This window comes from Lolium perenne, chromosome 4, assembly GCF_019359855.2.
Source record: "Lolium perenne isolate Kyuss_39 chromosome 4, Kyuss_2.0, whole genome shotgun sequence".
In the NCBI taxonomy this organism is placed as follows: domain Eukaryota; kingdom Viridiplantae; phylum Streptophyta; class Magnoliopsida; order Poales; family Poaceae; genus Lolium; species Lolium perenne.
Window position 1 is genome coordinate 28405545 of NC_067247.2, and position 72089 is coordinate 28477633.

A 72089-nucleotide genomic window follows, 5' to 3' on the forward strand; every position below is an offset into this window, starting at 1 on the left:
ATTGCTAAAATGGGTACTCCTGAAAATACTAAGTTGTGTGACTTCACAAACACAAATAATAATGATTTACTACTGCAGCAGAATTCTTTGAAATTAAACCTGCTTTACTAAATCTTGTTATGAGAGAGCAATTTTCTTTTGTTAGTTCTGATGATGCTTCTGCCCATCTTAATAATTTTGTTGAACTTTGTGAAATGCAAAAGTATAAGGATGTAGATGGTGACATTATAAAATTGAAATTGTTTCCTTTCTCCTTAAGAGGAAGAGCTAAAGATTGGTTGCTATCTTTGCCTAAGAATAGTATTGATTCATGGACTAAATGTAAGGATGCTTTTATTGGTAGATATTAACCTCCCACTAAAATTATATCTTTGAGAAGTAGCATAATGAATTTTAAGCAATTGGATAATGAACATGTTGCTCAAGCATGGGAAAGAATGAAATCTTTGGTAAAGAATTGCCCTACCCATGGACTAACTACTTGGATGATCATCCAAACCTTCTATGCAGGATTAAATTTTTCTTCGCGGAACCTATTGGATTCAGCTGCTGGAGGTACCTTTATGTCCATTACTTTGGGGGCGGCAACAAAGCTTCTTGATGATATGATGACAAATTACTCTGAATGGCACACGGAAAGAGCTCCACAAGGTAAGAAGGTAAATTATGTTGAAGAAACCTCCTCTTTGAGTGATAAGATTGATGTCATTATGTCTATGCTTGTGAATGGTAGATCTAATGTTGATCCTAATAATGTTCCTTTAGCTTCATTGGTTGCCCAAGAAGAACATGTTGATGTGAACTTCATTAAAAATAATAATTTCAACAACAATGCTTATAGGAATAATTCTAGTAACAACTATAGGCCATATCCTTCTGCTAATAGTAATGGTTATGGTAATTCTTATGGAAATTCTTAAAACAATAATAGGAGTGTACCCCCTGGTCTTGAAGCCATGCTTAAAGAATTTATTAGTACACAAACTGTTTTTAACAAATCTGTTGAAGAAAAGCTTGGTAAAATTGATATTCTTGCTTCTACAGCAAACGCCATCCAAGTTCGAATTAATGAGAATATTAGATTGATGGCTGAATTGCATGCTAGGTGGGAAAGAGAAGAAAACGAAAAACTTGCTAAAGAGAATAATGTAGCTAAAGTTTGGACTATTACCACCAGTAGTAATGATAATGCTTCACATGTTGCTACACCTCCTACTATCAATGGTAAAATAATTGGTGTTGGCAATGTTTCTACTCCTAATGCAAAGCGTGCAAAACTGCCTGAAACTGATGAAACTGCTGAAACTGTTTGTGATAAAACTGCTGAAATTTTTCGAAATATTGGGGACAATGATCCCATTGCTGTAGATCATAATGGTTTAGATTTTGACGATTTTCACATCTCTGAAGTTATAAAGTTCTTACAAAAACTTGCTAAAAGTCCCAATGCTAGTGCTATAAATTTGGCCTTTACAAAACATATTACAAATGCTCTCATAAAAGCTAGAGAAGATAAACTAAAACTTGAAACTTCTATTCCTAGGAAGTTAGAAGATGGTTGGGAGCCCATCATTAAGATGAGGGTCAATGATTTTTATTGTAATGCTTTATGTGATCTTGGTGCAAGTATTTCTGTTATGCCTAAGAAAATCTATGATTTGCTTGACTTGCCACCATTGAAAAATTGTTATTTGGATGTTAATCTTGCTGATAATGCTATAAAGAAACCTTTGGGGAGGATTTGTAATGTTCGCATTACGGTTAACAATAACCTTGTCCCCGTTGATTTTGTTGTCTTGGATATTGAATGCAATGCATCTTGTCCCATTATATTGGGAAGACCTTTTCTTCGAACTGTTGGTGCTACCATTGATATGAAGGAAGGTAATATTAAATATCAATTTCCTCTCAAGAAAGGTATGAAACACTTCCATAGAAAGAGAATAAAGTTACCTTATGATTCTATTATTAGAACAAATTATGATGTCGATGCTTCATCTCTTGATGTTACTTGATTCACACTTTCTGCGCCTAGCTGAAAGGCATTAAAGAAAAGCGCTTATGGGAGACAACCCATTATTTTACTACAGCACTTTTGTTTTATATTTGAGTCTTGGAAGTTGTTACTACTGTAGCAACCTCTCCTTATCTTTATTTTATTTCATTGTTGTGCCAAGTAAAGTCTTTGATAGTAAAGTCAATACTAGATTTGGATTACTGCGCAGAAACAGATTTCTTGCTGTCACGAATTTGAGTAGAATTCTCTGTAGGTAACTCAGAAAAATCTGCCAATTTACGTGCGCGATCCTCAGATATATACGCAACTTTCATTCAATTTGAGCATTTTCATCTGAGCAAGTTAAGTGCCCCAGAAAAATTTGTCTTTACGGACTGTTCTGTTTTGACAGATTCTGCCTTTTATTTCGCATTGCCTGTTTTGCTATGTTTGATGGATTTCTTTGTTCCATTAACTTTCAGTAGCTTTGTGCAATGTCCAGAAGTGTTAAGAATGATTATGTCACCTCTGAATATATGAATTTTCAATTATGTACTAACCCTCTAATGAGTTTGTTTCGAGTTTGGTGTGGAGGAAGTTTTCAAGGGTCAAGAGAGGAGGATGATACAATATGATCAAGAAGAGTGAAAAGCTAAGCTTGGGGATGCCCCCGTGGTTCATCCCTGCATATTTCAAGAAGACTCAAGCATCTAATCTTGGGGATGCCCAAGGCATCCCCTTCTTCATCGACAACTTATCAGGTCACCTATAGTGAAACTATATTTTTATTCAGTCACATCTTATGTACTTTACTTGGAGCGTCTGTTTGTTTTTATTATTGTTTTGTTTGAATAAAATCGGATCCTAGCATTCTTTGTGTGGGAGAGAGAGACACGCTCCGCTGTTGCATATGAACACATGTGTTCTTAGCTTTATTCTTAATATTCATTGCGAAGGTTGAACTACTTCGTTCATTGATATATGGTTGGAAACGGAAAATGCTGCATGTGGTAATTGGTATAATGTCTTGAATAATTTGATACTTGGCAATTGTTGTGCTCATATAGATCATGTTTAAGCTCTTGCATCATGTACTTTGCACCTATTAATGAAGAACTACATAGAGCTTGTTAAAATTTGGTTTGCATGATTGGTCTCTAGAGTCTAGATATTTTCTGGTTAAGGTGTTTGAACAACAAGGAGACGATGTAAAGTCTTATAATGCTTACAATATGTTCATATGTGAGTCTTGCTGTACCATTTATACTTGAGTTTGCTTCAAACAACCTTGCTAGCCTAGCCTTGTATTGAGAGGGAATTCTTCTCGTGCATCCAAATCCTTGAGCCAAAAACCATGCCAATTGTGTCCACCATACCTACCTACCACATGGTATTTCGCTGCCATTCCAAAGTACATTACTTGAGTGCTACCTTTAAAATTCTATTCTTTGCCTTTACAATACATAGCTCATGGGAAAATAGCCTTAAAAATTATTGTGGTGAAGAATATGTACTTATGTATCTTATTTCTTAATAAGTTGCTTGTTGAGCGGTAACCATGTTTCTGGGGACGCCATCAACTTTTACCTTTGTTGAATATCATGTGAGTTGCTATGCATGTTCGTCTTGTCTGAAGTAAGGATGATTTTCATGATCAAATGGTTTGAGTATGCATATTATTAGAGAAGAACATTGGGCCGCTAACTAAAGCCATGATCCATGGTGGAAGTTTCAGTTTGGACAATTAATCCTCAATCTCTTATGAGAATTTTATCTGTTGTTAAATGCTTATGCATTAAAAGAGGAGTCCATTATCTGTTGTCTATGTTGTCCCGGTATGGATGTCTAAGTTGAGAATAATCAAAAGCGAGAAATCCAATGCGAACTTTCTCCTTAGACCTCTGTACAGGCGGCATAGAGGTACCCCTTTGTGACACTTGGTTGAAACATATGCTATGCAATGATAATCCATGTTAATCCAAGCTAATTAGGACAAGGTGCGGGCACTATTAGTATTCTATGCATGAGGCTTGCAACTTATAGGATGTCTTATACATAACACATATGATTTATTACTACCGTTGACAAAATTGTTTCTATGTTTTCAAAATGAAAAGCTCTAGCACAAAAATAGTAATCCATGCTTCCCTCTGCGAAGGGCCATTCTTCTACTTTATTGTTGAGTCAGTTTACCTATTCTTTCTATCTCAGAAGCAAACACTTGTGTAAACTGCGTGCATTGATTCCTACATGTTTACCTATTGCACTTGTTATATTACTTTGTGTTGACAATTATCCATGAGATATATATGCTGAAGTCGAAAGCAACTGCTGAAACTTATATCTTCCTTTGTGTTGCTTCAAAGCTTTCTACTAAGAATTTATTGCTTTATGAGTAACTCTTATGTAAGTCTTATTGATGCTTGTCTTGAAAGTATTATTCATGAAAAGTCTTTGCTACATGATTCATTTGTTTACTCATTGTCTTCATCATTGCTTCGAATCGCTGCATTCATCTCATGTGCTTTACAATAGTATTGATCAAGATTATGATAGCATGTCACTTCAGAAATTATCCTTGTTATCGTTTACCTACTCGAGGGCAAGTAGGAACTAAGCTTGGGGATGCTTGATACGTCTCAAACGTATCTATAATTTCTTATGTTCCATGCTACTTTTATGATGATACCTACATGTTTTATACACACTTTATGTCATATTTATGCATTTTCTGGCACTAACCTATTAACGAGATGCTGAAGAGCCAGTTGCTGTTTTCTGCTGTTTTTGGTTTCGGAAATCCTACAAAGGAAATATTCTCGGAATTGGACGAAATCAACGCCCAGGGTCTTATTTTTCCACGAAGCTTCCAGAAGACCGAAGGGATCACGAAGTGGGGTGACGAGGCGCCGCCACACTAGGGCCACGCGGCCAAGGGTGGGGCCGCGCCGCCCTAGCGTGTGGGGCCCTTGTCAGCCCTCCGACTCCGCCCTTCCGCCTACTTAAAGCCTTCGTCGCGAAACCCTCTGTACCGAGAGCCACGATACGGAAAACCTTCCAGAGACGCCGCCGCCGCCAATTCCATCTCGGGGGATTCAGGAGATCGCCTCCGGCACCCTGCCGGAGAGGGGAATCATCTCCCGGAGGTCTCTTCATCGCCATGATCGCCTCCGGATCGATGTGTGAGTAGTTCACCCCTGGACTATGGGTCCATAGCAGTAGCTAGATGGTTGTCTTCTCCTCATTGTGCTATCATGTTAGATCTTGTGAGCTGCCTATCATGATCAAGATCATCTATTTGTAATGCTACATGTTGTGTTTGTTGGGATCCGATGAATATTGAATACTATGTCAAGTTGATTATCAATCTATCATATATGTTGTTTATGTTCTTGCATGCTCTCCGTTGCTAGTAGAGGCTCTGGCCAAGTTGATACTTGTAACTCCAAGAGGGAGTATTTATGCTCGATAGTGGGTTCATGCCTCCATTGAATGCAGGACAAAGGATGTGAGAAAGTTCTAAGGTTGTGGATGTGCTGTTGCCAATAGGGATAAAACATCGATGCTTTGTCTAAGGATATTTGTGTTGATTACATTACGCACCATACTTAATGCAATTTTCTTTTGTTTGCAACTTAATACCGGAAGGGGTTCGGATGATAACCTGAAAGTGGACTTTTTAGACATAGATGCATGCTGGATAGCGGTCTATGTACTTTGTCGTAATGCCCTGATTAAATCTCATAGTACTCATCATGATATATGTATGTGCATTGTTATGCCTTCTTTATTTGTCAATTGCCCAACTGTAATTTGTTCACCCAACATGCTATTTATCTTATGGGAGAGACACCACTAGTGAACTGTGGACCCCGGTCCATTCTTTACATCTGAAATACAATCTACTGCAATTGTTCTTTATTGTTCTTCGCAAACAAACATCATCTTCCACACTATACGGTTAATCCTTTATTTTCAGCAAGCCGGTGAGATTGACAACCTCACTGTTACGTTGGGGTAAAGTACTTTGATTGTGTTGTGCAGGTTCCACGTTGGCGCCAGAATCCCTGGTGTTGCGCCGCACTACACTCCGTCACCAACAACCTTCACGTGTTCCTTGACTCCTACTAGTTCGATAAACCTTGGTTTCTTACTGAGGGAAAACTTGCTACTGTACGCATCACACCTTCCTCTTGGGGTTCCCAACGAACGTGTGTTAACTGCACGCATCAAGCATTAACACTCCGTGAACACATGTGATCCTCATATCACCGCCTTCCCCTCCGGTTGTCCCAATTCTTGTCACTTTGGGGCCTCGGGTTCCGGACAATGATACGTGTATACAACTTGCAGGTAAGATCATAAAACAATGCATATCATCATGAAACAATAACATGTTCAGATCTGAGATCATGGCACTCGGGCCCTAGTGACAAGCATTAAGCATAACAAGTTGCAACAATATCATAAAAGTACCAATTACGGATACTAGGCACTATGCCCTAACAATCTTATGCTATTACATGACCAATCTCATCCAATCCCTACCATCCCCTTCAGCCTACAGCGGGGGAATTACTCACACATGGATGGGGGAAACATGGCTGGTCGATGGAGAGGTGTCGGTGGTGATGATGGCGATGATCTCCTCCAATTCCCCGTCCCGGCGGAGTGCCAGAACGGAGTTTCTGGTCCCGAGACGGAGTTTCGCGACGGTGGCGGCGTACTGGATGGTTTTTGGCGACTTCAACTTCTCGTCTCGCGTTTTTAGATCGAAACCCTTAAGTAGTCCAGAGGGGGGCGTCAGAGGCTGGCCGAGGGGGCCACACAGTAGGGCGGCGCGCCCCCCCTCCAGGCCGCGTCGGCCTAGTGTGTGGGGGCCCTGGGCCTCCCCCAGGCCTGCCCTTCTGGCTCCGTGAATCTTCTGGAAAAATAAGCCCTTCAACATAAATTCCGGGGATTTTCCTGAAAGTTGAATTTCTGCACAAAAACGAGACACCAGGGCAATTCTGCTGAAAACAGCGTTAGTCCGTGTTAGTTGTATCCAAAATACACAAATTAGAGGCAAAACAATAGCAAAAGTGTTCGGGAAAGTAGATACGTTTTGGACGTATCAACACCCTTTTGCAATATTCTGGCTCATAGTCAATTCATTATCGAAGTGCTTGCTCTTTAGATAGCATTTGAAATCCTTCCACTTTTTAGTAGCAGAACTCAATACCCAAGCCTTCATAGATTCAAGAATAATGAAAAAAAAACTTTGTTGTGTTCCACAACTTCTCTTTATCATACTTGGGCACCTGACTCCAGATCGTGTATGCTAGTGATATCTCCTTCCCTTTAGCCAAGCTTCCAATGAAATTCGTCAGCCTGCTAGTCTTGGGACCACATGGCTGTCCAAGGTGGTTGAACACCAGGTTTACCTTGGCATTTGGATCATATTCAAGCCAAAATCTCTTGAGCTTAGTAGGCCCTCTTTCACCTCTTTTTTTCTTTGCTTAAACAAATACACAAAGTACATAACTTAAATCAGTAAGCAAGCGCAGAGAATACTTGTGTGTCCAACAATTCTACTATAGTGCTCTAAGAACATACTATAACCTGGTGTTGAAACATTCATCATGGGGTTAGCTTGCGTTTCCTCATTTTCTTCTTCACTTTCATGATGTGATTCGTGACCTTGTGTTTCCTCATTTTCTTCATCATACATTGTGTCATTCTGGATTGAAAATACAAGCATTATAATACATTGCTATTCTGGCTGAATAATAATAGGCTTGCATTCAACTTACTTGGAGAGGGAAATTATAGCTTCCATTATTTGCAGCTAAACTTAGGAAACTTGGAAATACTTGTGTGTCCAACAATTCTTTTGGACCTGCAAGTAATAAGAGCAAATTAGTATAATGATTGGACCTCTCAACAAATAAACTATTGGTTCTTACTGTACCAACTAACCTAGTTTTCATCATCACTATCATTATTGGATTTCATATCGAAGTAATCCCTAACTGGAGGAGACACGACGACATGCCATTGAGGTTCTGTAGGATCTTGCACATAATAGACTTGCTTGGCTTGACTTGCAAGTATAAATGGTTCCGAAGATATATCTCTTGCATCATACAAATGATTGAAGTTCACTAGAGTTATTCCAAATTTGTCGTCCCTCTTTACTCCGATAGGTCTAATCCAATCACACTTGAATAGAACCACATGTCTTTTATTTGAATAGTTCAGTTCAATAATTTATACGATTCTGCCATAATATTGAACATCTCCTAGGGCTGAATTTTTATATTTGGCACTGGAGTAGCTAGAAGTCTTTGCACACAGTGATACACCATCACATTGCGTGGACTTGCCTTGACCATGTTTACTCGTATGGAAATGGCACCCATTTATAGAGTAGCTGTTGTACTTCTTTACCATCATGTATGGCTTCTGAGCTAAGAGGAACACTTCTTCATGAAATTCAACCCCTTTCTCAATTTCTGCATTTACATGATCTGCAAACCATGTGTGAAAGTTACTATGGTGGGCTGATTCCACATATCTTCTTGTCTTCTTGTTTTTAGCACCATATAGTATTTGTAGGTGCTTCTGTGTGTAGCTACTGATCTTCGGATAGTTGAAGAGCACATATCGCTGTGATTATGTCCATGACACATGATCTAATTCACCAACAGTAAATGTAGACAAAGGACGTCCAATTTTCAGCAAATAGTCAGAATTGGAATTGTTTGTTGGCATGGAACCATTGTGACGTGCAGGACGGTTCAGTTTTGTGTTTGCACCATGTAGATACCTAGAACAAAATGTCATGCTTTCATCAAATACGTAACCTTCTGCTATTGACCCTTCGGGGTGACTCATAGTATGCACCTTATTCTTGAGATTTCCTATGAACATCTCAGGTGACCACATGTCCCTAAATTGTGCTGGTCCAGCAAGTCTAACTTTCGTTGCTAGATGGATAGTTAGATGCTCCATTATGTCGAAAAAGGTTGGAGGAAATATTTTCTCTAACTGGCACATTATTTCTGGAATGACAGCTTCCATCTTTGTACCTCAACAACATTGATAACCTTTGCACACACAATCTTGAAATAGTTGCTTAGTTGTACCAAGGGCATAGCAACAGTTTCTGGCAGACTTCTACTGATAGCCAAGGGAAACAGGTCTTGCATTATAATGTGACTGTCATGGGTTTTAAGACCTATAAGTCTCTTCTCCTCCATGCTAACCTTGTCATACAAGTTCGAGGCATGTCCATCAGTGAACCTAGCATGCTTAATGATTGTGCAGAATACTTTCTTTGTATCTGAACTCATATAGTAGGGTGCATGTGGAAGGTCTGGTTTAGGTTGAGTCTCATCAACATGCAAGCCTTCTCTTATTCTCCTAGCCGTTGATTGGTGATTAATTAGATGTAGTACTTGGCTTGGTGTCTGATTCATGTGTATATGCTGGAGAATCCTCGTCTACCTTACTGAATATTTCTCGCTTGATTCGTGGTTGCCCCGCATTGGTACTAGCTGTCCACGGCTACTAGTTTCGTGGTATTCCAAGTAAACCAAATTCCCATTTTATTTTCGGTAGTCATAGCTTGACATTCAGATTCGGTATTATTGCGTTGCTTGTTGAAAAACCATCTGTGGTTTGCCGACATTCATCATTTGCTATTCCTCTTCTATTTAGTCACCACGAATTAATAACCACGGTCAAACCTTTCACGAATTAATTGGTGGTCTCCAATGGTAACTTGCGCTGATGTTTGTTTGGTTCTGTTAATGCCGTGGAGATTTACTTGATAAGTGTAATGAAATTATCCATTGGTGATATCTGCCCCTAGTCACCTGATCTTGGGTGTTCCTTGGTAATATTCACTTTGTGGATCCTTTTAAATAGTCTGTTAGTTTTTCCATCTATTAACCATTAGCCAGAAATTTGGTCTTTCACTGGCAGTATGTCCTCTTGGTTATGCTGTATATTGCGGTTTACCTCCCCCCACTCAAGTCTTTCCTCTTTATTTGTTCGAGTATCCATTGTGTAACTCTTCTGCTATTTAACTTACATAATGCTATATACACATTGTGATTTGTCGATCATATTTTAATGCTTATGTATGTCATGAAGTACTTACCATCCTGTAGAATGGTGAGGGAAAACAACATTTTGGTAATAGTAATGTCGATGTATGCGCAATATGATAACAATACTATCAGTTTCTATTGAATTTGTTTAGCCTACCTTACTGAATATTGCTTTATGATTCAGTGATGTGTCTTTCCATGGCATGATTCAGCTAGACTAAAATCATGTTCTTACACTGCGATTCCACTGAATATTGCTATGCACTTGTAATTGCTACTAACCTAGATACTGAATATTGCTTAGCTTACTGATGATGATGGTTTACAGGTTTCAGGGACACTATGGCAAACAATGTGGATGTGATTGACATCAGCAGTGGAGATGATGCCAGTGACACCTTCACCGATGATGAAGACATCATTAGTGAAGATGACACTGACATTATCCCTACTGATGATGATGGTGACATGTGCAGTTGTGAAGGCGGCAGTTTCGATGATGACATGTGCACTTGTGATGGCGATAGTAACAGCAGCAGTTCCGATGATGATATGAGTAGCGTCGACGGTGACTCTAGCAGCAGCGATGATGAGGAAGAAGATGAGCTGAAAGTTGCACTCCCAGAGTACATGGCTAGAGGTACTAATCTTCATGATTACTTACAACATCTAGCTTACTTGAACATTCAAAATACAGCTGCTTTCTACCTATATGTGACCAAATATTTATGAATGCATGTAGCGCCTGATATTGGAAGGCGTCGTCGCTTTGATAAGTACTCCATCTTTGGAAACTATATGAGGATGAATCCTAGTCAAGTTCAAATACTGAGCCAGCAAGCAAGAGACTACCCATATCCACCAATCAAACACTATGTGCTCAAATTGACAAAAATCACAGTCATGAACAATAGATGTCAGATGGTATGTTCCTTCTTTCTGTCATGTATCATGTATCTAACTGTATTTCTGTTTGATCAGTAATCTATCCTCCTCAAGTATTGTATGTGGTATTTACTTGATGTAGTGCAAGGATAGAATCTTGATTTATAACTTGGATTGGATCTTACTTTACAGGTTTTTGGACATAAGTTCTATGTTGACTACCTCAACAACTACCTACAAGTTCCTATCCAGGTTGTTGTGAACTGCAACCGGAGCGAGCAACAAATGTATGTCTGGATGAAGATTGGGAAGAAAGGAAGTGCAATCATGACAACTGGATGGAAGGAAGTAGTGCATGCATTCAACTTGATGAGGGGACAAATCTGTGTTTTCAGTTTTAGAGATCAGCTAGGTACGAGGTTCCAAGATGCTCAAGCTAGGCTCAGGCTTGTTATTCTCCCTCTTGGCAACTAAAATGCCATTGTTCTAGCCTCTTTTGTAATTTTCGTGAAGTTGGGATGTTAACTGTATGGACCTTTTAGTAAGTATGGACTGTTAATTACGTATCAGCTAATGTATGGACTGTTAAGTATTATGAACTGTATGGTTCTTTTGTGCACTGCTATAAGATGAACTGCTACAAGTTATTGCACTGATTTTTGCTATATTATGAACTGTTAACTATTATGAAGTTATTGCACTGATTTTTGCAGGCAGTTTCCAAAGTGCCTGAGAAGATCATGCATATCTTTGCAGGCAGTTTCTAAAGTGCCTGAGAATATCATATCTTTGCAGTCACTATGAAAAATTGCCTTGTAAGATATGATCTTTCCTGGCACTTTTGAAACGCCCCAGAAAATATGATCTTTTCAGGCACTTTGCAAAAATGCCTCAAAAAATCTTCTCTTTTCCCGCACTTTGCAAAAAATGCCTCAAAAGATGATTTTCCCGGACACTTTGCAAAACTGCCTCTAACAGAGTGCCTGGAAAAATCTGACGTGACATAGTGTGTTGGACGTATCGCCGGCGAGCATGCATATGGCACGACACATCTTATGACATATCTTCTCACATCAATCTATTTATATATCTAATTGCCACTGCACGCTTTGGCTGGTGGTGGGGCCGTAGCAGGCTAGGGTCGTGTCTAGTGATTCCACCGACGCATCGTGTGGGGCCGTGTCTAGTGATTCCGAGGAGGCCGCGCGGAGTCGCATCGAGGGTGAGGATCTCGCTGGACGATGTTCGACGCGTTTCCAGGCATGCCAGGGTCGTTATCCACGATCGCGTTGGGGCTAGAGCCTAGCCGCGTGGTTTCGCCGGCGTCCACCGCCACGACCAAGGCCAGTCGACTCTGCGTGTGTTGCACGACAGCGCCGGTAGAAAGTGGAGGTGGCCACGGAATAGCACGTGGGGAGCTCGACGACGACGAAATAGAATGGGGCCGCGGCAGCCCAGACGAAATACAAAGTGGAGGCGGCCACGAAATTTTCAGAAATGAGGTTTGAATTATTTTTGGGGTAAATGAGGTTTGAAATTTGTCGTTCAAACACAGGACCACTTGCAGGAAAGCGGCTCTCAGGGCATCTCCAACGGGACGACGCATATCAGACGTCCAAAAGTGGTCGCGCGTCCGTTTACGTCTCCCCGCGGACATATTTTGATAGCGCGTTCATTTCCATCTGGGTGTGCTCCCAGTGGGGTGATCCATTTTTTATTTTCCAATAATATTTAAAAAGCATAATGTAGTACAAACTACAGTATATACAAGCCCTAGGCTACTTGCTGCCCGACGGCCCGGCCCCGTTGTTGCGTCTCTCCCTCGTCTACTTGTCTTCCGCCCGCCGTGCGACCTCTAGAGCTCGGTGCGCCGCCACATCCTTTAGCAGGCGCCGCCAGAGCGTCTCGTTCGCGGCATCCTCGACCTTTTGAGCGTCTCGAAGGAGTCGAATAACGGCCTCTGCTCTGCCACCCTCTCCTCCGGGGTAGACGCATCAGGATCATCAGATGACCATGAGATGTCGGAGGAGTCGTCCTCTCCCTACGGCGTTTCATCTCGGCGTCGAACGTCGCGTGGGCTGCCCGCTCCTCCTCTGCTTCCCGCTCCGCGTCAGACATGAACTTCACGTCCTTGGCCGCATCGAGGACGTTGTCGCTGCTTTCGTCGTCCTCCAACTCCTCGTCGGAGCTCTCGACCGGGGAGGTGGAGTCGGAGGTGGAGGCGTGGTAGCCTGGCTACGGACGATGCTGCTCATGGCAAAGGTGGAGGTTGTGCGGCGGCGGCAGGCCACAACGCCTCGCCACCGGCGCTCCCGGTCGACCTCGTGGAAGAGATCCTGCTCCGCCTCCCTCCCGACGAACCAGCGTTACTCCTACGCGCCTCCCTCGTCTGCAAGGCCTGGGGCTGCGCCGTCTCCCACCCCAGCTTCCGCCGCCGCCTCCCCGAGCTCCACGGCACAGCCCCCGTGCTCGGCTTCCTCCACGACTGGAGTCACAAGCGTATCCCCAACTTCGTTCCCACCACCGCCTCAGCCTTCTCCCTCGCCGCTCCGGACCGCCGGATCTGGCGGGCCCTTGACTGCCGCCACGGCCGCGCCTTCTTCGTCACCGAGCCCAAGATCTGCGAAACCAGGGGACTCCTCGTGTGGGAGCCAGTCACAGGCGCTCAGCTGCGCGTACCGGTGCCCGCGGCGTTCGGGAACATGGATGCGGACATGCTGATGTACCCGAGCGCGGCCGTGTTCTGCGCAGCGGCTGGGTGCGACCACCACGGCTGCCACGGAGGTCCCTTCCGCGTGGCCTTCGTCTTCACCGTCGATCCACACAATGACGACTACGAGGAGTATGTCACGTCGGGATGTGTATACTCGTCGGAGACTGAAACGTGGGGCGAGCTGACCCCGATGCACTGCGAGTTCGGGATGGACTTCGGAGATTTTTCCTCTGTGCTCGTTGGGAGGTCGCTGGTCTACTTCATGTCCAACGGGAGGGCGATCCTCGAGTATAACTTTCAAAGGAATGAACTGGCTGTTATCGACACACCAGACACACCAGACTACGAGTATCGAGAGATGTTTAGCCTCATGCTAGCAGAGGATGGAGGGTTGGGAGTTATCCAAGACTTGGATTCACACATCAAGTTGTGGTCAAGGGAGACGAGTGACAACACTGATGGACAATGGGTACTGAGCCGGGTTAATCGGCCTGGGCAATTTGCTCCCAGTTGAAGCTCTCGTGAATGCAACAACTAGTATGTTCGTGTTGGGCTTTGCTGAGGGAGCAGATGCCATTTTCGTTGACACGGTTGTTGGCCTCTTCACAATCGAGCTACTGTCCCAACGGGTGAGGAAGGTGTGCGGTAAGAATGGCTTCCACCAATTGGTTCCAATTGTCGGCTTCTACACCCCTTTGTCCCGGAATAAGCACCAGGATCAGCTACTGTGGAATGCTTATTGTGATTAGCATTGTACCAAATTGCAGTTGCTGGAGGGATAGGTGCTATCCTATTTGAGAAATGTTATATGCCTTCCCAGTGCTAGCTAGTTACAAATATCTCACCACTCAGCAGTTTGTTTGTGTAGTACGTCATAATCTTCTCAAACCCTAGAAAGTTGTTAGAAAATGCAGTCAACATGACGAAGTTATCGCCTTGTATCATCAAATTAGTTATTGGAATATTTGTAGTTGTCCTGTTCTATCAACAACTTTCTGCCTTATGTTATAACCTCAAAATGGGAATGGGCCAACCCAGCCCTAGCCTAGGACCTAGCCCCACCCCAGGGCCAACTTTAGGAGACATGGGTCGACCCATTTCAAGTAAATCATGTGGCCTTGCTGACCCAATGGGTATCAAGCACTGGTTTAAATTCTACATGTAATATAAGCCTTGCAGATATATTACGGGCTTATAACTATGAAAAAGACTTTTCAGCAGTGTTACAGAAAGCAAATATCTAAACAAAACTGTGTCTAAGCAAATATCTAAGTAAAACGCGTGCAACCACGGCGACTGCCATGGGGGTCCCTACCGCGTGGTATTCGTCTTCAGGAAATCCTCTGGCTATGATGACGACGAGCATGTCACGTCAGCGTCTGTATACTCGTCCGAGAACCCTGACGCGCTTTGAGTACGCCATGGAGTTCCAGTATTATTGAAGCGTGCTCATCGGGAGATCTCTGCTCTATTTTATGTAAATGGACGCAAGCGACAGCACTGATGCACGATGGGTAGTGCTTGGTTGCTCGTGTTGGGCTCTGCCGAGGGAGAAAATGTCATTTCCCAATAACGGTTGCTGGCCTCTTTGCGATACTACCTAATGTAGACAATAACATCTCCGTGTGTCGTTGCCTGCCACGATCGATTGCAGCTACGCGACCGCGGCATCCAATTGCACCAACCCGACCGTGGCCGTGTTCTGCGTAGCGGACGCGTGCGACCACCGCGACTGCCATGGGGGTCCCTTCCATGTCGTCTTCGTCTTCACGGAATCCCCCGAGTCTGAGTCTGAGTACGACAGTGACGACGAGGGGTATCTCACGTCAGCGTGTGTATACTCGTCCGAGACAGGCACCTGGGGCAAACCAGCCTCGACGCATGTCGAGCTCGCCATGGACTTCCAGTATTATTCGAGCGTGCTCGTTGGTACATCTCTGCTCTATTCATGTCTGCCACTGGGTTGATCGTGGAGTTCGACTGGGCCAGGCATAGTCTAAGTGTGTTCGAGGCACCAGAGGAGGGATGTACCCTCATGCTAGCGGATGATGGTGAATTGGGTGTTAACGAGCTAACTGAAGGCTTCAATCCACGTCTCAATCTATGGTCAATGGTTGCAAGCGACGATGCTGATGCGCAATGGGTAGTGAGCTGTGTCATCGACCTGGAAAAGTTGCTCCCGGTTGGTGCTCTCTCGAGTGTTGCTGGGGTGCTCGTGTTGGGCTTTGCCGAGGGAGCAAATGTCATCTTCCTCAACACGGTTGCAGGCCTCTTCGCGATCGAACTACGGCCGGAGCGGGTGAAGAAGGTGTGCGACGATTGTGGCCCCTGTCGTTTGATTCCGGTTGTCACCTTCTACACTCCTGTGCACGGAAATAGGCACCATGACCTGCCTTTGTTGTTGAATGCTACTGAGGTTGCAGGTGGTCAAGAGGAAAGAGGGGAGGAGAAAACAGTAGAGCAGGTTCAACAGTTGGTCGACAATGGGTTCAATGCAATCAAGGAGGGGACTACATCAACGCCTTTCAACTTCTCAGCAATGTGCTCCAACAGGTTAGGGTTCTATTCTTTTAAGCTGCTAGCCCTGCTCAAGTTTGCCAATGTATATACGGCATGTGCGAATGTAGCTCCCAACTGATCCTGTGCTCTTTTGGATCAGTTATAGTTTCCATATGTTTTTAGTTGCTTAGAGCCTTTGATTTTTCTTGTTTGGCCCTATACATGAGGATTAGTGAGGTTTAAGATGTTTGTATGGTATTTAAGATGGATGTTTCTATGGTATAATGTGATTGCCCTATGTTTGCCCAGCCGTGAGTACATTACTGTTTGAAGGGTTAGTGAATCCAGCTTAATGTTGTGTGCATCTCTAATACTAGCACCTTGTGTAATCATCAAATTGGTTGATATTGTGGTTGTGTTGTTCTATCATAGATCACAGTAACTTTCTGTCTTATGGTATTATGCTAACAATTGTAGGCTGAAATTCTATGCTTTTGTTGTCAGGGTTCCACCATGTGGAGACGTTGCTGCAGCTGCACATCTACGGGCATGGATGCGCCTTTGTGATACGAAGCTCTGGAGATGACTAATCCCAGGACTGCATGAATGAAGAGTCCGTGAAGAGTTCAGAGTTCAGCTGCAATCAGTAAAGATGAAGCTGGGAACCATTATGTGGTGTTAGCACATCTTTTTCCCGGCGGTGCCATGGTTGCAACACTGTGTGGTGAAATGCCTGATTTCCCCAAATTTGCCTAGTTCTCTGGGTATTTGTATGAAATTTCACTTGTAAGGAATGTTTTCTCAAAAAAAAAAAATTCTCCAGTGGTGGCACAAGATGCTGGCACATGGCAAACCATATTACAAGCACAGAAGAACGGTCGTCTACTGTTGCGCACGAAAGGGTGTTCAGGACTAGAGTTGGAACTGTTTGGCGTGTGGACATATATATTTTTCATCATCATTCCACAGGAAACCATTTAGTTGTTTTGCTAATTGACTTGTTCAAATTTTCAACGTAGATACTGGACAATGTAGCAGAAAGCATAATAAACCGCTTTATTGCTCATAAAAAGCTTGCTTGCTCATTGAGCGTATTTCAGACGAGCTATGTCTGGTGGTACCAATGTACCATGCCAATCACCAAGGGACGTTCAATCTTCGACTCAACTTGCTTCTGATTATTGTTAAAGAAAAGTTGCTTCTGGTGTCTTATTTTAAGTTTGTAACTTATAAACTGATTACAGTGAAAGTAGAGGATCTGAACTACAGCTATGTCTACAGTTACAGTGAATGAATCGTTCGTTCTTCGTGAGATGACACCGTTAGTAAAACAATATTCTCCCCTCCCTGATAAAAACCTTGACTTAGTGATGTGAAGCCAAGGAACAAGACCAAAAGCAAGCATGATTCATGACTAACTTTATACCCCTCAGCTTATGCAGAAAATTAAGCAAAAGCATCTCCTAAACAAACAAAGCAGAAAATTAATTGTTGACACAATACAAAGATTTGCTACTGGAAAAGTGCAAAACATTGGCATCAGGGCAGTACACGGCGATGAGCACACATTTGAAACTTGAAAGGGGTTGTGTTAAACTGATTGCGAACTTTCTGAAATACAACAGCAGTTGTTGTTAAGCTGATTGGATATTACATGTACAGTTTCATAATTACATGGTCGTGGAAACTTGACAGCATCGGTGGCCGTGCCAATTTACATCTTCACACCGCCTGTGCACGGACCTGAGTTAACAAGAGTTACAAAATGATACACCATTAGAACCGGCCTGCTGCAATCTCTGGAAGCAGCAATAGATCAGTTTGTTGAACTTGAACAAACTTGTGAAGAATCATCTGCCATGACATGATTTAGTAGGAGGTGGCTCAAGAGATTTTGTGTTCTAGTCCTTGAGGCTCTCCTGAACCAAAATGGAGCTTGCAGACAAAAGTTCCTGCTACGGCAGACAATCATCTTTTTCAGTCATATATCACCAAGTCACTCAAAAAGCAAAAAAGTTGATGACAAGCTTCATGAAATAAAGTTTTCATTGTAGACTCCAACACCAAGAAAACAAATAAACTAAATATTAAATCCAATAAGTTAACGGGATAATGCTTGAGATCAGGAATGCAACTACAACAGCTAAACAAACATAAAACAAATTGTAGGTAAGCGGTACTTACCAGAGAAGGCAGGCATACAAGCTCATGATGCAAAAGATCATTCAGCCTTCCAATGCATACCTCTGAACCTGCAAGGTAGAACAAAGTTATATCATGTTAATCAAAACAAACACAAGTGGTCAAAGAGCATCCCTGGCAGTTACATTCAACACTAGGGCGAGATACTGAAGATACGTTCAGAACAAACACCTCAGGTTTCTACAACTTCCTTAACATACCCCCACACAAGGAGCATGTCAAGCCTTATCCAGACTGACACGGGGAAGACATGAACGAGACATAATCATAGATGGAAAAGCTGTTTGGAAGGGAGCATGCTACCTCAAGCATATTTTCCTCGATAAAGCAATTCAGCCCCATGCTTGCAGCATCTGCACCATTGTGTTGCAGGATCCTGAGCTTCCCTTCCTATAGTTCAAAACCAGTGGAAACATCAGTAGGTGCAAATAATACACCACCTTCATTGATGATCTAGTTGTTGATTCACCTTAGTCCCATAAACAAGACCACCTCCAGGGGAAGGATGAAAGCAGGCAACATTGACTTCATCTTCAGCACTAGGAAGAACTCTTACCAGCTCCATGTCCGAAACTCTGTAAACCTAAAATAATGGAAAGAACAATGAGATTACATCATAGCCAGGACATTCGAAGTTATGAACTATTAATAGAAAATGGTTTTGAATACCAAGTATAAAAAAGATATGTTTAACTGTAATGCCAGGACAGGCAGCCTATTGCCTCAAGAAAAGGTATAGTCAATTTATCATACGTACAGGGAAGACGTGAACGAGACATAATCGTAGATGGAAAAGCTGTTTGGAAGGTATCGTCACTGATGTGCAACCTATACCATGGGGTGTGTTAATCATACGTACCTCCAAGATAGTATATACAGGGACTCCAGTTGTCTCCCCATCCATAACAATGCTCCTAAGCAGCGAGCTATGGCGACGGCCATATGCCAACAGTATGTGTTCTGATGTAGGTGAGAACTGCATCACAGAAAAGGCATTAAGCTTAGATTACATTGTGAGAATTAAGCCTTATATTTCCAGGGTAGGTCCGGAATGCATAAGGCGATGCAGAACAAAAATCTGATTAAAAAATTCCAATACTGGAACTGAAGATGAAAATGGTATTTTCCCATTTTTTTGGGCCAATAGCTGAGCTCCCACATATCCTGGACACACTGCATGGCAGTACACTGCATACAACTCATCAAACAGAGGTTTTTCTAACGGCATATGTCCTACGCAGTTAATATGGGAATTGAAAATGAAAAAGCTTGAGATATTGCTTAGTAGGACCATGCAAACAGCTCCGCTTTCGTAATAATTAGTACTATGGCAATGGAAAAAAAAAGTAAGCGCATATCTAATCACATCACCTAGACCAAATCTAGTTGGTAACTTGGTATGACTACCTGATTGTGTCATAAAGAATAGAAGAATCTACCAGAAAGGTTATGGATATGGACAGCACTATCGTTCTCAAGCTTCTGTGTGTGCATACAAAACCAAATTCCGGTTAAATTATAATTCAGTATATCTTCACATACCTGCAGTAAGCTACCTTAACAAAAGGAGAAGAAACCATATGTGCTAAATCGTCCGTGCCGGTATTAAAAGAGAACTCTTACTGAAATACTATGTGCTTTCCATGTAATGTTAGTTAGTTTTCTTTGATTTGCTCTTGTGCTTGCTGGGTGCAGAACCAAGAACGAGAGTAGGGAGGCGAAAAAGAAGAGAGGAAGAAGTCACGCAAGAGATGGGAGAAATCTTTGGAGTTAAAGAACAGGGCTGTTTGCTGCTTGTCATGTGTTCAATTGTTCTGTATTTCTTCTCTGTTATCCTCTGACAAGGATTCTTGTTTGTGTTTTTGAGAAACGGGAGAAAGGATTCTTGTTTGTGTTTTTGAGAAACGGGAGAAAGGATTCTTGTTTGCTCGTAGTTAAAAGGACTAAATAACTGTATCATGTGGCTTATTCTGAGTTTTGGCTTGCCTTTCACGCGTGTGAAGTGAGGCATGATAACCTTGCAGGCAGTGATTATGCGGCAACTGTGCACCCTCTAAACCTATACTATTATACTAACGTGGCCAATTTGGGCACTCAACATAGGCCCACTTGCATCCTGAATTCCTGATACAAACTGCAAATTCTTTTCTCAACAGAAAACAAATAGATACGAACACACAGAAACAGAAGTGAAGAAAATAACCTGAATGGAAGTTAAACAATGGGCCGCCCTTATTGCTCTTGATGTGAGAATTTCTCCAAATCTGCAAGGAAAACACATTCACAACTTCAAAATCAGGAGACCATTTAGGTTAATAAAAAATAAACTGTGTAATAGAACAGTCAACAGTGAGAAAAATTACGTTGCCTCCTCGAGAGAATAAACCCGAAGCTCATAAATAACTCCATGAGAGGGAAGTGGGTGACGAGTTGGTGATGTTCCAGCTCCTGTAGACTCGTACTGCACAGGTAATTGGCTACCCTGGTCACCTTCTGTTTGAGGCAGCAAGCATGCAACACAAGCTACGAGAAACCGTCCACAAGGGGAGAAATGGGCACCCATTTCACTGCAACAAATAATAATTTATGAGTAAGTAGAGAAGTGCCAAGTCCGTTCAACATAAAAGCATGGTTGCCCTTAGGTGAGTCGACCAAATATAACATATGTTCATAAATATAGCATCCTAATCCTATTTACAACTGTTCTGTAGCATTACTAAATATGCACCAGTTGTTGCTACCATTAGTTATGTAGCAGTTCATAAATGAGGTTCGAATGGAGTAAAGATCCATCTCTGTATGTACAATAGTAATGACATTGATTGACAACAGGAAGAGAACTAACAGCTTATCTTGTACAGGAAAGAGAACAAAAGAAACCAAAGCACAATGGATCACCTGCAAAGAACAGCATGAGAGATTGTCAAGCAGCACGCCCCGAGTTGTAATGTACCACATGGATCCTTGATATCATGCCGCCATACTCTAAGCTTCACTGTACATGGTAATTCAGCAGCCCCAGCAGAAAATAGTGAGGTTGTAAGTTCTGATCCAACACCTAAGGAGGCAGCATGAGCCTCAGCTTCATCAATTTGTGGACCCAGCTGTGGACTCCCAATCCCAGGTACAGAGGCCAAAGCATGAGGGCGTGAGGCATAGTGTCGATTTGATCCTCTAGCACTGCCAGTGGAAATCGGGATCGATGAAGAAGCGCCTGGATGTTCAAACAATTCATGCATTATGATTTCCTAGTAAAGTTAGCCATGGTAATACCACCAAGCCTTAGGATTTTAAGGACAGTATTATTCGGAATTGCAGGGTGCAAACCTGTATGACTTTGGGCCATCAACCAACCATGCAAAAAAGGCAGTTCCCAGCTACGCGAGTCACTGAAGAGGTCGTGATGGTGATTTCCACCCTCTGAATTTCTTAGAAACATTTGAACATCTAACCCACTAGTGGTAAATGAATTCCCTGGCATACGATGAACAGCAGATCCTGAAGGCCTGGCTATTGCAGGTAATGGCACACTGTTGCTCGTGGAAGGCATTTGAACATCATTAGACATTGATGGTTCCCCTGGACATACATCCATAGGGGTTACAAACTGGTCAGACTGCTGGTTTTCAGCATCTGATGATGAACTCTGCTGCGCATTGGTTGAACCACTAGCCAAGTCATTACGAGGAATATATAGACTTCCATCATCCCTGAGGAATGCAGGCCAAATTAGGCAAGGTGATGACATGTTAGACTCAAGATGTGGATAGCCTCTAGAGTTGATGTTTGCAAAAAACAAAGCCGAGGGATAGTTTGAATAGCCAGTGGATGTTGCGTGGGTCAGCTGTGAGTCTGCAGAGTCAAGATTGTTAACCTGAAATTTAAGGTGCATATGAGTTAACAAAAAAAACATATAACATGAACGCATAAATGCAGTGTAAAGGATATTTGTATTCTACATTTCTACCTCTGCCGTTAGAAGATATGGAGCACCATGAGGATGAAAATGCACAGCTCTCAACGAACGGCGAGTTCTTAATATAATGGTCGGGGCTTCCGACCCTCGCCGATTGTAGTTCCATATGTACAACTGACACATAAATTAGGTAAAGTTATTTTATTAGCTGTTCATATAACAATTACATACAGAATATTTAGCTAGAGTTCAACACTAGGAGTCCTACTTTGTGACCTGATGCAACTGCCAGAATCTCCCCCCTTGCATGAAATGCAATGGATGCAATTGGCCTACCTGTCAACGGAACATAACAGGAAATTAGTGTTGCTTTAGAAATGCCAATTGACAGAAGCTAACAATGACACATGGAGCTAGAGACTATTTAAAGGATATTACTGAAGTCCTGAGATCCAATACAGTCTGAGGTGTTGGCATCCCAAAGACGGACTTCATGATCCAAACTCCCACTGGCAAGTATGTCAGAATGTAATGGATGGTATCTAACCTGCAACAGAACAACACCTTAATAAACATGGTTCTGAGATTCTAGCGATAAACAGAACTGTAAATTATTACACTCCATTTTCCTAATTTACTTATGAAAAGACTCCAGAAGTATGTGGTTAAGTGGAGAATATGCAATACAGGCATGAAAAAGACAAAAGTGGTACTTCTTGGATGAATGATTATAAAAAACACTTTACCACATCGCTATTAGGGCCCTATAATCAATAGCTTAATCCCTATCAAAACACGCTACAAAATTGTGCCAGTCAAGGAAGAACATACCACCCAAGGTGTGCGTCGATGCCCACCCAACACTTTCAAACATTTCCCAGTTTGGCAGTCGATTATTTTAACAGTATGGTCACCACTGGAGAAAAGAGAGTTAGTTTACATAACTATGTTTAGTTCATATATTCAGTTGGGCAATAAACTTACTGTGTGGATGCAAGTGTTTTCCCATCCGAACTGAATGCAGCTGCAATAGTTGACCTAGGGGGTGGCATAAGAGGGCAATACTTTGCAGACCAGCGATGCAAGGATTGTGATTCTGCCCTGTGCACAGCAAGTTTAGAAATATCAGACAGTGGACAGAAAACGTCAGATCAGACGTATAAGTTTGCAGCCCAGGAGTCAATACAGAAACATTTAGGTGAAAAGAGAGATTACTTACCACGAAAATAAATCATGTTTAGGATCTGTTGCCAAATATCTTAACTCTGTGAAACCAGCGCCACTAGTAGGAGGCTTATTCCAATGCCTTTTAGCTTGGTGCTTTGTTCGAGGAGACACCTCCCGGTGACTTAATAGATGAAATATGTTTCTGATAATATGGACAATGCAAAGGTTATATTCAATTAGTGGCAATGTTAATACAATACTACCAGCGAACTTTATCTAAGTGATTCTTGCAACAATATTCACAAAAAGGTCTAATGCAGTTTTTTTTCCATAGAATTGATTACAGGAGCCATGTAGAATAGCATCATGTGATCACCCTAGCAGGCCATATCCAATGACACTAGCAGCAAAATACCATGGCATTAACAATACTGGAGGTAAAATCATAGGTCGACACTAGCAACTAAGCCACCTTTTGAAAAGGATAGATGCCTAGCAGGGCATCTATTCTCATGAGTCGGCATTAGCAAATGTGCAAGTTCCTAGGTCACAAAACCAGGCTTTTACTCTGGTGACATTTAAGACCAGTATTGCACTAAACCTTGCTAAGCATAAATTCTTATGCCATAGCTTGCAAAACTAGTTCCAAAAATACACCAATTTGTGACACTAGCCACTTTTGACATTTCTGCAAAGTGTATACTTAACAGCAGTTCATCTGACTGAGCATGTAGGGTTAGCACTCCTTTTTTTCTGATTTTGTTTTCAATACAATCAGCGGCCTCACACCATGCCAGAACCTATTGTGCTAACCTGCGGATGATTTCCTGGAATCTTATAAATATTGTTCCATAGTGATTTTTGTCTAATAGTGAAAATTGCTAGAAATTAATCATTAAAAACATAAAAACGAACGAAACTCTGAAGTGACCATCAAACTCAGTAAACTCAACTCTGTTCCTATGTCAAATATTGCACATTCGTGAAACATTGGTTGACGAGATGCAATCAGAAGTTACAGAACTGAACATATACGTCGATCCACAACATGCAACTTCTTTTAGCAACTGAATTGACGCTTGCTCTCAATAAAACTACTAGTTCGTATTTGTTAAATTCTTGTGCGAGGGGCTAACTTGTCTAGCCAAAAATGCAAATAGATAACAATAGAATGAAGAACTATTTACCTTTGCCTCAATCTTCTTGGTGAAGTGGTTTGACTAGGGACTGACCCAGAGAATGATGCCGCAGCAGAACTACGTTTCGAGTCTTCTACCCAATTTTCATCCATTTTCAGTCCTATATTCGCCTAAAATTAAACTGCCCACCAAACAATAATTTTAGATACTGATCGAATTCTATGAAAGAGCAGAAGTTAAGGGGAACGGTTTTTAGGATGATGCTTCAGCAAAACAACTTGGGTCTCACTGGAATGCTAACTCGAGAATCATAAGAAACTAACATGTGAGAAGCTGCACAGTTCAACGAAATTAACATGGAAGGAGTGGCCAGAGTCAGACACTATATCCTTATTTATACAGCCCATCTTCTACTGTACAAAAGTGGGTAAAAGAGGTAAAGATATCACATCAGATTTAGGGCATCATCTTATCCACTCACAAGCTGACCTAAGGTGGCGCGGGCATACACTTGGTAGCTAGGCCCTAAGGCTGGTACGATATTCTACAAATCAATAACGAACAGAAAAGACAAATACATATAATGTCCATGCAGAGCCCAACTAGACATGGACAATTGGACAGTACGAACTATCATAATTTGTAGGATGATAGTTCATTAGTTAGCTACCTTGTTGAAATATGTTGATATAGATATTAAATTTTTAGATCATCAGAGTAATATGATATGATCAATATTGGGAAATAAAAAAAAAAGTAATCACAACAGCCGAGAATATCAAGCTATAGTGCGTACCATTTCATCACAACTCTAAACAGAGTGACTCATTCGCTATATTTTTTTCCTTTTGGACCTGCTATTTCTTGGAACGGCGCTTCTGCTTTAGGCATTTAAGGACCTATACCCTCAACTGAGCTTTTCTCCTTAGATAGCTTCCTGTCTATGGATCTGGCTGGACTTAATTTTATGAATTTACCTAGCAGTAGAACTAAGTTGTTCAACGCAGAGTAGATCAATAGCTCTGCAGTGAACCGCTAAGAGAGACGACCACGGTTGAACACCAAGGAATAAGAAATGAACGCCGATGCTCGGAGTTCCAATACAACCACGGTCACCAACGAAAGGAATTAAACCAAGGATAAAAGCATCGGCAGGGGGCTCTAAGGCTACATATTACCATAGGATATTCTAGAATTTACTAATCAGGTTAAAATACATACACTGTCAACACAGAAATAGAGGAACCTAGCACCACGAGTGGGCTTTTCTATTTAGAGAATTTCCTGCGCATGGATTTTGGCTGGACTCACTTGATTCTAGGATTTTTCGTGCTAGTATAATTTACAGGTGCCCAAAGCAAGCACAGACGAGTAGCTCCGCAGCGGGCCGTCAAGAGAGGCAAACGCGGCTCGGCGCCGAGTAAGAAATGAGCATCGATGCTTGAAGCAGAAAAGGGGATGAACCAAGGGTGAATGAAAGCAGTGCTACGCAGAGAATCCTATGTTGTACGCAAATTGTATAGTGGGCGTAGCAGAATTGCGGAGATCACCGCCCCTGCAAATTCCCTAAGCAAGCAAATAGAGGCGCCAACCAATTCCTTGAGCAATCCAAGCTTCCGCCGCAACCCGGCCAATTCCCTCCCAACTTCGACCCAGGGGGCAAGCAGCAAGCACCCGGCAATCGTCAACGATGCATCGCAGCGAGTTTCCGCCGGAATTGGACGGCCGGGGCGGCGGCAGCAGCTCAGATCCAGCGCATCAATTTGGCGAGAACGAAAAAGCAAAAGCGGGCGTAGACGTGCATGGGGGAGGGCATAATCGTGGGGGAGAAGGCGGGGGAGTACCTCGGCGGAGCAGGAGGCGCGGCGGCCGGAGCGCCGTCCGCCGGGGGAGCGGATGGGGGAGGGGGGCGACGGAGGGGCAGCTAGGTCGGGCGAGAGAGAGAGATATGGGGAGGGAGGAAAGAGAGAGTTGGCCTCCACGCGGTAGGGAAGAGAGGCCGAGTCTACATTCTCCCGCGAGCGTCTACCGGGCCTGGCCCAAGACCAGACGCCCCGCGTCCATGGAGAAAGTTCAGCTTTGGCAGAACTGGTCAAGATTTGCAAGTTTCAGAAAATTTCAGGAGCAACCAAGTTTCACAAAAACTTCATCTCAACAGAACCAGACCAGCAACAAACAAAACGTTGCACAAGGCTGCACAACAGTACATTATACAAACAGCTCCATCACAAGGAACAAGCATCAGATGATGCTTCCAAAGGTCTCAACCCATCTGCATTCTAACCTCATGGTAGTGCGATACATATTCCGGACGAAAATGATGTTCAGGGAAAACAAAAACCATACAAATCGTGCTCAGAATCCTTATGTTTCCTTTCTTGTTCCCCCCCTAGCGTAACCGAAGATTCACTTCTTCTTGTTGATGAGGTACACAAGGTCACCCAGATGCTGCACTCCGAGGCCTGCCTTTTCGCATCCTTCGAAGAAAATCGACTGGTCTTTGCCAATCCTTCTACGCCAACTCATCAGAAACACCGGGTACGTCACGACCACTTGTTCTCCTGCCAGTGGGATCATAAAACATTCACTCAACACATTCTCGCATTGCCACTGTACCAGTTGCACAGAATGAAATGTTCGACAAGTACCTGATTTAGTTGTAATGTTTGTGCAGCCAGCTCTTTTCCCGTTAAGGTCGGATTCTTTCAGAAGGAACGATAGCGTCTTTATCAGGTTCGGATACTGCTTAACATCTACAGAGCCACACGGTGTACCATATCAGTGAACTGGAATCGTACCGAGATGCGATTGGCAGAAAACAAGGTGTGCACTTACATAGTAGAATATCACTGGCGATCACCATATTCCAATCGGGGCGGAGGACGGGGAACGGATCTCCCCAGGTGTCTGAGTAGAGAAAAGTATCAAACCATAGTTTTCCCCTTTCGAGCAGTTCATATTTACAAAAATAGATAAGTTTATGGTTTTCTTACGGCGGATGTGAGGTAACAGATCCAAATTATTAACTCTGCAGTTGTGAGCTATATTTTCTTCAATGTCCTTGTCGCCATAATCAGAAGTCGTAATATCAACTCCATATGTTTTTCGCAGGAAAATGGCTAAAGCCCCTGTTCCACTAAAACACAGTAAATCATTTATTATAGTCTATAACATATTTGAGTCTTAGAAAAGGACGGTGTCACATACTTTAACAAGGAAGCATACATTTTGTAAATGGAAAGCGCTATGCAGACTATCTTTTTCTTGATGGGAGGTAGGTAGACAGCATATTTCCGTACTAATAAGTCTTGATGGTATGATATAAGCTCAACATATGCTCAAGTACTCTACTAACAATAAATAAGTCAAGACCATATAATTACGATGAAACACAATACAAGCCACACGCACACGCAAAGTTCAGGTATAATTTATAGTACACTGATTTAGTAATTTCTCTTTAGAATCAAACAATAGAATAGTTTTGGACATCACTTATAAATATAGCATGCTCTAGATAAACCACGTGTTTAATGATGGAAAAAAGTACCAGTCTGTGCAACATAACTTTCATACCTTCCTAGTTCCAGGATTCGTTGACCCTCAAGGACTGATGGATTCTTAGCTAGCCAGGCAGCAAAGAAAAATGTCCCAGGCCATAGCAAATTGGCATTTAGCTGATGACATGAAAATTCTCTGATGCTCAAGTCCTACACAACATTTTTTTCGTAATGGTGAGCAACATGAACAACTTGGACAATGAGAGGCTTAATATTTTTTGAGCTTTCGACTTCACTTGCATAATTTTGCTTGCAAGAATTAGAAGATCCTACCATATTTCAGCTACTGATTCAGACAAGAACATTTTGCCTCCAATCAGCAACCAATATTCATGGATCCTTAACATAATCAATAATGCCATGCTCATGAGAAACGTTTTTGCACATTATAAAACAAGATAGACTAATACTCTCCCCTCACAATACATGTTCCAGAATCTGTATCTATCACTCAAACATTTTAAGGTTTGAACATTAGTATAGACAAATTTACAAGCATCTATAGTACCAAACTGATATTACTAGCTCAATGCAATTTATTCTGACATGAGGGGAGTACTACATGATACAGAATCACAACATCCATTACCCATACATTACCAACATTTGCACTAATAGAATATACCAGTTTGCGGCTACTAACATTTCACCCAACAGAAAATGCAAAGGTTGACAGCCATCCAAAGAAGAAGAATAAACTGATGCCTCCATATTACTAACCCGTTACCACCGAGACGATACTACTAGTCATGCTAAATTAAATCAGTCAGCAGTCAGGCAGTCAGCTACAGTTTCAGATGGTAACTCATGTACACACTTCCCAAAGCATAGTGATCAGGCATCTATTTTCTGTACTATAAAGATTCCAGGTCTACTCATGCAGTTCAGCATGCTTCTGAACATAATTTTCCTGGTCGATCTGCTTGCTCACAGGCTGCTTAGAACGGCAGGATTGAGAATGAGGTTTTGGGAAATTTACCAGGCCTGGGAACTTGTGGAGCCTCTCCTCGTACTCCAGCGCCTGCTCCTGGTTCTCCCCGTCGGCGCTCACCTGCGCCTGGTCTTCAATCGCGGGAAAGGGGGGCGAAGGAAACAGGCGGTCAGACAGGAGCACATGGTGGGCGGCGGGGCACGGGGGTCTCGGGTTACTTTACCTCGCCGGCCGTCGTCGTCGCTGTCGTCGTCGGCGTGGAAGAGAGAGGCGGCGGAGAAGACGGCGGTGTCCATTGGTGGACTCGTGTGCTTGCGCAGCTCACTCGGGTTTTCGGTCGGAGGACGGGGCTGCGCTGTGGGCTGGGCTGGATAACGCAAGCGAGTTGGCGTGGGCTTTGGAGGGTTTGCGCTGGGCTGGAGTAACCAGTCCCAAACCAAACCTACATTCTGAAATCCGCTGACTGATGCTAAAAAAATGAAATCCGCTGAATGATCTAGGTTGTGGAAAAAAAACTAGATTGTGAAATCCCCTCGAAAATTCTAGGTTGTAGAAAAAAATTCTAGCCCAAAAAATAACCGTTTTTTCTTGCCATGATTAGCTCTCTCAAATTACTTTGGACAAAGGACGAAGGCTCATTTTGATTTTTATTGTTAAAAAAAGTTATTTGAGAAAAAACACCCAAAGCCAAAGGGCATCTAAACACTGTTTTAAAGAATGAAACATGGAACATGTTGTATACTCCCACGTATCGACGATGATCGAACTAGCAAGGCAGTAGATCAAGAATGGTGATGCGCCATAGCAGCTCCCTTGGTTTCCGTGTCGAACGTCGTCCATTGTCAGCGCAACTTATACTTCCTCCTGCCCAAAATATGTTGCATATAAGGTTTGGTCAAAGTCAAACTTCGTAAAGTTTTATCATCTATATCGATAAAAAAATACTAACATATACAAAAAATAAATAATATTTGTAGAATTGTCATTAAATATATTTTTATATTATATGCATTTGGCATAGTAAACTTTTTGTATTATTATCTATATTCTTGGCCAAAGTTTGTACAGATTTACTTGCACGAAAAATTATGCGCAACATAAAATTGGCAGGAAGGAATACTACTCACTCGGTTACTCCGATCATGTCCTGATTTTAGTTCAAACACTCCCTCCGATTTATAATAAGTGTTGTGGTTTTAGTTAGTTTTAGTTTTGAAACGCATCAAGCAAGTCTAGACAAGTTGAACCTTGTAGCTTATGCTCTTCCACCGGATCTGCGTGGTACTATACTAAGATCCATTGGTATGGACGCAGGGTGCAGATCTAGTAAAATTAACACACACACACACACACACATAAAAACTGTACCACTTGATCTCGAACAAAATAGCTATAGTCCAGAGTGACAAAACCGTACAGGTTGCTTCTGAAAAACAAAACCGTATGGTATATATAGGCTCTCATGGCTGGTACAGAATAGGCAGCGGTGCATTCAAAAAACATCACCGCTCCATGCTCGTCCCTCGATCCAATGGAGCTATACACTCGACCTAAAATACTCGGCCTAACAATAACTACTCGGTACCCTGCAAAAACTTCTCGATCTAATCAAATCATACGCGCGCTTGCATATAGCATGCACGTACGTCGTCGCCGGTCCGACTGACTGGCCGGATTACATGATGGAGCACATCGGCACCGAGCTGTGCGCCGCGTAGCCGTAGGGGTCGGGGTCTGCCGCCCAGCCATCGTAGCCTCCGGCAGCGTACGGGTATACCCCGGCGGCGGTGGGTGGGAGTAGTAGGCGTGCGGCGGTGGCTGCGGGTGGGAGTAGTAGGCGTGCGGCGGCGGCGCGCCCCAGCCGAGGTACGCTTGCGACGGGCCGTATTGCGGCGCGGCTGTCGTCCCGGGGTAATGGTAAGGCGCCGAGCCGTCGCTGACGACCTCGGCTCGCCTCTTCATCTTGCGCCAGATGCGCCGCCTGAGCGCCCACGCGTCCGCCGTCCCGTGCACCACCACCAGGCCCTGCTCCGGCGACGCCCACACGCTCTCCACCCCTACACATGCAAAATCAGATCGATCGGTGTACGTACATATCATCTTGCTGAAGATAGACATATATATACGAAGTGTACGTACCACGGAGCTTCTCGACGGCCTTCCTGGTCTTCTTCGCGCACACTGAGTCGTCCACGTGCATCCTGAGCACCACCGGCCACGCCGCCATTGCTGATCTGGTTCGTTACCTCGCGAGTCTCGGCTGGGAATGGACGACTGCAGTTCCTTGGTGGTCGTGCTTTTGTGCGGCGACTGCCTGGATTTTATAGGGGCGCGGCGGCCAGATAACGGGAAAGGAATCCCCTTGCGATCGGATAGTTTGCCGTGGATTGGAGATATGTTGATCGGCATGGGATCAAAGTTTCCTTTTTAACCTGACTGCTTGAATTTTGCTTTCCATCCACTGTGTGTGCTCGGCACGCGCGCTCGCGGAACGGAGGGCGCACCGCCTCGGCGTCCTTCCTTTTTCCGGCATAGTTATTGTCGGTTGGAAATGGAGCACGTACTCCACCGCGCGCATATCCGATCGAGTATCACCTGGTGACGTTAGTGTTCTTTTAGTAGAACGGAGAGCTTTATTTAAACCTGAAATCTTCCGGGCGTGCGTGTGCCAGGCGGAAGTCTCAAGCACTCACGAGAGCGAACGCACGACCGGTCAATCATGGTGGGCCAGGTGCTTTTCTGTCGGGTGGAACACGTGGTCGACGTGGTTTGCGCGGCCCGGGAACACAGCGCACTGCACTATCTGAATTCTGGAGCCGTCGAGCGCTAGTCTTACACGACATGGAACATCGCGCACGGAAATTTCCCTTGGTTCCGATCTTCGTCACACCAAAGCTCCAAAGCAGCGCCGGCGAGCATGGACGTTGGGCGGGTGTAGGATCGCCGGCGCTGCTCACGCCTTCCAGCATCGCGCCTGAGAGAGCAATTTTAGTACCCTACAAAGTAACTTTGAAATCCGGAGCAACTTTACTGCCTAACAAAGCAATTTCGGAACCTGACGCAGCAACTTTACTGCCCAATAAAGCAACTTTGGAACCCGATGGAGCAACTTCGGAACCCGACGGAGCAACTTTGGAATCGGACGAGGCAACTTTGCTGCTCAACAGAGCAACATCGAAACCCGACAGAGCAACTTTGGGACCGGAAATAGCAACCTTGGTGTTTGCGGCACATTCTTGGTGTCCAATAGGGTATCTTTTTTTTTCGCGAAAGGAGGAGATAGTATTAACCCAAAGTTCTTACAGAAAGACCCAGACAAAAAAGGAAATTACAAGTAACTCCTTCTTCTAGGTCCCGACGAGGACAGCGCGCTGGAGCCGTCGGTGACGCGCCGCTGCCGCTGCTCCGCTTCACGCCTTGGATAGGAGCCAGCCCCGAGGCAGCCGGGAAGTCGCCAATCGCCGGGCCCAAAGACCCTACTCGCCTGAACGTCGTCGCCGTCGCTTTGGGAGTCAACGCCATCTTCTCCTTGATCTCCTTCAACATCCGGATCCCCCGCCACCAAGGAACCGGTCGGGGCACTGCGAAGCCGACAGATCCGAAGACCGGCGGCCTCGAGGAAGTCAGCCGCGGCGCGACGAAGCTCCGCAGAGCGCCACCGCGAGAGGGAACGCAGACCGACACCAAAACCTCCACCGACACCACCTTCTCCTCCATGGCGCCGCCGGCCGAGGGCCTACCTAACCCTGCGCTATGTACAGGCCGGGATCTACGGTTTCCCCCACCTCCCGCCGGCGAGGCGGCCGTCGGAGGCGAGGGAACCCGGAGATCTCCGGCGAGCGAGGCGGGTTGACTGGCTGCTCTCACAAATCGCCTATCTAACACTGTAGCGGGAGATAGGGACGGTCCAAGCTCCGTCTGGTTTCCAATAGGGTATCTTAGGTGCCTTAGTGTGCAACTCTAGTGTTGGCAATGCCCAACAGGCAATTTCGATGTCCGACTACTACTTTGATGTACCGAAGTTGCTTACCATTTATTTGGCAGGTTGCCTACCACTGTAATGAAGGTACCTAAAACTGCACTAAAGTTCCATACTATTATCATGAACGTGCTCTTTGCTTTTGTGGTTGTTTTCTAAGTTGTGCACCATTTTTGTATAGTTTCATGTCATTGTAATATTGTTTTTAAAGTTATTTATTTGTGAACTTGCGAAGTTGCATTTTCTTGTTGTAAAGATATCAACCATTGTTGCGAAGTTATTTACGAGTGTTTTCAATCTTTTTTTGTCACGTATCAAAATTGCTTAGTTGCTAGCCTAAGTTGCTTTATAGCACACCAAAGTTGCTTCTTAAGTTTTTTTGTCGAAATATATGCAAGTGGTATCTAGTTTTAGAGATCTTGTCACGAGGATTCTAAATGTGAAAGCGGATCATAATTTCAATACACGGTTTAAAAGTTATAGTTTTTTAAAATAAATCTATAATATCTAGCTGGTCTACGTATTTGATATATGCCAAACTCGTATGAGCTGTATGAGTTGCATGCACGTTTAAGAGAAAGAAAGACGTACTAGCGCGTTTAGAGTGGGAAGCAGCAAATTAATCATTGAATCTTTCCGTTTTTATCAGCGGGGATAAAAGTTTCCTAATATGGGGGTATGCTCGGCGGTGCAAATGAGCACGCGACCGCCCACTAGATGTATCCTTATTTAAAGGGAATTTTTTAGATCAGCAGAACCCGATTAAACTTAGTTCAACACTAAGTTATCTATCTCGATTGCTAAGATACAGAAATTTTAAGAGAGGTGAGTTTCCTTCATACTATTCATATAAAACATGTCATTTTTACCTAAACTACATACTTTCGAATTTGGGTATAAAAAATTATATTTTTTTGATAAAGGAAATATATTAATAGCAAGATGATAAAAACTACATCTAGCTTCTGCAACAACACAATGTCTGAAGCAAGTCAAGACATTAAGGATGCACATAGCAAAAAAAAAAACTAAAGAAGAAGAAAAAAGGAAAAGAAAAAGTCCCCGCCAAAGTAATCAGTGATACGCAGCAAAAGCACCACCAGTGATGACGACACCTATAATCTGAAAAAGGTTCTCCAAAACGATGACTACAAACACCATCATCGTCCGATCCAACCATCATGGTTAGATCCTGAGCTTTCACTCTGCAGAATGTCCAATCTCCAAACAATGTTTTCAACAAGGAAAAGACTAGGAAGCCGCCGTTGCCAGGTATAACCTCGAAGGTCAGCCTAAGGGTTTTCACCCCGAAAAACCGATACCACCAAGAACGAAATCCCCCATTGTTATTGCCTCCACTCGCCGAGAACACTGCTACATAACACCGATCATCCGACATGCGTACTTCTCCTGATCTGATGTGAGTGCTCCCAGAAACCTTCACGAAATCTCGAATCGACTTGAGCATGCGAGATGGAACATGTCAAATCAATCCGATCTTCAACAAACACGAACACCATTATCCCACCGACAACACTTTGGAAAACGCAGCAAACAAGGCGACAAGGCGGATCCAAAGTGAATGGGGTCACGACAAGCCAAACACGCACACACGCCATCTAGACGAATTGCCTCAAGTGTGTCGGACTGAAGCAGCCCACCATGGGGCATACCATCAAGACGCGTATTGACTTGCCACTGCCAGGCAACAGGAGTGCAGTGCAGGTGCAGCTCTCTATTTCATACAGAAATGTCTTTCTACCGTGCACGGGACCTCCCTTGCACGTTTCAACCATTGATTTCACTGAGTTATGTGCTTTCTGATTCGTGTTGCGTATATCATTAAGTTTCGTTGTGTTTCGGAAAAATAATTTGCATTCATATGCAATGAAACTTGATGATATGGTGCACGGAAGGCCCCGTGCATGGTACATTTGTTGCTCTCATGTTTCATACCTATCATGTGATCTATCGGGTGCGTTTTCTGTTTTTTTCGCGCTCTCGCGAATTAACGTCCATTTCAATGCAACTTATAGGAGAAACACATAAAGTCCAAACAAATTGAGGCTACATTTGGTAGCAAATTATTTTTGAAGTATTTTAGGAATACTGTAGTTTCTTAAAATATCACAGTTTCAAATACTTTAATATTTTTGGCTGTGAGTTAAAGCTATGGTATTAATACTTCAGTGTCTCTCAAAACGTTCTGTTTTTGAAGTATTAAAAAACAATTTTGGACTTCTTTTTTCTGAATCTGAAGTATTGCTAGCCCATTCAGTTAGTTAAATACTATGGTTTTGTGACACTCCGGTCATAGAAAAAGTTTTTTTTAGAGGGAGTGACATATGGCTTGATTTTATTGATAATTAAACATACTTATATCGTTTATCAGGAAAGGCAAAATAAAGCTCGGAGGCTCAACATCCCAAATACAAGAAATAAGATTTAAGAAACTATGCCTCTCAATTGCATGTGCGACCTTTGACGGTAAATAAAGTTCACCTTTGCATCACTACGGGAAAACATGTCGTTGTTGTGCGACTAGTTGCATGGCAAAGAAGCCCATATGCACGGCAAAGCCTTTGCCGTGCACCGCCGCACGGCAAAGATCGGACGGCAGCAATCTCGACGGCAACGAGATCTTCGCCGTGCGGCTCGCACATGTTGCACGGCAAAGGCTTTGTCGTCCAGCTAGCTCTCTGCCGTGCGCCCGGTACGTTGTTGTGCATGCGTTCTTTGTCGTGCGGCGTGGACACTTTGGCGTGCGGGAAAGCTTTGCCGTGCGATGAAGCACCGTAATCCCACCAAATCTTGCATGTGAACCTATGATATGTGTGAAAGTGTGTTGGAAGGTATAATGGTGTGAAAACAGCTCCCCTAAACCTGAAACCCTAAACTAGGGAGGCTTCGAGTAACGCAATTGCAGCTGCTGACAAGGGAGCTACAAAACCCTGCATCATAAACCCTAACCCTAAACCTTAAACCTATCCCTAACCCTAAGTCCTAACCTTGACCCTAAACCCTAGCCCTACTCCTAAATCTTAACCCTAACCCTACCCTAAACCTAACCCTAACCAGTTGATCAAAGCACCTCGTGTGATAATGGCTCTAGCTGCGGGTATGCCGGAGGCTACCATGTGCCAAAGGGTCCCAATCTTGGTTTTCCATGTGTATATGTCCTAAACAAATCTAAAACAATGAAAAAGTACATTGGTGGACCATCGCAAGGAGAAATATAGGGGGTAGACCCACCGGGGCACACATACCGTTGTTTTTTGGGGAGGAGGGGGAGAACGACCGCCGGAGCACCGGAATCCCACCAAATCTTGCATGTGTACGCATGATATGTGTGAAAGAGTGTTGCAAGGTATAATTGTGTGAAAATATCTCCCCTAAACCCTAAATCCTAAACTGGGGAGGCTTCGAGCCCTAAAGCCCCGAGACCCTAAACCATTAACTACACGTGCTGACACAGGAGCTGTAAAACCCTGCATCATAAACCCTAACCCTAAACCCTAAACCCTAAACTTATCCCTAATGCCAAATCCTAACCTTGACCCTAAACCCTAGCCCTACCCCTAAATCCTAACCCTAACCCTAACCCTAAACCTAACCCTAACCAGTAGATCAAGGCACCTCGTGTGATAATGGCTCTAGAGACGGGTATGCCGGAGGCTACCATGTGCCAAAGGATCCCAATCTTGGTTTTCCATGTGTATATCTCCTAAAAAACCTAAAACAATGAAAAAGTACATTTGTGGATGCTCGCACGGAGAAATCTAGGGGGTAGACCCATCGGGGCACACATACCGCTGTTTTGGGGGGGGGGGGGAGAGAACAACCGCCGGAGCACCGGAATCCCACCAAATCTTGCATGTGTATCTATGATATGTGTGAAAGTGTGTTGAAAGGTATAATGGTGTGAAAATAGCTCCCATAAACCCTAAATCCTAAACTGGGGAGGCTTCGAGTAACGCAACTGTAACTGCTGACACGGGAGCTGCAAAACCCTGCATCATAAACCCTAACCCTAACTCTAAACCTATACTTAACCTTGACCCTAAACCCTAGCCCTACCCATAAATCCTAACCCTAACCCTAACCCTAAACCTAACCCTAACCAGTAGATCAAGGCACCTCGTGTGATAATGGCTCTAGTTGCGGGTATGCCGGAGGCTACCATGTGCCAAAGGGTCTCAATCTTGGTTTTCTATGTGTATATATCGTAAACAAATTTAAAACAATGAAAAAGTACATTGGTGGACCCTCGCGCGCAGAAATCTAAGGGGGTAGACCCGCTGGGGCACATATACCGCTATTTTTGGGGGGAGGAGGGGGAGAACGACCGCCGGAGCACCGAAATCCCACAAAATCTTGCATGTGGACCTATGATATGTGTTAAAGTGTGGTGGAAGGTGCAATGGTGCAAAAATATCTCCCTGGTGTGACCTTTCTCACATTTGGGCGATAACACTTAGCAGATTTTCCGAAACGCGGATTGCTCCGAAACCCTGATATATGTGGGGTGATGAACATGAAGAGTAATTTTGTATTGCACATTGTCTTAAATAACACTAATAAATAGTCATCAAAAAGTAAAACTAATTAAAAATATATAAGTATTAGATGAAATAAAATAGAAAGAAAAATAAAGAAAATGTCTATTGGCGCATGGCAAAGAATAAACGCACGGCAAAGGCAACGTTGCCGTGCAACCAAGCTGCGCGCACGGCAAAGGGTGTGCCACGGCAACGCGCAAAGCTTTTGCCGTGCAATGATTCTTTACCGTGCGGCGTGTTGGGACTTTGTCGTCGATATTTCTTTGCCTAGCGCTGTCTTCGGACTTTAACATGCAGGGTTTCGTTGCCGTGCGCTCCGTTCAGACGTTATCGTGCATATTTTTTTTGTCGTGCATGCTGCTTGCTGCGCACAGCAAAGATTTCTTTATTGTGCATGGGTGCACGACAAAGATGTCTTTGGCGTGCATGAGCACACGACAATGATTTACTGAACGGCGGCCCATGTTTTTCCCCTAGTGCATAACCTATTGCCAGGATGGCACAACCATAGAAAATAGCAGCTAATGATGTAGATGAGAACCCACCATATAGCATCGTCTCAATTACCTGTGAGTTATGTAATTGAATAATAAAATTATTGCACCCGATGTGCTGCCCTAAACAACACCCCCCCTGACGTAGAGCATAAGCCAGTTTTAGAAAAAGTTTGCTGCTAAACTAGGCCTCACCTAGTTTGACACAAAAGTTTTTGTCAATGTGCTTCGTTCAAAATTACTTTGCATTTTGGGTTTAAACTAAGTCAAAATTTGTAAAGTTTGATAAAATGCCAAGAAAATGTTATCAACGTCTACAATGTCAAATTTATAGTACTCCGTATTATAATCGTCCCAAAGTATATTCCTACAATACTATAGGCATTAGTAAACAATGTAAAGTTTAGTACTGTTTATTGAGAAAATTATTAATGTTTACAATATCAGATATATATATATATATCATGATAAATCTAATGGTATTAATTTGACATTTTAGATGTTGATATTTTCCTAAGTAATTGATCAAACCGTAATTGATTGACTGGAGTTGTGACAAGTGAATTACGCGAGATTGGTGAAGCAGAATCAAAACGCACTTTATTGATTCAAAATACGAGGAACCATAACGGCGCTGGTCCGGAAAGAGAAAGGAAAACACAAAACTGTGTAGGCTTATGGCTAGCAAGGAGGCTCAGGCAGCGGTAAATCCAAAAAAACAAAACACCGCTCCCTAGCTACTCGATGTCGAACCAATGGAGCCATACACTCTGACCTAAGATCGACTGATCGATCAGCTCACAAAAGATTGAGTGATCGATCTACTCACTGCAAAAACTCTCTGTCTAAATAGAGCTCATGCATGCATGCGCATCGCCCCTCACATGATGGAGCAGGACGACACCGTGCTGTGCGCCGCGTAGCCGTAGGGGTCCGGATCAGCCCAGCCGGCGCCGTAGCCTCCAGCAGCGTACGGGTACGAGTTCACTGGTGGCGGGTGGGAGTAGTAGGCGTGCGGCGGCGGCGGCGGCGGCGCCGAGCCCCAGCCGTAAGCCGGCAGCTGCGGCGGGCCGTAGTGCGACGCAGCCGTCGTCGTTCCCGGGTAGTAGTAGGGAGCCGAACCGCCGTCGCTGACGATCTCGACGGGCCTTTCCATCTTGCGCTCGATGCGCCGCCTCAGTGCGTACACGTCCGCCGTCCCGTGCACCACCACCAGGCCCTGCTCCGGCGACGCCCACACCCTGCTCACCCCTGCACACACATACAACTCACGCGTCAGATCGACCGGCGTAGACGTCAAACTTGACCAAGATACACACGAAGCGTACGTACCGCGCAGGTTCTCGACGGCCTTCCTGATCTTCTTCACGCACTTTGAGCAGTGCACGTCCATCCGGAGCTCCACCGGCGCCATTGCGCTCCTTCTCCTTGATCCCTGGACTACAAATAATGGACTCGACCTCTCAAACTCCGCCGCTAGCTGCCGGTGATTGCTAGGTCATAAGCGTATGGCTCCGTTGGGTTTTATAGGGAGGCGCGGCGAGGGATCACCGGGAAAGGAATCGGTTGGCGTGATACGACAATTGATGCCGTCGATCGGATCGGTTGCGGTGGATCGGAGATACGTTGATCTGCCTCGGATCAAAGTTTCCTTAATGCGCCTCCTTGAATTGTGCTTTCCATACTGTGCTCGTTGCGGCGGCGATGGCGCCGCCTCCTCCTCATTCATTTCCCGAGATTAGGTAATACACCTCTTGTCGGCTGGGATTTGGGAATGGCGAGCAGCGGGAGATCAAGCACATCACAATACCTTTCCAAGCCCGCGCGTCTCCTTTTGCTTCCTTGGGCCACATATCTCGCGTTCTTGCATGGGCCCGGGCTTGTGTGTCCAGGCTTTTTATTGGCGCTAACTTCACCACCGGTTCTTAGGATTGGCCCGGTACAAGCCAATTTAGGTCGTCTAAAAAACCAATTTGAGAATTTTCATGTTCTGATCTATTTTTATTTCACCCTTTTCAAACCAATTTGTGATATCTCATCGAGATGATGGCACTAGGAGTCACACAACTTATCATGTGGGTGCCGCTAAGTCAGCGAAGTTGCAAAATGGATAAACCGGTTACTTAACTTGTGAGTCATGTGCAAGCACGGAGCTAGGGGTGCGAGTTAGGGCCACGGGCTCCCTTATGCTGGGATTTTTTTTGAAAGACCCCCTCAAGTATATGTGGATTGGTCCCTAAATTTTCTAAATATTGACTATATGCCCCTTCAAAGTAATCTTATGTCTAGTTGAACCCCTCCAAATAATTTTCCTGGCTCCATCCCTCATGTGCACTCATGGTCATAAAACAGTTTGCTGCCCAATTTTTGGCAAACCCCGGTCACGCATGTGTCATGTGAGGCTAGAGGTGACATAAAATTTATAGAACCCCTAACTTGATATTCAACTAAGTCAACATGGTGTTGACTTGCTCATGATATGCCAGCTCCCCTTGATGGCGGAAGTGAGCGGGGTACCTGTGAGGTCGGGAGCAGGGCTAGCCGCGCCGACGAGCAGCATACATGTGGATGTGCCGGCAAGGCAGACTCCTAGGAGTCTAGGACCACACCTCGTCGACCTCCCTCTTCAGCGCGTGTTGGCCCTTCACGTCGACTACTAAAGCTTCGTGGCGTCTCTCTTGTCCGAATATCAAAGGTATGATATAAGCGCCCCAGAGCTGACCCCGCCCTATTCTCCTCTTCGCCATCCTCTAACGGAGTAACAGTGACGTCGTCGATGCTATGGAGCTCCCCATACCCCTGCAGACCTCATCCTCGAGCTCCTAGTGAGCCACTGTCGCTCCTCTATTCCTCGCATAGATGGCTCGGCACAACGGCGGCAGCAGAGAATTGTTTGAGGAGGCGAATAAAGAAGACAATTAACAAATGGAAAAAGGCCAAAAACAAGGAAGAAGTGATATCAAAATATTTTTTCATTGATTAAACCATTATTCTCTGACTAATTGTCGATGACAAAAGGATGTACAATGATATATATTACTCCCTCCGTTCCATTCTATAGTGCTTATAGTTTTTTGGCACGGAAATTAGCACAAAAGTATTCTTTACATAAGACCCCCTGGCTTAACGATTTGAGATCAGAGTAAAATGAGGGAAATCGATAACTTCTGAAATTAACATAACACATCTCACAAATATCTCTGTTTGACTCTCCATATATGTGCAGCTAGGTTCTACTATTAAGGAAAGAAAAACAATGCTTCCTAAATCTAAGAAATCGTTGGGGTCATGCATTAGGAATCTCAATTAATTGTTTCTCTTTTGTATGAATTTTTTTCATGCATGTCATGTGGGAGCTAACCGGTAGAGGGGGTAATTAAATAAAAAATCCAAGCTACAACCTTATATTCTGAAACAAATGGCAAAAATCTATAGGCATTATAAAAAGGAACGGAGGGAGTACTAAAAAGGAAAAAATCTAGACAATAGGAGATAGAACAACTAGCACTTCTCTCAATTAAAGTCCACTCTACGAGATGCTTCATCAAACTCATGTATAATTACATTTGTTCGATATTCCAACAACAATCTCCTTTTCAATGTATGTTTTCAAGCAATCTCTTAGGAATCCATCTTCCATTTTGTTCTTAAGACTTATTTTCACACATTTTATTGCTGAAAATGTGCATTCAGTGGTTGCGGTTGAGGCCGGTAAAATAAGAACAAGGCAAAACGATCTGATAATTAAAACTGAGTTAGTACTTTTAGTAATGATTAAATCAACTCGTATAGCAACAAAGAGCAATATATACCTATTAATCAAGTGGTAATCACGGAAAACCAAAACTGATCATGGGTGCATATGCACCTGGTATGTATAAAATATATTTTAAAAAGTAAAAAAATTTAGGAAAAAAATTTAGCATGTAGAGGGGCATGTTCTATGTGTACACGTAAAGTTTCACGTAAAACCAACAATTTTTGTACCCTGTGCAAAAAAGATAAATAATGCCTCGAGAAATAGACTATTTTAACACCAAAAATTTGTCTTTTTAGTACAGGGCACAAAACATATCGCTTTTTGCTGAAACAACTTTGTGAACATGTAACATGTCAAGGTATACACGAGGCATTTTATTTTTATTTTTTTGACATTTGGAAATATGTTTAATATGCATTTCAAATAAAGGGTGCATATGCACCCGGGTGCAGAAACACCCTGTCCTGGTAATCATCATTTTTTCCGGTTGCTTCAATTTGTTGACAAAGCTGTGATATAGTTCTCAAGTATATGATGCTCATAATGTGGCAATTGACATATCGGAATCTCCCTTTCTTGTTCTTCAAAATCAGCGGGATAAAATTTAGAAGCTACAAAACACACATTATCAATGAAGGAAGTCCACATACCCCCCCAGGTTTCAGGGTTGGAACAGAGAACCCCCCCCCCCCCCCCCATGTATGAAGTGGATCACTTAACCCCCTCACGTTTCCTAAACCGGTTAAATTACCCCCTCAGCCCTTTGATGGTTGTTTCAAGGTGATCTGGACAGTGGTTTTGCCACGTAGATCAGAGGAAAAAAGGGTGGGGAGAAAAGTCCAGTCCGACCGAGTCCTGCATCTGAGGTCGCGCCGCCATCCACACCACCCTCCGCTGCGCCGCCGGCCACACCATCCTCCCGCTGCGCCGCCGGCCACACCATCCCGCCGTTGCGCAGCCGGAGTTGCTGCGCCTCCGCGCACAACATCCTGCCGATGCGTCGCCCTTGTTGCCCCGGAGTACAGGTCTCGATTGTCGGCGAATCGTTGGACGAAGACTCTCACACGGCCGCCCTTGCCGCCGGCAATGGAACCGTCCCTGCCCCTGCCCCTGCCCCTGCTCCTCTGTCAGCTTGGAGAAGATTACCTGAACAGGAGAAGAAAAGTTTCAGTTTTAGCCAAATGTTGTTGTATTCATAGAGTCCCAGTTTTAGACAAATTTTGTTGTATTGAGAGTATGTAGAGTTAGGAGATCTCTTGTATCCTGTAAACATGAATAAGATGGTTCACTACAGAGTATGTAGAATAATTATGTGCAGTGATGTGCAATTATTCAACGATGGTGTACTGAATAAGATGGTTGCACTACAACTCTTGAATAATCATGTGCAATTCTTGAATAATTATGTGCAATATTCTGCTACCAAGAGTGATGATCTTGACAAGATGGTTCACAGAGAAATGTTGACTGTCATATATAAACTACCAAGAGTGCTGATACTTGACTACATTTAACACAGGGTACTAACACAGAGCGCCTTAGGCGTGCATCCTTATATTGTTTTTTCAGCTATTGTAACAAGACTGGTACTTTGGTGTGTGTGTGTGCGGCTGTGTGCATCATGTTATGCAGAGGCTGGGTGTAATTCTAAAGTAATGAAAGCGCCCTTTATCGAAAAAACAAGCAATCTGATCAAATCCGAAATGTATTCAATGACCATCAACTGAACCTCCAGGCAACCACCTGTTATTTGAGTGCATTTGCACACTAAATCTGAGAACATATATACACTACAATAAAAGTTCACTCTCATATAACAGAATCGCAAAGTGACCTATCATTTAACTTTAATTTGACACAAGTGACAAAATTGAGACCAAAAAAGTGACAAAATTGGAAATTGACTACTCTTGTCCATGTCCACCTTCATTGCCACATAAGTACCACTTCAACCTCCCGCGTTTTGGCACACGTTCTGTCACTACCTCGGACATTGGAATTGTTTGAGTTCTTCGAATTTGCATACTGGCAGAAGATTGACTAGCTCCATCAATTGGTTGAGAACTTGATTGTCCAGCTCCATCACATGATCTCTTTTGCTTCTTCTTTGGTGGAACAAAAGGCCTAGGTTGCTGCCTTGGCTGGACACGCATCAGAGCTTGCTGTTGGGCATGTCCTGGAGCTTGGGCATGTCCTGGAGCTTGGTTCTTGGAAATACTTTTCTTCTCGACATAGAGCACATGTTTTTCTTGCTGTTGCGCATGTTGTTGCTGGGCAGAAGAGCTAGCTTCCTGATACGCGTACAGCACGCGACCGTTGGGAACCCCAAGAGGAAGGTGTGATGCGTACAACAGCAAGTTTTCCCTCAGTAAGAAACCAAGGTTTATCGAACCAGTACGAGCCAAGAAGCACGTTGAAGGTTGATGGCGGCGGAGTGTAGTGGCGCAACACCAGGGATTCCGGCGCCAACGTGGAACCTGCACAACACAACCAAGATACTTTGTCCCAACGTAACAGTGAGGTTGTCAATCTCACCGGCTTGCTGTAACAAAGGATTAGATGTATAGTGTGGATGATGATTGTTTGCAGAAAACGATGAAACGAGTATTGCAGTTGATTGTATTCGATGTTAAGAATGGACCGGGGTCCACAGTTCACTAGAGGCGTCTCTCCCATAAGAATAAGCATGTTGGGTGAACAAATTACAGTTGGGCAATTGACAAATAAAGAGGGCATGACCATGCACATACATGTTATGATGAGTAGTGTGAGATTTAATTGGGCATTACGACAAAGTACATAGACCGCTATCCAGCATGCATCTATGCCTAAAAAGTCCACCTTCAGGTTATCATCCGAACCCCCTCCAGTATTAAGTTGCAAACAACAGACAATTGCATTAAGTATGGTGCGTAATGTAATCAACAAATATATCCTTGGACATAGCATTGATGTTTTATCCCTAGTGGCAACAGCACATCCACAACCTTAGGGGTTGCTGTCACTCCCAGTTTAATGGAGACATGAACCCACTATCGAGCATAAATACTCCCTCTTGGAGTTACAAGTATCAACTTGGCCAGAGCCTCTACTAGCAACGGAGAGCATGCAAGATCATAAACAACACATAGATGATATTGATAATCAACATAACATAGCATTCACTTATTCATCGGATCCCAACAAATGCAACATGTAGCATTACAGATAGATGATCTTGATCATGTTAGGCAGCTCACAAGATCCAACAATGATAGCACAATTAGGAGAAGACGACCATCTAGCTACTGCTATGGACCCATAGTCCAGGGGTGAACTACTCACTCATCACTCCGGAGGCGACCATGGCGGTGAAGAGTCCTCCGGGAGATGATTCCCCTCTCCGGCAGGGTGCCGGAGGCGATCTCCTGAATCCCCCGAGATGGGATTGGCGGCGGCGGCGTCTCTGGAAGGTTTTCCGTATCGTGGCTCTCGGTACTGGAGTTATTATCGACGAAGGCTTAAGTAGGCGGAGGAGGTAGGTTTAGGGGCAACGCGAGGGGCCCACACAACAGGCCGGCGCGGCCAGGGCCTGGGCCGCGCCGCCCTGGTGTGGCGTCGTCTCGTCGCCCCACTTCGTTTCCTCTCCGGACTTCTGGAAGCTTCGTGGAAAAATAAGATTCTGGGCGTTGATTTCGTCCAATTCCGAGAATATTTCCTTACTAGGATTTCTGAAATCAAAAACAGCAGAAAACAGCAACTGGCTCTTCGGCATCTCGTTAATAGGTTAGTGCCGAAAAATGCATAAATATGACATAAAGTATGCATAAAACATGTAGGTATCATCAATAAAGTGGCATGGAACATAAGAAATTATCGATACGTTGGAGACGTATCAGCATCCCCAAGCTTAGTTCCTGCTCGTCCCGAGTAGGTAAACGATAACAAAGATAATTTCTGAAGTGGCATGCCATCATAATCTTGATCATACTATTGTAAGCACATGTAATGAATGCAGCGATCCAAGATAATGATAAATGTAATGAGTAAACAACTGAATCATATAGCAAAGACTTTTCATGAATAGTACTTTCAAGACAAGCATCAATAAGTCTTGCATAAGAGTTAACTCATAAAGCAATAAATTCAAAGTAAAGGTATTGAAGCAACACAAAGGAAGATTAAGTTTCAGCGGTTGCTTTCAACTTGTAACATGTATATCTCATGGATATTGTCAACATAAAGTAATATAATAAGTGCAATATGCAAGTATGTAGGAATCAATGCACAGTTCACACAAGTGTTTGCTTCTTGAGATTGAGAGAAATAGGTGAACTGACTCAACATAAAAGTAGAAGAAAGGCCCTTCGACGAGGGAAGCATCGATTGCTATATTTGTGCTAGAGCTTTGGTTTTGAAAACAAGAAACAAATTTGTCAACGGTAGTAATAAAGCATATGCATCATGTAAATTATATCCTACAAGTTGCAAGCCTCATGCATAGTACACTAATAGTGCCCGCACCTTGTCCTAATTAGCTCGGATTACCTGGATTATCATCGCAATACATATGTTTTAACCAAGTGTCACAAAGGGGTACCTCTATGCCGCCTGTACAAAGGTCTAAGGAGAAAGCTCGCATTGGATTTCTCGCTTTTGATTATTCTCAACTTAGACATCCATACCGGGACAACATAGACAACAGATAATGGACTCCTCTTTAATGCTTAAGCATTCAACAACAATTAATTTTCTCATATGAGATTGAGGATATTTATCCAAAACTGAAACTTCCACCATGGATCATGGCTTTAGTTAGCGGCCCAATGTTCTTCTCTAACAGTATGCATGCTCAAACCATTCAACTCATGTTAAATCACCCTTACTTCAGACAAGACGGACATGCATAGCAACTCACATGATATTCAACAAAGAGTAGTTGATGGCGTCCCCAGGAACATGGTTATCGCACAACAAGCAACTTATAAGAAATAAAATGCATAAGTACATATTCAATACCACAATAGTTTTTAGGCTATTTGTCCCATGAGCTATATATTGCAAAGATAGAGGATAGAAATTTAAAGGTATCACTCAAGCAATTTACTTTGGAATGGCGGAGAAATACCATGTAGTAGGTAGGTATGGTGGACACAAGTGGCATAGTGTTTGGCTCAAGGATTTTGGATGCATGAGAATTATTCCCTCTCGATACAAGGTTTAGGCTAGCAAGGTTATTTGAAACAAACACAAGTATGAACCAGTACAGCAAAACTCACATAAAAGACATATTGTAAGCATTATAAGACTCTATACCGTCTTCCTTGTTGTTCAACCCTTACTAGAAATTATCTAGACCTTAGAGAGACCAATTATGCAAACCAAATTTTAGCAAGCTCTATGTATTTCTTCATTAATAGGTGCAAAGTATATGATGCAAGAGCTTAAACATGAGCACAACAATTGCCAAGTATCAAATTATTCAAGACATTCTACCAATTACTACATGTAGCATTTCCCGTTTCCAACCATATAACAATTTAACGAAGCAGTTTAACCTTCGCCATGAACTATGAGTAAAGCCTAAGAACATATTTGTCCATATGCAACAGCGGAGCATGTCTCTCTCCCACACAATGAATGCTAGGATCCATTTTATTCAAACAAAACAAAAACAAAAACAAACAGACGCTCCAAGCAAAGTACATAAGATGTGATGGAATAAAAATATAGTTTCACTAGAGGAACCTGATAATGTTGTCGGTGAAGAAGGGGATGCCTTGGGCATCCCCAAGCTTAGACGCTTGAGTCTTCTTAAAATATGCAGGGGTGAACCACCGGGGCATCCCCAAGCTTAGAGCTTTCACTCTCCTTGATCATATTGTATCATCTCCCTCTCTTGATCCTTGAAAACTTCCTGCACACCAAACTCAAAACAACTCCTTAGAGGGTTAGTGCACAATCAAAATTCACATGTTCAGAGGTGACATAATCATTTTTAACACTTCTAGACATTGCACAAAGCTACTGAAAGTTAATGGAATAGAAAAATCCATCAAGCATAGCAAAACAGGCAATGCGAAATAAAAGGCAGAATCTGTCAAAACAGAACAGTCCGTAAAGACAAATTTCTAAGAGGCACCAGACTTGCTCAAATGAAAATGCTCAAATTGAATGAAAGTTGCGTACATATCTGAGGATCACTCACGTAAATTGGCATAATTTTCTGAGTTACCTATAGAGAATTAGGCCCAGGTTCGTGACAGCAAGAAATCTGTTTCTGCGCAGTAATCCAAATCTAGTATGAACCTTACTATCAAAGACTTTACTTGGCACAACAATGCAACAAACTAAGATAAGGAGAGGTTGCTACAGTAGTAACAACTTCCAAGACTCAAATATAAAACAAAAGTGCAGTAGTAAAATCATGGGTTATCTCCCACAAGCGCTTTTCTTTAACGCCTTTCAGCTAGGCGCAGAAAGTGTGTATCAAGTATTATCAAGAGATGATGCATCTACAGCATTTTCACAATTTATCCCATTAGGTATCTTAGATGCTCCTTTTTCTATAGTGGTATTAAGAGTTTTATCAATTTCAGGCCTATAATAGTTTTTTGGTTTAGGCACCTTAGAGACATACATGAACTTTTGCTCCTTACCCACATAAGCTTTCTCTCTAAACTTAATAGACGAAAAAGTTGAACCCAAGGTTCCCATAGCTTCTTCAAGTTCACTAATCCTTTGGGTTTGATTATCATGAATAGCACAAGCTTCTAAGATGGCAATTCTCTCATTAATTCCGCCTAGAGATCTATCAAGTTTATCAGTGCTATCAAGTAATGCTCCCAAATTAGTCTCAATACTTGGAAGATTTTGCTCTATGGTTTCCAACTTTTTCATGACATCTTCAAGAGAGGTTTCAATTTTAACTTCATTAACAGGTGGTATTCCAAATAGACTCTCAATAATGCAACTAGCTTCTAAGGCAGGAGTACCTAGGAAGTTACCTCCCGCGAGACAATCAAGAACATACCTATTCCAACTAGAGATACCAACATAAAAATTCCTGAGTAGGATAGTGGTGGAGTGTTTCTTAGTGCACCTATTATGGGCATCACTAATTCTATACCAAGCATCTTTTAAACATTCTCCCCCTTGTTGCTTAAACGAACGAACTTCAACTTCAGGATTACTCATTTTAGCAATAGTAAATAAAGCAAACTAGATAAAGTAAATGCAAGTAACTAATTTTTTCTGTTTTTAATATAGAGAACGCAAACAAGATAGTAAATAAAGTAAAGCTAGCAACTAATTTTTTTGTATTTTGTTTTAGTGCAGCAAACAAAGTAGTAAATAAAAGTAAAGCAAGACAAAAATAAAGTAAAGAGATTGGAGGTGGAGACTCCCCTTGCAGCGTGTCTTGATCTCCCCGGCAACGGCGCCAGAAAACAGTCTTGATACGCGTACAGCACGCGACCGTTGGGAACCCCAGGAGGAAGGTGTGATGCGTACAGCAGCAAGTTTTCCCTCAGTAAGAAACTAAGGTTTATCGAACCAGTAGGAGCCAAGAAGCACGTTAAAGGTTGATGGCGGCGGAGTGTAGTGCGGCGCAACACCAGGGATTCCGGCGCCAACGTGGAACCTGCACAACACAACCAAGATACTTTGTCCCAACGTAACAGTGAGGTTGTCAATCTCACCGGCTTGCTGTAACAAAGGATTAGATGTATAGTGTGGATGATGATTGTTTGCAGAAAACAGTAGAACGAGTATTGCAGTTGATTGTATTCGATGTTAAGAATGGACCGGGGTCCACAGTTCACTAGAGGCGTCTCTCCCATAAGAATAAGCATGTTGGGTGAACAAATTACAGTTGGGCAATTGACAAATAAAGAGGGCATGACCATGCACATACATGTTATGATGAGTAGTGTGAGATTTAATTGGGCATTACGACAAAGTACATAGACCGCTATCCAGCATGCATCTATGCCTAAAAAGTCCACCTTCAGGTTATCATCCGAACCCCCTCCAGTATTAAGTTGCAAACAACAGACAATTGCATTAAGTATGGTGCGTAATGTAATCAACAAATATATCCTTGGACATAGCATTGATGTTTTATCCCTAGTGGCAACAGCACATCCACAACCTTAGGGGTTGCTGTCACTACCCCAGATTTAATGGAGACATGAACCCACTATCGAGCATAAATACTCCCTCTTGGAGTTACAAGTATGAACTTGGCCAGAGCCTCTACTAGCAACGGAGAGCATGCAAGATCATAAACAACACATAGATGATATTGATAATCAACATAACATAGCATTCACTTATTCATCGGATCCCAACAAACGCAACATGTAGCATTACAGATAGATGATCTTGATCATGTTAGGCAGCTCACAAGATCCAACAATGATAGCACAATTAGGAGAAGACGATCATCTAGCTACTGCTATGGACCCATAGTCCAGGGGTGATGTAACCTCCCAAGTTTCAACAAAATGAACAAGAGAGAATTCAAGAATCCAAAATTTGGGGCCAACAAAAACTTTTTCTCATCATATAGGTTTATGCATATAGATCACCTTATTAATTATTTTGAGTGTGCAATTGCCATGATGTTTGCTTATGAGTTCTCTCTCACTCTAAAACCCTAGCAAGGATCACTTGATCTTCCCAAAGTCAAATAAAAGAAATAGAAAAGAAATATGAAAAGTCAACTTTACACACACATAAGGCCTATGCCATTTTTGCAAATACTTAATCTAGGCCAATTTGGTTTGCACCATTACTTGTAATTGGTTACTAAACACTTTTTAACACCTTTGGAATCAAGCCAACTCAATTCAAACCAAAATCAAACTCAATTTCCAAGTCACATGCAATATGGTCACTTGTGCCATTTTTACCCTGATGGCCACTTTGAGCCCCTGGTTTTCTTCTTTCCACTTCTAAACTTTGTCAAACCTTTTCACCTCATCCAAGACAACATCAAGCACTACAACTTTGCCCAAAACCACCACCCCAAATTCATCACCAATTTCAAATGGGAAGCAAGCAAAGTTGGAACTTTTTCACTTAAACAAGATCATATGCAAAATGTGATTTTGCATCCCAACTCCATTTTGACCACCACCACCACCAAAATGCTCCCTCTAATATATGTTTTCAACCCACCAAAAAGAATTTCAAAATTCAAAAATATATTTCTTTCGGGCATTTCCACAAACACTTGGCAGGCAGGGTATCAATTTGAGCCCATACCTCATTTTCTACTTGGACTTGGTCCAACCTTGCACTCTCTGCACCCTGGAGCCTCCCTCTCACCTCACCACATCTTTTCACCACTTGCCACCACCTCTGTTGCTCGACATTGACCAAGGATGGCCATGCCGTGGCATGGCAATGCCACCCTCATGCCATCCTCACCTCTGGTCAATTCCAACGTGCCACACCGTGTCAAATCTCTCCCTCTCACTCCCCTGATGCTGCCCAGCCACTGCCCCGACGAAGCCAGGCACCAGAGACGTCAGCACACGCGCGCCCAGTGGCGCCCAGAACACGTCCATGCCGCGCCAGAGCGCGCCTGGCGCCGACCCTGGACGCCCAGAGCGTGACGACGCCCCGCGCCCCTGCGTCACCTCCGCCCTCACGCTCACCGCCAGTAGACGCACCACGGCGCCCTGCATCGCCTGGACACGCGCACGAGGCCGCGGGAACGCCGTGGACGACGACCGCGTCCACGACCATCCGCCACTGTACCCCACGGACGCGTGACGCACTCCACTGTGCTTGACCACCGAACGCTGTTCGGAGCTCGCCGTGACGTTCCCTGAGCCTGCCTAGACACGCCCATGCCCTCGCCCACGCCGTTGATCGACGGGAGCGCGCCAGAGCCACCGTCACCATGACCGTCCGCCCTGGCTCGGAGCCGCTATAAAAGGAGGACTCCTCCGTCCAAACTGAGCACGCCAATCGCCTCCACTCATCCTCAGAACTCCCCCTGCCACCTCAATTTCATAGATACGCCGCCGGAGACCGCCAATCGCAAGATCGACGCCGCCGCCCGTACACGGAGGCCGCCGGAGCAGGAGGCCGCCATTGGAGACGCCGCTGCTTCCATCTGCTTCACCGTCGTCGACAACGTTGCTGTGCACCTCGCCCTCGACCGCCGGAGCTCCGACGAGCTCGCCGACCCCCTGCCGCCGTCGCGGTGAGTTCCCCCTCTCGCCGGAGACGAAGGCCATCCTCGACCGTGCGATCTCCCTCTAATCCTACGGTCCACCTCCCCCGTACCGTTTCGGTGTTTTAAAACACACTGACGTGTGGTCCCCACACTGTCAGGCGGCCCGCTGCGCTGGACGCAGTACTGGGCCGGCCCAAGTTCTTTTCCCGCGCAAGCCCACCTATTTGATTTCAAATTTGGAAATTAGATAAAATATACAATCTGATGCAAACTTTGAAATTCAATTGTGACAAATCTACTGGGCCAAATTTTGCAAACTTTATATTTTTGGAAACCTTATGAAATTATCTACACCTTGCCACTGGATAGAACCCTAGATCTTTTGTAGAATTAAAGTGACAAAATAAACAAGGCAGGGACTTTTCTGCCTTATAATAATTCTTAAAAATCAACCATAAATGCTTTTCAGTTAATTCCACCTCCAATAATTCACTTTTCACTTATACTAATTGTTTCTACAAAAATATGCCATGCTTTCTTTGGATGATCATGGTTTAGTTGAATTAAATGCCTTATGGCTATTTTCTAGTCAAAGATATTGTCCAAAACTATTAAGAAATCTTATGTGGGAGTTTTCCCTCATTTAAATCTTGTCACCACCAACTCCAAATGAAGTGGAGACTCTGGTTATTTAGGTCCCATAGGAATTGTTGGTGATATTAAATCTTTGTTATGCTAGACTTAAATGGTATGAGGTGCTCACCTCATTTAAATCTTTTTCTCCAAATGCTAAGTGTGAAGAGGTTGACTTGGGTCAACCTAGGTCACATATTATGCATAAGAGAAATTAAATCTTAATAAGATAATGAGAGGAAATTATTTCTCTAAATAATTCAAAGTAACATTTAAGTTTAGTATGAGAGGAATTTATTTTTCTTAAATAATAAGAAAAACACATCCACCAACTTTTTAGCCAAATGTGATGCTAGTTTAGGTGTGTGAACCATGTTTGTGCATAGTTTAGTAGATTAGTTTGGTGTGATGATTGTGTACCCGTATTCGTATTTTAGACGCTAGTACCGAGGAGTACCGGGAGGAGGAGGAGGTCTACTTCCGGGAAGAAGTAGACCACTTTGACCAGTTTCCCAACCAAGGCAAGATAATACTCTTGCAAAGTGCAAAGCTCACCATGAGCAAGGCATTACCCCATTTACTTTATGCATATGATCCTATTTCCCAGTTTTACTTTACAAGCTTTATTTACTTTTGTTTTATCAAAGTACTTCTTGATTTATGAATTACTAGATCGGTATGGAGTTAGTACAAGAGTATCAAACTTAGTCTAGAAGCAAAGCAAATACTTAGCACCCCTCACACATAGTGGCTAGTGCTAAATTTAAGATGACTACTCTAGATGGGAACATGTGTCGATGAAATGAGGATGGTTGAAAACCTTGGAATGATTAGTCATTTCCATGGAAAGATTTTGAAGGTGAATATGACACCGAAGTTGACTTGGTGACTTTGGCTAAAGCGATGATTGATTGGATGCGATACCATTCCAATTTTTGAGTACCCCCACAATACCTGATTATGGGTAGGGCTTAGCTGGAAATTTATGTGTCTTAGTATGGGTTCCCTCTGAACACACATCATAGGGGTTATGCTTGAGGCTGCCTCCGTTGTTGAGAAATGATGTGAATTGAAGGTGAATTGTACGGCCAAGCCCTGTGCGGTTCCGGGTTAACAGTTGGTTTTCACCGGGAGGCCAAGCTCATGGGGAGAGGTGCCTATACTAGGGTGTGTAAGTGAAAGGTTAACGGTTGATGATCCGCGTACTGAGTTACGATTATTCAGGGTTTTACCTCTGACGGATGTAATCAAATGTTGTGGCACAAGTGTGCGACCTCTGCAGAGTGTAGAACTATTCGAACAGCCGCGTCCGCGGATATGGACAATTGGAAAGGCCATTCTGTTTCCGTCATCAGAATTTATATCTTTGTGACTGGTGTTTTTGAACTTGAACTTGAACGGTGACTTTGACTTTGTATCACAACAGAGTTGTGGGAATGACACTAATGTTCCCACTTGAGTTAGTTAGCACTTGGGGAGTTGTTTACAAAAGTGTTTATGAAATAAAATTGGCTTTATGCAAACAAACTTAGAGCTTAGAACAATTATGTCAATGCTAGTACTTACTTTAGTGTTAGTTTGCGAGTACTTAAAGTACTCACGGCTTTGTCCCTGGCTATTCAAATGGCCAGAATATGAAGCCGAGCAGCGATGCGAGGATGACGATCAGCAGGACGTCTACCACAACTAGGAGCTTCTAACGTCAAGCGTTGGCCTGTGGACTAGAGAGTCCTTGTATCTTACGCTTCCACTATGAACTTGTGTTTGTTCGTTGATCATTAGATCAACTATTTGTGTAATATGGATCATGTGATTCCAAGTTGTAAGACATTATGGTTTGTAATGAATGATGACTGTGATACTTAACTATTATGCCTCGCAACAACAATTTCCTGGGATTGCGATGTATGACATAATAGGCATCCGGACTTTAAAAATCCGGGTGTTGACAAGTTGGTATCAGAGCCATTGTTTGACCTTAGGAGACCCTAGTTAGAAATGGATGTTCTGAAAAATTGAGTTTCAAAAAGGAATGAAGTATTTCTGAAAATTTTAATCTTTGTCTTCTCCTTGAGCTCTTTGGAAAAACAAGAAGTCATGCTCTTCCTTAGAAATATAACTAAAATTTTGCCACACTTGTTCACTTCTCTAACTTAATCCTTTACTTCACTTTCAGATGGAACCCGTGAACACGAAGTTTTACTAGCTTGGGAATGGGGGAAGCTTGATCTTCGAGCACGACCTCAACGCCCTGTCCGACCACCTGGGTCGCCCGCACCCAGAGTTCCACGGATCGCAGATCGCGAACCAGCCAGGAGGCGAGCTGCAGTGGATCATCACCGCTGACTTGAGGGGCAAGATGGAGCCTCCCACTTCTGAGAGGATCCTCTTCTCCTTCATGGAGAGCAACTGGCTGGACGGACTCGCTCGCGGACTTCAGGAGGGACTCGCACGCCTGTGCGGGATGAGCGGGGAGGCACTTAAGCACCCTCGCTTTTCGCACCTTGCGAGGCGTAACTCTGCTGGAGAGCCCATGGACATGACATCTCACCCGGAGCTGAAGCACCATGTGGAGCATCTCTACTTCTTGATTTACTACACTCAGCAGGATCTCGACCACTCCCGTGAGTACGCCAACCAGACTCACGCCCGCATCATCGAGCAAGGCGACTGCATCAAGATGCTCGCCAAGGACCGCAGGACTCTCCGCCAGCAGCGCGCAAAGAAGGATGCCACTATCACCCGCCTCCGCGCGAAGATAGCCGCACTCGAGGCCACCTTGTCAAGGCCCGGGAGGAGCAGATGAAGAAGATGGAGGAAGATGGAGAAGACATTCGGGGAGGAAGCAACTACCGAGTGACGACAACGACTTCGAGGAGGATGAGAACACCGAGGGGAAGACTACGACTTCCGGACGACGATGATGATGACCACACCCCCATCGATGTTGATGAGGAGGAGGAGTAGTTCACCTATGCACTATCGTAGGTGTGAGTTGTATCCCGCCCCATGTATCGTAGCTTGGAGAAGAAGGGTTCTTAAAACCCTTAGTGTGCTAGCTTGTAATATGTGTTGTTTGCTATGAATGAATGTATGTTGTGTCATCATGAAAAGACTTCAAGTTTTAAGCTTTGAACTTAAACACAAAACAAGCCATAGAAATTTCCCTCTTATCTCATGGTCAATCTCGATACTCGAGATGGCCCCTCCAACTCGCAACACGAATCAAGACGCTATGATGCGGATGTTGCAAGTTATGCGGAAGATAGAGAAGCAGAAAGAGCTGAAAGGCAAGCCAACATTGCAGCACTCCAACAGCTTGTCAACAACAATCAAGGCCACCATGATCATCCAGGATCCAAGCTCAAGAACTTCCGAATACCAACCCGCCGAGTTTTCAGCAAGGCGAGGAACCACTTGATGCAGATGATTGGCTCCAAACTATGGAGAACAATCTAGAAGTAGCTGGAGTGGAAGAGAATGAGAAAGTGCTGTTTGCAACGCACTACTTAGCAGACCCGCAAGAGCTTGGTGGACAAGCACCCGTGCCATGAACGCGGGACAGTTCATGACTTGGACTGATTTCAAGCTCAAGTTCAGCAAGTACCATGTGCCCCCGGGTCCGATAAAGAAGATGAGAGATGAATTCCGTGAATCGAAGCAAGGCCGGATGTCCGTGGTGGAATACCGCGACAAGTTTCTCACACCGTCAAGGTACGCCCGGATGAGACCGACACTGCGAGAAGAGGAAGGAAAGGTTCCTGAATGGACCGCATGATGAGATGCGGACTATGTTGATCAACATCCCCTTTGCCGACCTCGAAGCCCTCGTTGACTCCGCCATCCGGATGGAAGGCAAAGCGCACCAAGCCGGCGAGAACCGCAAGCGCCGCATGATGAATCGAGTGGGCCTAGCAATGCCCCAAGGTACCGCCCCAACTCAGGCGGAGGCTTCGGGACCAACAAGCCCAATGCACGGATGTCACGTCCGGTTTATCGGAACCGGAGTGGAGGAAACCCCGAGCCGGGAGGCCACTACAACAACAACACCAACAACAACTTCAACCGCGCTCCGCCGAGAGCCCCCAACAACAACAACGGCAACAACAACACCAACACCGCACCAAGGACCGGGAGCAATGCAATCCCCGTCGCGAACAAGCAGGACAAGACCACCATCACTTGCTATGAGTGTGGTGTAGTGGGGCATTACTCCAATGAGTGTCCCAAGAGGCTCACCAAGCTCGCAGCAACCCCGCACCACCAGCTCGGCAACGCCGTGTCTCCACCGGCAAGAAGTTCGCCCCAACAACCCGAACAACCGCGGAGGTCGCCTCTACCACATGAATCTTGAGGAAGCCCAGAAGCACACGACGTGGTGCCGGGTATGTTCTCTGTTAACTCAATACCAGCAAGAGTGTTGTTTGATTACGGAGCATCGCATTCGTTCGTTACGAAGATTTTGTGTGCACTAGTAAGATTCAACCAATCAGCTTGAAACATGTCATGGTAGTTCAAATACACGGATCAACAACTAAAGCTAGAAAATTTTGCAAAGATGTACCCATCAGAATCCATGAAATAGACTTTTATGCAAACTTGATTGTTACGGGAACAAAAGGATTGGAAGTAGTCCTGGGTATGGACTGGATGGCGAAACATCATGGATTGATAGACTGCGCCAAGAAGGCCATCACCATGACAAGTAGCACCGAATAATAATCGAACACCTATCTGAAAAACTACCAAGAAAATTCACCTGCAATCAAAGTGTAGCAAAGCCAACTCTGGATCAAATCAGGGTCGTTTGTCGATACCCTGATGTGTTTCCGGATGATCTACCCGGTATGCCCCCGGATCGGGATATCGAGTTTATCATCGAGTTAATCCACTGAGAACAGGACCTATAGCCCAGAGAGCCTATAGCATGAACCCCTCAGAGTTGATGGAACTGAAAAAGCAACTGGATGATATGCTGTACAAAGGTCTGATTCGACCAAGTGCGTCGCCTTGGAGATCACCCGTTTTGTTTGTGGATAAAAAGGACGGTGCCACTCGTTTGGTTACGGATTATCGTAAGCTTAACGATGTCACCATCAAGAACAAATATCCCTTGCCAAAGATAGAAGACCTGTTTGACCAGTGACCGGTGCCCAAGTTTTCTCAAAGATTGATGCGAGGACAGGTTACCATCAAGCTGAAGATCCGAGCAACGAGATATTCCAAAGACTGCCTTTACCACCGGATATGGACTGTATGAGTACAATGTCATGTCCTTTGGACTGACCAATGCCCGCTTACTTCATGAATCTCATGAACAAGATCTTTATGGAATTCCTGGATAAGTTTGTCGTTGTCTTCATCGACGACATCCTTATCTACTCCAAATCAGAAGAAGAACATGAGCAACATTTGGAAGTGGTTCTAGAAACCCTTAGACAGCATCAGTTGTACGCCAAGTTTAGCAAATGTGAGTTTTGGTTAAGAGAAGTGGGATTCCTGGGACACATCTTGTCTGCAGGAGGAATTGCTGTAGATCCCGCAAAAATCAAAACAGTTGAGGAATGGAAGGCCCCAACCACCCAGACTGAAGTCAGAGCATTTCTAGGATTGGCGGGATATTACCGCCGATTCGTTGAAGGATTTTCAAGCATCGCAAGACCAATGACTCAACTGCTGAAGAAGGACCGGAAATTTGATTGGAATGACAAATGTGAAGAAAGTTTTCAGCTACTCAAGCTCAGATTAACCACAGCCCCAATATTGATCATGCCCGATGTCACCAAGCCATTTGATGTCTATTGTGATGCATCCAAGACTGGACTTGGATGTGTGTTGATGCAAGAAGGCAAAGTGATATCTTACCTATCAAGGCAACTGAAGCAACATGAACAGAACTATCCAACCCACGACTTGGAGTTAGCAGCCGTAGTGTTAGCCCTGAAGGTTTGGCGTCATTACCTCATGGGTAATCGATGCGAGATATATTCCGATCACAAGAGCCTGAAGTACATTTTCACCCAGAAAGAGCTGAACATGAGACAGCGCAGATGGATAGAGTTAATCAAGGATTACGACATGGAAATTCACTACCACCCCGGCAAGGCCAATGTGGTAGCGGATGCCTTGAGCAGACTGCCGTGTCAGTTAAACTCCATGATCGCAATAGAGCAACCAAGCCTGGACCAAGAGTTTGAACAATTCGGACTAGAGCTAGTGAGCGAAGGATTCCTCGCTTGACATTGAACTCCAACCCACTTTGATGAGCCGATAAAAGAAGCCCGGAAGGGAAATGCCAGCATTGACGGAATAAAGAGTCGGATAGCTGCGGGAAAGGCACCGGGATTCACCGTAGACGAAGCCGGAGTTCTTTGGTACAAAGAACGTCTCTGCGTACCATCGGACTGCGACTTGAAACAAGTCATGTTGCAAGAAGCCCATGACACCCTTTATTCAATCCACCCGGAGGTACCAAGATGTACCAAGACCTGAAGGAACAATTACGGTGGCACGGAATGAAGCGAGAGATAGGAAGCTACATCGCCAAGTGTGATATCTGTCGGCGAGTCAAAGCGAACATCAACGACCCGCAGGGCTGTTGCAACCTTCTGATTCCTGAGTGGAAGTGGGATTACGTCGGTATGGACTTTATCACGGGATTGCCCAAATCTAGCAGAGGAAATGACTCCATTTGGGTAGTCATCGATAGGTTAACCAAGGTTGCACATTTCATCCCTGTCAAGACCACATACCAAGGCCCAAAGCTAGCTGAGTTATACATATCCAGAATAGTCAGCCTGCACGGAACACCGAAGTCAATTGTGTCAGATAGAGGATCACAATTCACCTCAAGATTCTGGCAGAAAGTGCATGAAGGACTAGGAACCCGTCTGAATTTCAGCACAGCCTACCACCCACGGTGATCGACGGACAGACTGAGAGAGTCAACCAGATCCTAGAAGATATGTTGAGAGCCTGTGTGCTAGAGTACGGATCCAAATGGGAAGACTACCTACCCTATGCAGAATTCTCCTACAACAATAGCTATCAAGCCAGCTTACAGATGGCCCCCTTTGAAGCCCTGTACGGAAGGAAATGCCGTACCCCTCTGAACTGGTCGGAAGTCGGAGATAGTCAAGTCTTCGGCCCCGATGTTCTCCGCGAAGCCGAAGAGAAGGTGCACAAGATCCGCGAGTACCTCAAGACCGCCCCGATCCAGACAAAAGAGCTACGCCGACAAGAGACGCCGAGAGATGACATTCGAGATCGGAGATTTTGTGTATCTCAAGGTCTCACCCCTCAAAGGAATGCAGAGATTCCAACTTAAAGGAAAGCTCGCCCCCAGATATGTCGGACCATTCAAGATTCTGGATCGCCGAGGAGAAGTCTCATATCAGTTGGAACTACCGGAAGAGATGTCTGCCGTACACAATGTGTTTCACATCTCACTACTTAGGAAGTGCCTAGAAGTGCCTGAGAAGACCGAAGTATTCAAGAACATCGACCACAGAGCCATTGATATCAACAAGGACCTAACCTACCGCGAAGTGCCTATTCGCATCCTGGAAGAAGCATTCAGGACCACCCGCACTGAAGTATCAAGTTCTGAAGATACAATGGAGTAACCACACTGAAGAAGAAGCAACTTGGGAACGCGAGGAAGATATGAAGAAGGAATACCCAGATCTCTTTAGTACCTAGTTTTCTCTAGATCTCGGGACGAGATCTTTTGTAAGGGGGAAGGGTTTGTAACCTCCCAAGTTTCAACAAAATGAACAAGAGAGAATTCAAGAATCCAAAATTTGGGGCCAACAAAAACTTTTTCTCATCATATAGGTTTATGCATATAGATCACCTTATTAATTATTTTGAGTGTGCAATTGCCATGATGTTTGCTTATGAGTTCTCTCTCACTCTAAAACCCTAGCAAGGATCACTTGATCTTCCCAAAGTCAAATAAAAGAAATAGAAAAGAAATATGAAAAGTCAACTTTACACACACATAAGGCCTATGCCATTTTTGCAAATACTTAATCTAGGCCAATTTGGTTTGCACCATTACTTGTAATTGGTTACTAAACACTTTTTAACACCTTTGGAATCAAGCCAACTCAATTCAAACCAAAATCAAACTCAATTTCCAAGTCACATGCAATATGGTCACTTGTGCCATTTTTACCCTGATGGCCACTTTGAGCCCCTGGTTTTCTTCTTTCCACTTCTAAACTTTGTCAAACCTTTTCACCTCATCCAAGACAACATCAAGCACTACAACTTTGCCCAAAACCACCACCCCAAATTCATCACCAATTTCAAATGGGAAGCAAGCAAAGTTGGAACTTTTTCACTTAAACAAGATCATATGCAAAATGTGATTTTGCATCCCAACTCCATTTTGACCACCACCACCACCAAAATGCTCCCTCTAATATATGTTTTCAACCCACCAAAAAGAATTTCAAAATTCAAAAATATATTTCTTTCGGGCATTTCCACAAACACTTGGCAGGCAGGGTATCAATTTGAGCCCATACCTCATTTTCTACTTGGACTTGGTCCAACCTTGCACTCTCTGCACCCTGGAGCCTCCTCTCACCTCACCACATCTTTTCACCACTTGCCACCACCTCTGTTGCTCGACATTGACCAAGGATGGCCATGCCGTGGCATGGCAATGCCACCCTCATGCCATCCTCACCTCTGGTCAATTCCAACGTGCCACACCGTGTCAAATCTCTCCCTCTCACTCCCCTGATGCTGCCCACCATCGCCCCGACGAAGCCGAGGCACCGAGACGTCGGCACACGCGCGCCCGGTGGCGCCCGTAACACGTCCATGCCGCGCCGAGCGCGCCGGCGCCGACCCTGGACGCCCGAGAGCGTGACGACGCCCCGCGCCCTGCGTCACCTCCGCCCTCACGCTCACCGCCAGTAGACGCACCACGGCGCCCTGCATCGCCTGGACACGCGCACGAGGCCGCGGGAACGCCGTGGACGACGACCGCGTCCACGACCATCCGCCACTGTACCCCACGGACGCGTGACGCACTCCACTGTGCTTGACCACCGAACGCTGTTCGGAGCTCGCCGTGACGTTCCCTGAGCCTTCCTAGACATGCCCATGCCCTCGCCCACGCCGTTGATCGACGGGAGCGCGCCAGAGCCACCGTCACCATGACCGTCCGCCCTGGCTCGGAGCCGCTATAAAAGGAGGACTCCTCCGTCCAAACTGAGCACGCCAATCGCCTCCACTCATCCTCAGAACTCCCCCTGCCACCTCAATTTCATAGATACGCCGCCGGAGACCGCCAATCGCAAGATCGACGCCGCCGCCAGTACACGGAGGCCGCCGGAGCAGGAGGCCGCCATTGGAGACGCCGCTGCTTCCATCTGCTTCACCGTCGTCGACAACTTTGCTGTGCACCTCGCCCTCGACCGCCGGAGCTCCGACGAGCTCGCCGACCCCCTGCCGCCGTCGCGGTGAGTTCCCCCTCTCGCCGGAGACGAAGGCCATCCTCGACCGTGCGATCTCCCTCTAATCCTACGGTCCACCTCCCCCGTACCGTTTCGGTGTTTTAAAACACACTGACATGTGGTCCCCACACTGTCAGGCGGCCCGCTGCGCTGGACGCAGTACTGGGCCGGCCCAAGTTCTTTTCCCGCGCAAGCCCACCTATTTGATTTCAAATTTGGAAATTAGATAAAATATACAATCTGATGCAAACTTTGAAATTCAATTGTGACAAATCTACTGGGCTAAATTTTGCAAACTTTATATTTTTGGAAACCTTATGAAATTATCTACACCTTGCCACTGGATAGAACCCTAGATCTTTTGTAGAATTAAAGTGACAAAATAAACAAGGCAGGGACTTTTCTGCCTTATAATAATTCTTAAAAATCAACCATAAATGCTTTTCAGTTAATTCCACCTCCAATAATTCACTTTTCACTTATACTAATTGTTTCTACAAAAATATGCCATGCTTTCTTTGGATGATCATGGTTTAGTTGAATTAAATGCCTTATGGCTATTTTCTAGTCAAAGATATTGTCCAAAACTATTAAGAAATCTTATGTGGGAGTTTTCCCTCATTTAAATCTTGTCACCACCAACTCCAAATGAAGTGGAGACTCTGGTTATTTAGGTCCCATAGGAATTGTTGGTGATATTAAATCTTTGTTATGCTAGACTTAAATGGTATGAGGTGCTCACCTCATTTAAATCTTTTTCTCCAAATGCTAAGTGTGAAGAGGTTGACTTGGGTCAACCTAGGTCACATATTATGCATAAGAGAAATTAAATCTTAATAAGATAATGAGAGGAAATTATTTCTCTAAATAATTCAAAGTAACATTTAAGTTTAGTATGAGAGGAATTTATTTTTCTTAAATAATAAGAAAAACACATCCACCAACTTTTTAGCCAAATGTGATGCTAGTTTAGGTGTGTGAACCATGTTTGTGCATAGTTTAGTAGATTAGTTTGGTGTGATGATTGTGTACCCCGTATTCGTATTTTAGACGCTAGTACCGAGGAGTACCAGGAGGAGGAGGAGGTCTACTTCCAGGAAGAAGAAGACCACTTTGACCAGTTTCCCAACCAAGGCAAGATAATACTCTTGCAAAGTGCAAAGCTCACCATGAGCAAGGCATTACCCCATTTACTTTATGCATATGATCCTATTTCCCAGTTTTACTTTACAAGCTTTATTTACTTTTGTTTTATCAAAGTACTTCTTGATTTATGAATTACTAGATCGGTATGGAGTTAGTACAAGAGTATCAAACTTAGTCTAGAAGCAAAGCAAATACTTAGCACCCCTCACACATAGTGGCTAGTGCTAAATTTAAGATGACTACTCTAGATGGGAACATGTGTCGATGAAATGAGGATGGTTGAAAACCTTGGAATGATTAGTCATTTCCATGGAAAGATTTTGAAGGTGAATATGACACCGAAGTTGACTTGGTGACTTTGGCTAAAAAGCGATGATTGATTGGATGCGATACCATTCCAATTTTTGAGTACCCCACAATACCTGATTATGGGTAGGGCTTAGCTGGAAATTTATGTGTCTTAGTATGGGTTCCCTCTGAACACACATCATAGGGGTTATGCTTGAGGCTGCCTCCGTTGTTGAGAAATGATGTGAATTGAAGGTGAATTGTACGGCCAAGCCACTGTGCGGTTCCGGGTTAACGATTGGTTTTCACCGGGAGGCCAAGCTCATGGGGAGAGGTGCCTATACTAGGGTGTGTAAGTGAAAGGTTAACGGTTGATGATCCGCGTCTTGAGTTACGATTATTCAGGGTTTTACCTCGACGGATGTAATCAAATGTTGTGGCACAAGTGTGCGACCTCTGCAGAGTGTAGAACTATTCGAATAGCCGCGTCCGCGGATATGGACAATTGGAAAGGCCATTACATTTCCGTCATCAGAATTTATATCTTTGTGACTGGTGTTTTTGAACTTGAACTTGAACGGTGACTTTGACTTTGTATCACAACAGAGTTGTGGGAATGACACTAATGTTCCCACTTGAGTTAGTTAGCACTTGGGGAGTTGTTTACAAAAGTGTTTATGAAATAAAATTGGCTTTATGCAAACAAACTTAGAGCTTAGAACAATTATGTCAATGCTAGTACTTACTTTAGTGTTAGTTTGCGAGTACTTAAAGTACTCACGGCTTTGTCCCTGGCTATTCAAATGGCCAGAATATGAAGCCGAGCAGCAGTACGAGGATGACGATCAGCAGGACGTCTACCACAACTAGGAGCTTCTAACGTCAAGCGTTGGCCTGTGGACTAGAGAGTCCTTGTATCTTACGCTTCCGCTATGAACTTGTGTTTGTTCGTTGATCATTAGATCAACTATTTGTGTAATATGGATCATGTGATTCCAAGTTGTAAGACATTATGGTTTGTAATGAATGATGACTGTGATACTTAACTATTATGCCTCGCAACAACAATTTCCTGGGATTGCGATGTATGACATAATAGGCATCCGGACTTTAAAAATCCGGGTGTTGACAGGTGAACTACTCACTCATCACTCCGGAGGCGACCATGGCGGTGAAGAGTCCTCCGGGAGATGATTCCCCTCTCCGGCAGGGTGCCGGAGGCGATCTCCTGAATCCCCTGAGATGGGATTGGCGGCGGCGACGTCTCTGGAAGGTTTTCCGTATCGTGGCTCTTGGTACTGGAGTTATTATCGACGAAGGCTTAAGTAGGCGGAGGAGGTAGGTTTAGGGGCGACGCGAGGGGCCCACACAACAGGCCGGCGCGGCCAGGGCCTGGGCCGCGCCGCCCTGGTGTGGCGTCGTCTCGTCGCCCCACTTCGTTTCCTCTCCGGACTTCTGGAAGCTTCGTGGAAAAATAAGATCCTGGGCGTTGATTTCGTCCAATTCCGAGAATATTTCCTTACTAGGATTTCTGAAACCAAAAACAGCAGAAAACAGAATCGGCTCTTCGGCATCTCGTTAATAGGTTAGTGCCGGAAAATGCATAAATATGACATAAAGTATGCATAAAACATGTAGGTATCATCAATAAAGTGGCATGGAACATAAGAAATTATCGATACGTTGGAGACGTATCACTTCCTGTAACAAAACATTGTACGAGTTAGATAAGTAGAAGAAAAATTTATACATTGTTGAATGACAAAATAAATAGTAGAAGAATTCCTAACCTGGGTTGTTGCTTCATCTCTTTTTTTCTACTTCTCTTGGCTGCTTTATTCTGCTGCGCACGTTCATTCACAACATCTGGATTACCATTGCACTTTCTTTTGTTATGGTTTTTGGAGCCACACATTGAGCATCTTTGAATGCAGCCTTTTCTTGACAATTTGTTGCCTTTAGGCTTCTCCTGCTCTTCCCTTCTTCTCTCTGTCTTAGGACTTCCTAGCATTTTCATTTTAACCGGTGGAAAAGGCCTATGATTTGTAGCTACTGGCCAACTCTCCTTTCCCTCTACTGGTTCCAATACATGGCTGTATACCTGGTCATACACATCTATCCTGTAACATGGAGCAATGAAATCATCCAAGTCCTTGTGTACAGTGTAGATAACACTTATAGCATGGCAACATGGCAAACCAGATAGATCCCAATATCTGCAACTGCATGTTTGTCTCTCCAAGTTGACAGTGAATCTTCTCCAAGTCCCTTCCATTACTTCAAATCCTTCAGTGCCATTGTACAAAACTTGGCAGATATTTGATCTTTTCACATTCAGCTTCAGTTTCTTGAATATATTGGGGCATATTGTACCAGACCACCCTTTTGACTTTTCCTTATTCTCTGCAATTCTAGCCATCACCTTTCTCCTGATGATTTCCATGGAAGAAATAATTGGATAAAATCTCTGTCTCATGATTGCGTTGTTGAATGACTCACATAGATTATTTTCCACGGAATCACAGTAGGAACCAAGCCTAAAAAATGCTCTACACCAATGTTCAGGAGAAGTTTTCATCATATCCTTTGCACCCTCGGGTGTCTTCTGTGCTAGATTGGCCCTGTTGTAGTTGAACTGGATCCTATCACATGATTTAGCACAAGCCCAAAACATTTTTTTGGAATATCTTGTCTCTGTGCAATTTTCTCCAATTTGCATAAATATGCCTGGCACAATTTCTGTGTTCCGCCTCTGGGATTATCTCACTAACTGCCTTGATAAGGCCCTTCTGCTGATCAGAAATGATAACCCATCCATCACCTTGGTTATTTATTTGTATGTCTTTTTGAAGGAGTGACAAAAACCAATACCAGCTGTCATGATTTTCTCCCTCAACTGTTGCCCATGCAATTGGATACATTTGGTTGTTTGGATCTCTGCCAATTGCACACAAGAGCTGCCCACTTACTGCACCTTTTAGGAAACATCCATCAAGCCCAACAATTCTTCTGCAGCCAGATAGAAACCCTCTTTTGCAACCATCAAGGCAAACATACATCCTTTCAAACACTGGTTTGTCAGTCACATCAGGATTTAGAGTAACTGCCACTGTGCTTCCGGGGTTGCTTCTGACAAGTTCAAGATGGTAGTCAAACACTCTGGAAAATTCTCCATTTGTTGAATCAACAATCCTCTCCATCACTAGCTTCTTTGCTCGTTTGCATTTGGATGCACTGACATCAGCTAACAAGTCTTCTAACACAGCCTCTTGCATCTTCTCTATTTTCCAACCAGGGTTATCCTTGATCTCCCTAAAATATTTCTCTGCAATTATTGTACTAGTAACCAGCCTGTTGTCCCTTATTGGTAAGCAAGTATGTACATTGTTGTACACACCCACAGTGAACCATTGTGACCTATTGGGAACAAGTGAGCCGTAAATTCTCCATTTGCAAGATGGCCAACTGCATATTGTCGACACTCTGTTTCTCTCATCCTTTGGAAATAACAAGTGATGGGAATGCTTTAATCCATAATTGACTACGGCTTGTTTGAATTCTCTGCTATCATGGAAAACCTACCCAAGCTCAAACTCTTTCACATCTGCATTCTCATCATAAACTCTGTGTTTTGTCCTCCTTGTTCTCACATTCCTTCTCCATCACTGTCTTCATCATATGACAATTCATCTTCGCTGTTGAAGCACTCACTGCCATCATCTTGATCTAGCTTCATGTTTTCTGGAACAATGAATTCTTCATGAACCTTTGTTGTTTTCACCTCATCCTCTCCCAACATTTTTCTTCTCACTCTATTCTTCAACTCCAATGCTTGTTGTCGGTAACAGATTGCCTCATCATCATCATCTGCACTGAGGATAGATTGCCTCATCATCATCATCTGCACTGCTATCCTCACTATCTACTTCATGGACACCATCGTAGTCACTGTCTGAGCTCTCTCCACAATCTTCTTCTTCATGTGCACTGCTCTTTATATTCTCCTTGCCTTTGCCCTTAATTGGTGCCCTCACAACTGGCAGTTTCATTGATCTCCTCTGCTCTACATTCTCTGCTTCAATAACCATTTCTGAAATTGCTATGGTTTGGTGCTCACGTTGATGCTCTACTTGATGATCCTCATGCTCAACTTGATGCTCAACCTGATGCTCTACTTGATTCTGTACTTGATGATCCTCATGCTCAACTTGATGCTCAACCTGATGCTCTACTTCATTCTGTACTTGATGATGTCCATGATCAACTTGATGCTCAACCTGATGCTCTACTTGATTCTGTACTTGATAATGTCCATGATCAACTTGATGCTCAACCTGATGCTCTACTTGATTCTCTACTCCATTTTCTTCTTCATCACTATCAAATGCAGCATTGTCTGACATCCTTGCATAGATGTCAACATAGCCATCAGCAACTCTAGTCACATGCCTACCCATTGAGTTCACAGTGGTATTGTCATCTAGACTACACAAGCAATTACAATTGTGCTTCTTATCAATCAGTCTCCAAGATAGCCGCGTCGCATGTAAATCTTTATCTGAAATACTCACATAATCAGACAAGTTCTTTTTCAGTTCTGCCAGTGAGAGCTTGGCAGTTGACACTACTGAGCAGCTACTCCTTCCACCTATGTGTTGCCAATCATTCCCAACATATTCCAACTTCCCGCGATAATGAAATCGAACACATAAACTCTCCATTCTACAAAAAAGAACAGAAAACATGCAAATTTTAGTACGGCCCATATGGCATAATTGAACATTGCTAAATTCAGAGAAAGACATTATCAAAAACTGATTCTAGTTGGTTACAGCAGATACCTTGTGTGAATCTATTTCTATGTTCAACTCTACTTGTTAAATCTTGCAGTTGTTTATATTTTTTATTTTTTCACAATTGATTGGTACTCCTACAAGTAGGAACAGAGAAACAACAAATTCAGTCAACCGTCTGCCTGCTATCAACTTAGTTCAATGCAGTGACACAACGTTTGACAATGAAGTGTTCCAACATTCTGCTATCAAGCTAATCCAGTAAGAAAAAAGAACCATCTTTAGGTAAGGTCCCGTACCAGAATATTGATGATCTTGGCGTTGCCGCTGCTGGCCACCCTCCTCGTCCTTCCCGTTCACTACGCCCAACTGTCAAAAACCAAGGCTTTTTGAAAATCAAAATCCCACAAAATCGGAAGAAAAAACAAACAGTATTGGCACTAAAAACTACCCCAAATCCAATCTCCAGATTTGCATCCTCAAATTGACCCATCCACGAGCCCCTACTCTTCCCGTTCCTCCGTACTTGATTTCCCCTCCACAGAATTAGGGGAAAGGGTTTGCTACTTTGGGGAAGAAGGAGCACCAACCTGCACTGATTCGAGGATCGCCCTCGAATCGTCAGCGTCGGCCGCCGATCATCGGAGAGGCAAGCGGCGACGGGAGAGACGAGCGGCGCTGAAGCAGAGAGGAGCAGAGAGGAGCGAAGCGGCGCCGCGCTGGGTTGGACCGGAACAGAACAAAAACGACCAGGTACTTGACCCAAACCCTCCACGTGGACCTCCAAACCAGCCATCAGACTTCAAAACCGCCTGCAGGGGCTAATTAACCGGTATGTAATACCTGGGGGGTTAAGTGTTCCACCTGAAACCTTGGGGGGTTCTCCGTTCCAAAGATGAAACCTGGGGGGCATCTGGACTTCTTTCCATTATCAATGAATGAAGTGAATGGGTTTTTAGGTCCAACGAAGTGCACATAATGAGAAGCATCATCTCTTGTTTGCAATTCTACTTTTCTGCGTGTTGATCGACAACAATCATGAAAATATCACACAGATAATGGTGCTCAATTGTACTCGTATTCTCTGCACGAGAATTATGAAATCCACATATAACTCAGCAAATTCTGGAGTTTTAACTCCACGTTTCCCACAAAACGAAAGCACATAACTTTTAAGCTTGCTCCGACCATTATCTCTTAGCTTATGAATCAACAATTTTGTAGTCTTCACATCATCCATGGTATTCACAATATCTTGAGACTTTAGTTGCGACTTTTTGCATAACACATATGTGATTCCCATAAGTTCTTTCATGACATGTACAATAAATATGAAGTCAAAATACATCATCAACTTAATAATGTCAGACCTTGCTCGTGCTAAAGGTGAAGTACCTGAACCTTTATAAGTAGCAATTGCTTTAAGTACCAAAAATGTAGGTTGTTATACTTTCAAGAGTTTGCAAACAGACGCATAGTGACACAAGGCCGCTTTGAAGTTCCAACTTGATTAGCCCCACTTGAAGTTTCAAGATCACCAAGGTCAATGAGATGCTCCATGTCAGCAACTTGATTAGCATGCAACTCATCATTTCTCTTACTAGAAGACACAACTATAGTGACACCAAGAGCAGAGATGGTCAATAAAGTTGTGAACATCAGACACTCCTTTAGATGCGGCAACGAGAGTAGTTGCAATTCATGAGAAAAATAATAAATATAATAGGCATAAGGACACTTTTCAATTACTTTGGCTCGTAGTCCGTTCCACTCCCCACACATATTACTAGCACCCTCATATCCTTGTCCACGAAGTTTGCTAACATCTAATTGATGATTAACCGAAAGTGCAGATAGTTCATGCTTTAAAGTAGCTGAAGATGTATCCAAAACATGAACAATACCAAGAAAATGCTCTCGAGTGAAACCATTTTTTATCAACAAAATGAATGACAATTGCCATTTTGTCTCTATTTGATTCATCCCATGACTCATCAACAAAGCAAACATAACTTAGCATCACCGATTTATTTACAAATTTCACTTTGCACATTAGAAGCAATGATATGCAGAATCTCAATATGAACGGCATGAGATGTATACTTAGCATTATGTGGAGCATTAAGTGTCCCAATTTCAGCATCCTAAGAAGCTATTAATTTCACCATTTCAAGGAAATTGCCTTGGTTTATTGAGTCGAGACTTTCTTCGTGACCTCATAAGGGGAAAACTTGGAATGCTAAACACCATAATACATCACCCACCCTATTCCTTTTGATGTCCTCCTCGGTTTGATTATTTACTAGTTGTTCCATAGGATATGGCTTATTCTTCAGATCATCATAGCATTTGACTACATAATTATGAGCAGATTTACTGTCCTTTCCCATATGAGTTATGAATGCACAATACTTTCCATTGTTAACTTTCTTCCACTTTATGAGCCCTTCCACCGTAAATTACTAGACCATTTCTTTCCAAATGGCTTCTTGCAAAATAGAAATCATGGAAAACAAATTGACTACATCTTTTGTAGGTAGTTATCTAATAACCAAGGAAAGGTCTTAAGCCAATGGTATTGAAACTTGCATGAATGGTTTGCTGCATCATCAAGAGGCTACCCATCTTTGTGAAATTGTTATGGCCCATGCTTCATATATGCCAAATGAGCTCAAGAATACGACACTTTATTGATCATAACAAATCGTTACATAGAGTCTGCCCGGTACAATCCGGAGCAAAGTTACTAAAAACAGTAGAAATAAAAAGCCCGGCAGAGTCATAGGCGACTCATAGCAGCTAGATATATGACCAAACCTCATAGCAGCTAGATTTGTCAAAAATCATGGCATCCGACTAAACCTCATTTCTAGAATCCTTTCATTTCTCTATTACGGAATCAAATAAAGATTCACGTGTAAATCACATCGACTCGGTGTCCGGCATGACATTGCAATCCTCCGCGGGCTTATTTTAGTCACGTACGGAGCTGCTCTTGTGCCTTAATCTCAAGGAAAACGAAATACAACATGATGACGAGGAAATACGCAACGCGTTGCATCATCGTCTTGTACTTATCACTCTGCAGTGTACGTACAAGACAAGTAGGACGACGAATCACCAACCCAAACTGTCGGCACAGCCAGGTAGATCATGCACAGCAAGTCGTAGGGTCTTTGGCTCTTCGATCTCATTCTCTTGTGCTGCCACGATCCTTCCATCCATGTTGGGACAAGCCCGTTCGTCATTTTGCGTTTCGTTTGCTCGAAGCATTATTCGTCGTCGCATAAAAAAGATTCAACCGGCGGAGTATCCGAAAACCAATACGGTAATTCCGCTGGTACAATACGGCGAATGTGGACAAATATTAGGGGAATCTCACCGTATCCAAGGCCAACGAAGCGGCGACCGGCGGCGGCGGCAGGGGCCAAACTGGAAAGTGCCGACGAATATCCCCTGCGGCCGGGCCCACCCGACAGCGACCCTGCGCCCAATCATCCATCCATCCCGACCCTGACCCTGGCCGCCGGCCCCCTCCATTTCTACTTCCTCCTCCGCCATCCATCCATCGCCGCGACATTCCTTCTCCATCCCCAATCCAATCCAATCCGAAAATTTCCTGGGCATGAAGTTCGGCAAGGATTTCCGGAACCACCTGGAGGGCACGCTGCCGGACTGGAAGGACAAGT

At 43.9% G+C, this 72089-nt stretch overlaps 3 protein-coding genes and 2 pseudogenes across 4 annotated transcripts in view; 3 read left to right on the plus strand and 2 right to left on the minus strand.

The window, feature by feature from the left end:
* Nucleotides 1–10434: 10434 nt before the first annotated feature.
* LOC127346643 (uncharacterized) lies at nt 10435–14439 on the plus strand (annotated as a pseudogene).
* A 552-nt stretch (nt 14440–14991) lies between these two features.
* LOC127346645 (uncharacterized) lies at nt 14992–16328 on the plus strand (annotated as a pseudogene).
* Nucleotides 16329–17757: 1429 nt separating this feature from the next.
* LOC127292015 (uncharacterized) lies at nt 17758–26587 on the minus strand. 2 transcript variants are annotated; one of them, XM_051321363.2, is made up of 17 exons: nt 26458–26587; nt 24662–24794; nt 23527–23676; nt 23292–23408; nt 23139–23223; nt 22746–22854; nt 22576–22643; nt 22359–22481; nt 21719–22265; nt 21290–21605; nt 20755–20958; nt 20595–20655; nt 19251–19367; nt 18861–18974; nt 18695–18781; nt 18374–18441; nt 17758–18141 (listed from the first exon to the last, which is right to left on the minus strand). In XM_051321363.2, exons 2-16 carry the CDS (start codon nt 24763–24765, stop codon nt 18415–18417), a joined length of 2229 nt encoding a protein of 742 aa, XP_051177323.1. In that variant the 5' UTR covers nt 24766–24794; nt 26458–26587; the 3' UTR covers nt 17758–18141; nt 18374–18414. The 2 variants fall into 2 exon arrangements, with proteins under 2 accessions (XP_051177323.1, XP_051177324.1); XM_051321364.2 differs by having other exon boundaries at nt 17758–18144.
* Nucleotides 26588–26870: 283 nt separating this feature from the next.
* LOC127292017 (uncharacterized) lies at nt 26871–29454 on the minus strand. Its single transcript, XM_051321365.2, has 7 exons — nt 29328–29454; nt 29153–29235; nt 28190–28323; nt 27607–27749; nt 27449–27520; nt 27262–27366; nt 26871–27174 (listed from the first exon to the last, which is right to left on the minus strand). Exons 1-7 carry the CDS (start codon nt 29398–29400, stop codon nt 27020–27022), a joined length of 765 nt encoding a protein of 254 aa, XP_051177325.1. The 5' UTR covers nt 29401–29454; the 3' UTR covers nt 26871–27019.
* A 42474-nt stretch (nt 29455–71928) lies between these two features.
* Nucleotides 71929–72089, plus strand: part of LOC127292018 (SPX domain-containing protein 4) — a 2924-nt gene continuing 2763 nt past the window's right edge. The window contains exon 1 of the mRNA XM_051321366.2: nt 71929–72089. This exon is cut by the window's right edge and continues 242 nt beyond it. Within this exon, the coding sequence (XP_051177326.1) occupies nt 72026–72089 (64 nt within the window). The 5' untranslated portion in view covers nt 71929–72025.

Coding starts and splice junctions, on each gene's coding strand:
- LOC127292015 (XM_051321363.2), bottom strand. CDS start 24,765: ATGGATGAAAATTGGGTAGAAGACTCGAAACGTAGTTCTGCTGCGGCA. Junction 20,959..21,289: donor TCTCATGCTGTTCTTTGCAG/GTGATCCATTGT, acceptor TATTTGTTGCAG/TGAAATGGGTGCCCATTTCT. Junction 18,442..18,694: donor TCGAGGAAAATATGCTTGAG/GTAGCATGCTCC, acceptor TCTACCTTGCAG/GTTCAGAGGTATGCATTGGA.
- LOC127292017 (XM_051321365.2), bottom strand. CDS start 29,400: ATGGACACCGCCGTCTTCTCCGCCGCCTCTCTCTTCCACGCCGACGAC. Junction 27,750..28,189: donor CGAATCCTGGAACTAGGAAG/GTATGAAAGTTA, acceptor ACTGTGTTTTAG/TGGAACAGGGGCTTTAGCCA. Junction 27,367..27,448: donor CGCCAGTGATATTCTACTAT/GTAAGTGCACAC, acceptor GTGGCTCTGTAG/ATGTTAAGCAGTATCCGAAC.